This window comes from Hetaerina americana, unplaced genomic scaffold (assembly GCF_022747635.1).
Source record: "Hetaerina americana unplaced genomic scaffold, ioHetAmer1.1.p SCAF_8, whole genome shotgun sequence".
NCBI lineage: Eukaryota > Metazoa > Arthropoda > Insecta > Odonata > Calopterygidae > Hetaerina > Hetaerina americana.
The window spans coordinates 15,441,363-15,513,451 of NW_027287427.1; positions in this window are offsets into that span (position 1 = coordinate 15,441,363).

The window sequence follows — 72,089 nt, forward strand, 5'->3', positions numbered from 1 at the left end:
ATTAGGCACATGCTTAATTTTTGTACCGGTGTTATATAGTAGTTTTTTCAACTCCGATGGGCCATTTAAAAAAAGTGAGCATTAAAAAATTATTTTATTACTAATAGTTACGCACACTTATGGTTACTTTTAGACAAAATCGGTTTGACGATTGAGGCGTTTGTCGTACCTGTGGACAAGCCGAGCAATACTCTCTTCATAAAATGTGGCCGCAAAGGAATTTAATGAGTCTTGGTGTTGTCTTGAAGCTCCTTGTTTGTTTGGAAATGCTGCCCTCCTAATCACTTCTTCAGTTTAGAAAAAAGAGGAAATTTACTCGGCTCCAGATCGGGACTGTATGGCGGGTAATCGAAAATGTCCTACAGGATCCGTACAATAAGTACTGGGGACTGGGTTCCAAAAATCAAAATTTATTGCAGTTATCATTACAATTACTTAATAATCTTCAAAACACATTCCTCCAGCATCGATACACTTAGCTCGGCGCGCCTGACACTCGTCAAAAGCTCGCCGGGAGTCTTTTTCCGGAATCCTGTATTGGAATTGCTCAAGAAGGCGTTGTTTCTTACCAGCACTGTGAGGACGGGCGTTATCATGGATCAAAACGATTTCAGAGGTTGACATGCCTCTTCTTTTGTTTTGAATATCTCTCCGCAAACGCCGTAACAATTTATAATAAACAGCTGTCCCCGGTTGTATTTTTTCAACAAGCAACACACCTTTTTGGTCCCAAAACACGGTAGCTATAACCTTTTGATTGGTGAAGTTTTTTTTGTATTCTTTTTGCTTGTTTGGTGAAATTATGTGCATTCATTGTTATGATTTCTGTTATGTTTCCGGCGTATCATAATGGATCCAAGTCTCATCTTCGGTCACGATTCATTTGAAAAAGTCTTCTTTTTCAGCGGCATGATGGTCAAGGAATGTCGAAGATTAGTCGAGTTCTGCGGTTACCAGCAAACATGTTTGAAACCCAGCGAGCACAAATTTTTTTGCTGCCCAAATGTTCCGTAACGATACTGTACAGAGATGTTGAAACTTCCGGAAATTCCACAGACAAAGTGCCTATGGTGAGCCTACGGTTTTCTCTAACCATTTCTACTAATTGAATAGGCAATCTGTAGCAACAGACTGGCGCCCTTGACCCCCTTCATCATGCTCATCAGTCCAGCCATCTTTAAACTTTCGATAACATTAGTGCACAACGCCATTACTCATAAAGGTTTTCATTACACTCGGTTCGACCTCAGATAAATTTCTATAGCACTATTCCTTTCTGCTTGCAGGCAACGAATAACGCTTCGCAATTCGCATTTGGCTGGAGAATCAATTGAGTTGGCCATGTTTATGGGACTGCTACTCAGCACATAATGAAGACACAAGCGCGACAGTGGTACGGGAAATGCTCTGTTGCCTACTAAGCTCACCACCCGCCTGTCATTCGTCTAGCGTTAATGTTGTGTGATCGGAGGTTGAAAAAAACAGCCTAGAATTGATTATCTTTAGGATGCTTCCAAGTTATATATTCCTATAACTAATCCTATATATTATTATATCCTTATGGTTCCTCTCAATGTCGACTTTTAATTAATATTGATGCGATTGTTGAATGAACAGTATTCGTAAATTAACACCAAAATATTTTGCTTGTATATACATCAATTGATTGAAATATAGCGATTAAAAAAATGGCAAAAAATTGAACGACATAGTTCATTGCTATCCATATATTATAGATGTATTTATGTGAACATCTTAATTCTTCTATATATATCTTCATATAGGAACTTTATTTATCATATTTGTTAATTGAAGAGTGGAAGAAGACACGTAAGGTAGTTAAGTCTTGGTATAAAAACATTCCCAAGTATCATATTTCTTGCACATGTAAAATGATGATTTTTTTGGCTTAAATGTTCCATGCCTACTGAACTACAGATCCAAAGTTTGAAAAATCACTTAGCTACTCATTCACATCATGGGCTGAAGCTACTTAATATGATTTCAATTTTCCCATACAGTTAAAGTGGATGTTGTTTCGAATAGGTTTGAAATATGCTTGAACATTATATTGGCGGATTAATTTAGGAAAGGATAATTTAGCTATTCCAAGAATTAAAAATTTATAAAGAAACCGTATGGTGAAGTATTTTGAGATGCGTAGCTTTTGGGGTTCTTAGGAAAGGAAAGGGTCTGATATCAGTTAATCAGCTATTGTGAGCATTGTCGTAACTCCGATAAATTTTCCGGAGATACCAAGAGCGGTTCAGATGGAATTTATTCCAAATATGCTACAAGTTATATATGGTAAACGCAAATTTTTCAAGAGCACTGAATACATATGCATATATTTCCACTGACACATGAAAATTTAAAAAGATATCCACCCACAGTGAATGTTCAATTTATAGAATCTTGTACGTACCAAAGGAGAAATTGCAATTTTAGATATTTTTACTGCTTTCGATCAGCATTATACCTACTAATGAAAACTAACATTGGCTGAAAATAATGCGCATGGTCATTTAGTGAAAATTTGCATAAATTCAACGACCAAATGTCTTTTACTGAAAACACCTTGGTCGCAATGATTTCGTACTACGTGAATGGTAGATTTAATCATATTTCTCATTCAATATTATATGGTTTACTTGCCTTATCTCATTAAAATGTAATCATTTGTTGAAATATAGTACAAACATATTTATTAAAAGTTTCTGCGAAATTTTGATAGCTTACTTTACTTTGAATCTTTAAGAGTAAATTGATATTAGCTTAATTATGTAGATTTTGGGATCAATGATTTTTTCACATTCACTTGCGGTCACAATTCCATTAATTACTCGTATTTTCGTAAATTACGACAATACTTGTAGGAAGAGATGCACCAATAGCGGTCAACTGTAAACCTTCAAATGGAGAAAACATCTCAAAAGATGTTTAACTCGTATGTCTTTCCATCGTGGGTCAGCGTTCTAAAATATGTTCGTTTATTCTATGGGTGAGAATTTTCTATGGAAAATTATTATTCCCAAATCAGAAAATACCGCCCCTCTTCCCATCTCGTGTTTTCCTATTTTTTCCTCAAAATAATATTACAGAGCTAACAGGACACAGGTATTTTACAGAGGCACTAACAGGGCACCAACATGTATATAGTAAAGTTCTCGATATCCTTAGCATTGGAATCCGTGTCTCCGTGAATCCTGGTGCATGTAAGACGATATGTGTTAAATTTTCTACTTAACAACTTCAAAGAAAGGTTTGAAAGTGAATATATTATTAGAATTCCAGCCCCAAGTTATTCGTGGGAAAAGGAATACTTAAAAAGGGATCAACGCATTACTTTACTTTTTCATAGGCTTGCGTAAATATTCCTTTTTTGGACCCATTGTTACTATTTGGAAAAAAGAAACTGATGTCTAACTGTGCACGGCGTAATTTTTAGGCTGCTTGGTCAAAATAACTTTCTTCTTTTCGTAAATTGCATAATGCCTAATGGGTATTGAGTACGCGTGAAAGAAATTGTAATACCATTCTACTAATTAGGTATGTTTAGTATTAAAACCGCGCACGCACGCCCAGTACGAGCAGGTTAAGGATAGATGTATTTTTTTCAAATTTCTATTAAGTTATATTTTGGTAGTACTCAAACACATTACACCACCATGGATTACCTAAACTTAGTGAGTTGAAGTTTTTGCGGAATATATAGATGAAATATTCATCTCCGGGACTTATTTATCGTATATACTGTAGTGGCCATTGACATTGCACTTCAGGAAATCTCTAGCGGTATTTAACTTTAATGGATATGTGATATAAAAAAGTAGTTTTGCCATCCTCCATGCAATAGATAGTAGCGATTAATTCCTGTGTTTATATTAAGATAAAATCTATACAAACATTCATGAAGAAATTTTATTTTTGAGAATAATCTATGACCCTTTTCCGTAGAATCAAATTCTACTTTCTTCAATAAGAAGAAGAGTGAATTGTCATTTGCGGAGGGCACAAATGAACTAATTTAAAATAACTCAATACACGTATCATAGGCAATTAGAGTGATTCATGACGTTTGTTCAATTGCCTCAATGCACGTGTAATAAACGATTAGGAAGATTCATGACGGGGCATCTTTCTCCAGAGACTTTTCTCCTTTGTGGGTGGAAACGGGATAGGGCTTGCAGGGGACAAAGAGAATTCCGTGGATGGAAAGAATTATAGGAAGAGATATATGGATGGAGGACGGCCAGGATTGGAGTCGAGCAAGGATGAGAACAAAACAGAGTTACCAGTGACATATTTTACCATCAAAACCCTCAAAAAACGCCGTTTTTTCCGCATCGGCAAAATGCATTTCTCCGGCATTGTGGGTTACCCTTGCGTTACTTTTTTAATACTGTAGAAAACGCTCCCCGTTTCGCCGATGGAGAGGTAGTCAGATTTTTTTCTCTAAGAGTGCGGGATGGAGTTCAGTGGTTGCGCTCGATTGCCATGTTGGCAACGCCCACAGCGCCACATAGGCGAGTTATTTGAACAACTCACATTCCGCAGACGGGTATATCACAAAAGGTATGAAAGAAGAGACATTTTTCAAACACATTTATTTTCTACGATCCCCCATTATTGAAAAAATGGTCCCAAATCATCATTCTATTCTGTTCTTTCTCGCCATTCAACTTAACTCATTGCATTGTCGTGCGTTTCCAATGGGCCATCGGACCAAAGCCATTGGGTACCAAAAGTTTAAGACTCTATCCTCTCGTTGCCTCGACTTATAATGAAGTGAGATTCTGCACTCTATTCTCCACTCCCCTGATCCCCTGATACTCTTTCCTTGAAAATTGAGTCTCCGCCAAAAGTGATGGTACTTCTCCGGTGTGGAGTCGCGTCGTTGGAGAAGCCCCGTGGCCAATTACTATGAGGTTTGTGTATTTAACTTCTTGCGCCATTCTTCTCTCGTCTCCTCTTAAAAGTCCCTCTCAAACACTCAAGACAAATGCGGAAAATGTTTCATTGAAAGCTGACGTTTTCCACGCGAAAAAGGTTTCCAACACTTCGAGACAACGGCTGTCATATAAAAATCAATAGCGCTCTTCGTGCGCCTTCACTTAACGATACCTTCTGTACCGATTCAAAATGCATGATACGCACAATATGTTGGAAATGTAAGCATTTATGGCGAAATAATTGGGGTGAATTCTTCAAATAATATTGATCTTTAATTTGGTAGTGTGCTATTATTTTCAGACATCCGGCAGCATAATTATCATAATCCGAAAAAATATTTCATGAAGTGATTTCATGATTGAAATTTTCATTCTCTTCTAAATTCAGGCACAGATAATATTAAACTATTGAATAGAATAGTTATCACCGTTTTTGGAATATTACCTTATGCTGTAATTCAAACAGAATGAAATCCGCTTCTCCATTTTCACTCGCATGCAATTTAAAAATATTAGCTTATTCTAATATAAAAATATCGTTGTTATTAATGTTGGAACCTATAACCAAGCCTAATTTATGATGATAATTAACAAGGTTCATAAAATTGTAGGTTTTAAAACGGGAGGAAACTAGGCAAATGTCACACATTTCTCTACCTGTAATTTTGGCTTAATCTAATTATGAAAAGGCATGGGTATTCGGAATTAATAATTTTTGTACCTCCAAATAATATTTATAGCCGGTTATCAACTGTTGTACATTCGTAACTTCCCATTGGTCATAAGATAATCCCGATTCATTATACTCGTATAATTAAATGTAAAAACTCTTCTAATTTTCGAAATTCCACGTTCAGATATATTCTAAACTAATGCCATATGTTATGCTTTATAACTGTGTAGAAAGGTAATCATTGGATCAAGACGCTTTATGACCGTATAGAAAGGTAATAATTTGATCAAGAGATGCTGACTCAACATTATTATTAGCCTTGATGTCATAGAATTTAAGTTAAAAAATCGCGTTCTGATGAAGCTTTTCATTCAATCTTCATTTTGGAAAATGAGACATGTTGACCCAGTAGTTGATATTAGAATGCTAACATTCCACTCTTATCTATTACCATTGATCTTTCGTGAAAATGAATTGTATGGCCATATTCCTTAGAAATAAGAATAAAAAAAGATTGCAGATGGTTAAATTTGAATATGATGCTTTATGATGGAAAAATTTCGAGGAAATTCGGATTTCAGCAAAATAATTTTCCAATCGACAAGAATAATAGAAGTTAACAGCAATGGGAAACTAAATAAATGTTTAATAATGAATTTAAAGATAATGCATAGCCAGAGTTATTTATGATACGTCTATATTGTTTGCTTGTACTTTCCCCATCGCATTTATACTCAATGTTTATCTAACGATATACGTTCTTTTGAATATATTATTTAGTATTTAGCGATTTTCTCTCTATCGGTATGGATCTATGACGCACAAGTTTATCACAATAAGCGATTATTTCGTTACGTAATTTTTCTTCTGCGTCAAAAAATTAAACAGGACTGCAGCAATGGTACAAAGTATCCAGTCCTCGATTACAATTAGTGATTAATGCCCAAATCGCGTGTGCGCGTTGAAACCGTTACGGCTGTCGATTTTTGCGGAGAATGAATCCATTCAATCATTCCTTTTAAAGATCACGCTGCCTGCTCGTTGATTGATATTCACCCTTGTCTTTGATTATCCCAAAAGTTTTCCCTTTCTCTTGGGGCATGGAGAGATTGCGTTCAATTTTACCGGCCGCAAAAACCTTTTGTCGCGTCGTCAGCTTTATTCGGATTTTTTGGCTGGATGTGTCTGCGGTGGCCGATTTAATTCCAATTCGCATTAAAAAATTTGGCAACGAAAGCCCAATTCCAGTCAAAATAAATCATTCGCGAAAAATTCTAGCTCCCCTTATCCCAATTTTCAACTCCCTAGGGTGTTGCTAGTGAATTGGCCATAACATTTATGACCCCACAAGTTACTTCTAGTTTGTGTAATTTACCCAAATTCCCATAGAATATTTTTTCTCTGACCAAAGCTGAAATGTGTCTGAATACTTGTCAACGTTTACCCTATAATCGATATTGTGTTTGTCAAATATATGTCGTATTTATTTTCCTAGTGTGCACCATGTCCACCGTAATGGGGAAATAAACTGTGAAATTAATCGGATTAATCGGATGTCCAGATTAAAACCAGTCTTAACCCGAATTCAAAAAATTTCCAGCCGGACCGACTTCGAGGTCCGGTCTAGGAGAATTATTTCTGCACCGTTGAATTCCTTCATTTCGTTGCTCATCAGGGGGGATGACTCCTTTAGTATAATGTTTTTGCAGGCTTCCCCCCCTCCCCCCCCCCCAGTTCTTTGAATGTGTCATAACGTCACCGAATGTGTCACTGTAAATTGGCGCCACTGCTGTATGTGAACAATGTTTTAAAATAAAAATAAAATAACGGACCGATATAACAGATCTTAAGATCTAACCTTGTTATTTTGGTCACAAAAATGTCCATGAATGATAATTTTAAATGTTTTATTGTAAGGAATGGCTCCATAGATATCCCTTTCGATCAATTGCTTTATGCCGTCTACCTAATGAAGCGTCTCAGCTCAAAAGTCTTGGTTAGGATAGACGATATTTCCCCATTAATTATTCAGTGTAATAAGATGGTGTCATAGTGCAAATATAATAAACCCTAAAAAAGAATGTGTTTACCCAGAGTAATGGCTAAGAGTGCGACATTTGACTGGGTATGTTATGGGAGTCAGATGCATATATATATATATATATATATATATATATATATATGTGTGTGTGTGTGTGTGTGTGTGTGTGTGTGTGTGTATGTAAAAAACTAGCGATGCAGTCATCATATACTGACAGGACAGCATTACTAATATTTCACTCAACGATCTGTGTTAATCCAATTTTCTTGCAATGCACAAAGCTTGTAAGAACCAAAATGCTTCTATTCCTGTATTTTCATTTGATATCGAGCTCGGGAGAAACCATGGCACAGCTCGATTTCCTCTATGCATATATAAATTTACATATGACGAGAAGGAAAAAGATGTCCATCCAGTGAAGATGACACCCAGTGGAAATGGTTTATTTCTTTTGCCCTTCTATCCAATTGTTTTCTGAAAATGGAACACGAGAGGCATGGTAGTCTTCGCTAGGGACATTAACTCAGGGAATTCGTAAGCCCCGTAATATATCGTTTCAGGAGTAGGTTAATGTAGTCAGCGTATTTTTCCTCTATCTCAATTGCCCTCTATTAATCCGGTGCTGCAAATGCTATCCCACTCCTATTGTTATTCACTTCACAGCGTTTGTGTTAAGTTCGAAATAGTTTTGCTATTTAAAAGAGCTCAAGGGCTATTTCATGGCTTGCGCAAAGAAAAAAAAAGATAATAAATTAAGATTTTCGTCAAGGAACAGCGTCACAGAGACGAAACTTTAATGCCGCTTGCTTCGTATTTATCGCTCTCAGTCAAATACGCCCACGCAAATACTGCCGCGCGTACCAACACATATGGCTCCCATTCATTCAGCCCCCGATCTCTTCTCCCTCCAGCTATGTTTTCCTTGCTACTATCCATCCCATTTTCCAATTTTCCTCTCCGGCTTCCTCCTCACCCTCATTTCCACATAATGCAATCCAACTCCGAGCTCCCTCCTCCTTTCACTCCTTATGGTATTCCTCCTCCCCTAACCACGCCACTGCCTCCTCCTTCCCCGCACCCTAACCCCGCTGCTGCTTCTCCAATCCAATTTCGGCCTTCGTCTTTCAACTCCCTGTTTATTGCAGACTTTCTATCTTCCAGCAATTTAGTTTCCGTTCTCCTCTTTCCGTCTCCGCTTTTACAATCCCCCCCTCTTCTTCTTCGACTACTTCTCTTCCTTCCCCATCCCTTTATTTGCCTATTTCTCCTCTGTTTCTGGGGAATCCGTGTCAGCGTGGTGATCCCCACGCCGACACGGGCAGTCAGATAGTGTCTCAATTCTGTCGAATCCTTATGTTTCCAGACTAAAACAAACGATCCTGCATTATTTGCAGTCACACATTCAGGATCACTCTTCAGCAGAAATAGCCCAGGGCTGATTGGCTACAAGCTCCTTTTGTCTAATTTTGTCTAACGAATAAAAAAAATGTTCTTTTCAAAATAAAACCTTTGCTGATTGGAACATCTTACCTGAAAAACTATTCGAGCCCTTATTGCATACTTTTAAGAAAAGATGTAAGGAATATATGTAATAAGTTGATTGATTCGTGGTGTAAAATTATATTTAACAGCTTAATTTTTTTTATTTATCTTTCTTTTTCTTGCTAATTGATTGATGTTAATGAGATGGGGATTTTCTTGTTTTGTGAAAGAGATTTGTGTTTGGAAGTTTCCTTTAATTGTACTTTGATTTTATTATTTTATTGACAGATTTTATTTATTATCTTTTGCGATTACTTGGGACTTGTGTGCCACATGACACTGTCTATCTGCATGTTTGGATCTTAATTTTTTTTAAATTAACACCTGCCTAAGTTGTATGCAGAAGAAGTACACATCCGTGAGTATATTTACTGGATATTTGGACTGGGTATATTTGTGATAGTATTTTGAGTAAATGGAGGTATCGGATGAAAGCCAAATTTATTATTCTGGAATGTACTGTTTTTTCAGATCTCTCAATTTGTGTGCACGTTTAAGCATTTGAAGATTTTGCAAAGTACCTGTCTCAACAAAACTTTCATTGTCAAACTCAGTATTACTTCTTTTCTGCACACTAAGCTTTTTATTCCTCTGGACCTTTTTAGGCGCGAATATGAATTAATTTTTCGTTCTATTTCGATGTCTAAAGGATATTAAATCACTCACAATCAAGTGGAAATGTGTGCTTATTATATTGATTAAATTTATCCACCTACTTTTTTCTCATAATTTATCGGTTCAATTATAATTTTCGACTGTGTACCTTGCCTGGAAGTGAAAGCTCCATAGTAAAAAGTAAATTTAATTTAATTAGTGGAAAAATTAGACATATTTTTAGGACATTACAGAAAACAGCCCATCAGCTATGAGATACTAATTACCTTTATACAATTTATACATTGTCATCTATTATAAATTGAGATCATATTCTATTATATTAGTGAAATTTTTGCAGTAAGGTATCTGATGAAATGTTTCCAGGTATAAATTGATCCACAGTCCGTTATTGGTTGATATTTTAATAAGAAAATTAGAGATGAAACAATAAAAGACCATCAAAATATTTCCGTATCCTTAGTATACTAGGGTTCACCTCGAGGCTAGGGGAAAGAAGAGATAATCCAAAATTGGGATATATGTCATCATTATTTTACGTTGATTCGGTTAGAGGAAATCAAATCTGTCTCTGTGGACGTTATACATGCGTTTTTGATTTTCTCAAAAATTCAATTGCGACGGTTGATCTTTTCAAATCATTAAAACGTGTAATTATCTTGTGAATAACTATGCCAGAATAAATTCTTGAGAAAATTAGAGAGAAATTTTGAATGTCATTTATTCCACGGTGATTTAATTCAACGATTTTTTGGACTCTAAGCGTAAAGCAATTCGTGTTTGGTTTTTAATGATGCATGCAGAAATACTTAAAATCTATTATTAAAATATTTCCGATCATCACTTTTTTAGCAAAAATGTGGTAATTTCTAACGAAACTGGTTTTTAGAGCAAAGTGACAACCGCAAATTTATTCAAATTGAGAGTTGACTTCATCAGATACTGCTCGGGTTTCGTGAAATTAGTATAATTCATATCACTAATCAGCAAAACATACGTACCTTTGTGAATTGCCAATTATTTACCACTGCTAATCATGTTTTAATTCCGGGCCATCGAAAATTTTGGCATCCTGTGTAAACTTTTGCTTAACCATCCTCAATTGGTAATATGTGAATTTGTTAAGGTCATTGAAAATTGACGAATATTGGCAACTCTTGATAATAGCGCAACTTCTAAAGGTTCATTTAATGATGGTCATATTGCCTTTTGGCCGCTTTATAATATTATCTGCTGTGTAATTATAATTTCTTGAAAGGAATCGTCCATTAAAACTAACGGTAGAATAAAAAGAGGAACCCACTGACCAAAAAAACTGGCAGTTGAAAGTATCAACGATTATTCTTGGCAGTTTGAGTATACAAAGTTGAGCTTGGCAGTTTGAGTATAGTTTACAAAGTTGCTAAATGGAGAGATTTTTAACACGGTAAGTTTCAATCATAAATATTCACGGCACTCTACTTATGTATAATGTAACCACAAGAAATATGGATGGCACGTCTGTCTCTGTAGAATCGACCATTATGAGTACCTTTGACAGATTGGGATATGCCAAAAACATTATGATCCATTTATTTATACGTGAATACATATTCATTGTTTTTTGTCAAATTCAGCTCAAAGGTTGGAGGAATCAGTAATAAACCTAAAAATTAAATTGATTCCATTATTAAAATTACTGATGTCGTACCGAATTTTACATCAAGAACCCAAAGTTATGGAATGAAATTCTATCTAAAGTTAGGTATTTCTTCATTTCGATCGCAAAATCGTAAGTATTACTGTCACATCCGAATCAGCTTTTAGGATTGCGACGTAGATACCAAATTTTGAACCATCACTGATGACGAAAAAACCTCCCGCTAACAATTAGCATCCACCTAAACCTAGAAAGATTAATGTGACTCATCCGCTCACATGCCATTACGTTGCCCAGTTATAGTGAGTTTGAACGGCAATAGAACTAGATTCTGAAAATTTTGTGACCACTGCACTAATTTTAGAATTATACTGCCTCAATGAAAATGGCAAATATTCTCGTTTTCAATTTTTCAGTGTTTGGTTGGATTTCAGTATGATTTGAAATGGTATCAACAAAATGTATTCCTGTAGAAAAGTGCCCATGCATTCTCGTTTGGTAAAACTGCACCGTCCGCACAAATTGTGAATTCAATCTGTTAGCCTCCCAAGTGGTATCTTAATTTGATTGTGAAATTTACGTCAAGCGGATGATAAAAAATATTATGTAAGTAATAAAATCTTAATAACGTAAAATGGTATTCTCTTCTCATTTACTCTAGTATAGAAAGCATCACACATATATTCATCACACATATAAGACCTGAGGTCAGACGCTATTTCAACTTCCCATAGAATTTTAGTGAACAAGTTCCAGGTTTTAAAGCCTTTAAGTATTATAGTGTGTCCGTAAACCATTGCTTACGAAGGCAACTGAAAACTGTGGGCTTTTTCACGCCTGAGTACCATTTGCGTGTTTGTTCAGAGGGGAAAAAAATGTTCCTTCGGAATGGAATAATGTTTCATGAAAACAAACTCCGTTTTAGCAGCATTTGTCTTAATAGTCATTTATTCTCTTGAGTTCCGTTTTCAAAACAGCATTTGTAAATTATTTTCATGGGACCGTTGATCAATGATAAAAACTACCTTTCTTTGGAATCTCATAAGAACTGATGAGTCCATGCGGTTTTCTTTAGTCTTTTTACTTCAACAACGCTTTTATTTTTGCTATTGCGGTCTCGGCTTCACAATGTCACCCTTTTTCAGTCTGCGTCTCTTGCACCATTGAGGTGTGGACTCCATGACTTAGAATTCTTTCGGTTTAGACCGCTTCCGTGACTGAAATGTAGCTCCTGGTCATTAAAAGATAATTAGAGCTTTCTCTCAAGGTATCATCTAAAGTAACGTGGGGTAAGCTATTAGACATGCGCTTCTACTCATTTATATTCAATGAGAAAGCCTTAATTTTCAAATAAAATAAAAATTTGTAATTTTATACTCATAACATCTTTTTTGTACAAACATGACTAAAATCATTAGTTCTCCTTAAATTATGCCTTAAAATCGATATTTAGACAAACCTTTGGTCGTAATAAAAATATAACGAATAGAAACTTGTTTAATGTTTTCCCAATATATGGTTTTAATGAATACTTATTCATTTTACATTTACATTTAAACCGATATAATTTAAACGGGCGCAATGAAATCCAAAAAACACTGAAGTAGCCGAAAATGTTCCATAGGTTGTTGAGGAATAATGGGCCCTTAGCCCGTCGTACAATGACCGAATTTTGTTTATTGTTATAAGTGTGGACCAGAGAATGACGCAATTGAAAAGCGATGAGAATTGGATAATTTTCCTCCCTCTGAGTTTAATAAGCATTCGAGCATTTTTTTAAACAAATTACTGATGATTTATATTTCAGGTCAAGAGCTCCCTTCGTTGGTACCCACGCCCAAATTCGGAATGAGCGCTTGTCTGGAATTCTTGGATCCCTTGGTTTAGATTAATTTACTGAAGTAGGCAATTCTTTTGTTTGCCCACTGCAAAAACTTCTGCTGTAGTTAACTCAGTATATGAATCTGGTGTTTCATTTGACACAATCAATTAGTTAAAAATTTATTCCATTATTTTCTTATTTTTGAACTCTTTGCCTTGAGTTTTGAGTACTAATGAACTAATTTCATTGGAAAGCTTCCAGGAATGTTTAAAAAGATTATTCTTCTAAATTAATTGAGCTGTGCGCTAATTTAAGAAATATTTAATTCTATTAATAAAGCATTTGTCTTTTAAAGATATTTATTTTCATCTGGGTGGCAACAAATGTTGTTTTTACTAGACAATACCTGCAAGTTAAAAATAAATCTATACGAGGTTTTATAGCAATCTACTACGTTAATATGGACGTTAAATTGATTAAATCACTAACTTTTAATGCTACAACTTGCTTTCCCTCGCTAGTAATTGGTCGGTGCTTTTGATTAAGTTACTTCAAAGGGATATTATGCAGAGATTATGTTTGAGTCAAAAGTGGCTGAGGCTATTGGAGTCGTTTAATAACTAGAGAAAATGAGATAAAATGGTATTTTTTATTCAGCAATGTACTGACTATGTATAAAATTGGAATAAATTCCCTTGGAATCCGTTTATACCACGCTATCGAAAAGTAATTGATCGATATTTTAGGCCCACTGCATTCTTGTCGTACATGTAGGCATTATCTCGGACAGCTGAACCTTTATTTCGTTACCACCTTGTCAGCAAGCTAGATATTGTTTTGCTGATGCATGAAAGAACAAATATAACAACTTAATAACAATTATATTCGGCAATGAGAATATTGTAATATGAAACAGATAAGACAGGATTCTATTTATTTCAGATATTCGGATGAGTTCTACTGTTAACATGCATATTTATGTTGAAAATGACAACGTTAATATATTAATATTAAAGAATATATCTTGGATATTTAAAAATCAGATGGATGAAGTTTTTGGTGTAACAAGAAGCTGAAATTGGTTAGGTAAAGACGTTTGGCTGAGGGATTTGACGACAGGTTGAGTAAGCAGGTGGTCAGAAAAATTTGATTGGTGATGGTATGTTGAAGACATGCGTAGATGGTAGAACGTTAGGCAAGCGAAATTTATTGCCGTGCGGGGTTTCCATTGTTCTTGCTAGTGGAGGCATAGAAAAGAGGTGGTATTTTCTCTATCCATCCAAATCGGTAGAGTACCAATTGGTAAAAAAAACAAAATCTTTTGAGAAATATGGCACAGGTTCTGCAGCAATTATCACTATTGTAGATAATAAATACTTTAAGTAGATAATACTTAATACGCAGTTATTTGGGAACATTAGGTGGATCGGAAAACAACATGGTTAAACTGGAGTTGTCTGGAATGGACCAGAATCCCTTGAGTGAGTATCGATCCCAGATCATACAACTGCCGTTCAGTTTTACAGTTGCCTGGTAAGTTACAAAAGATCCTTCCAATGCTATTTATCGTTCTCCCTGTGAATTGGGTCTTTACCACCAGCCGTAAATTGCTACTTAAATCGCTCTCTCCCACGTCTTTTTATTCTTGACTGTTCACGCAATCTTTCATCTCTTTAAGTAGGCGTTTTCTCGCGCGGGTACAAGAGTTATTGGTCAAGCTTCTCGCATTTTTATCAAATGGTCTCCACCTGATAGCTTTTTCCGAATGTTCAAATATCTGATTCCATGTTATCTCCTGACATAATTTCAAAATATCTTCTATTCAATAGTAATCATTTCCTATTAAATTTGTGCTATTTTTGTTTCAAACCGTTCCTAAAATTGCAAAAAGTAAAATTACCGATAACGACTCATAGATAACAAGTATTTTTATCTCGAGTAATGAGTGATAGATCTAGAGACACAAAGCCAAAAAATTTTTTTTCTTTAAAATGAGCATAAAATTGAACGCATTGATCTTAAAGCTCTCCATTCCTAGCAATTAAAAGAAGGTATCTGTGGAACTGTCAGTCTTACTGTAGCTACCATTGGAATTTATTTTTGTAATAATCCTGAAATTAAATGCTGAAAACAAGTTACTATTCCATGACTCTCATATTATTTTGCAGGTAGTGAGATGAAATCTAAAAAAATATTAATGTAGGCATTGATGTGTGATTGAAGTTTACTAGAGTATTTACCGTTTAATTATCATTGATCGTTATATGCCCTCTACCGTAAGTGTATGTCCGTTACATCACAAGCAAACGATGTTTACGAATATGGTCCATGTCAGCTAACGTGCTTTATCTTAAAATAGTAAATAAGGTCAAACAATTACATCGTAATTAGATTCCATCAGGAATTGTATTTTACGAGTGCTTGGCTTGTAAAATCAGTCACGCTTCATGTACATAGGTTGGTATAATCATGTTACGTGTATTTCAATAAAGGTAACGTTCTGACTTTTTCCAAATCCTTCCAGATAAGACTCTATGGTAATTGTGCGCAGCCAATCATGTTGAAAATTTCAACACTCTTTCATTCGCATTTATGAGAAACAGTATGTATTCTCATATTTCATTCAATTTTCATTTAATATCCCTGTCCTTAAAAGATAACGAATATTTCATGATATTTAATTTCTGACTGAATTTTTGACCATCACCTTTACTTTTGCGGTGAGGACTCGGTTCCGCCCGACGATATGGCTGCCGTCATTGGAAATCGCCGTATTCAATAAGGACCTCCTATCTCTTTCAATCAAGGAACCGACTCCGCATGGGTCATAAATGAGAAAAGGGAGAAAGGGTCTCGGGGATTCTCAATTTCGCCCCAAAAAGCACTCATTTCTTTATCCATCAACCGCGGCTTTCTTCTCCCTTTCCCCCTTGGCCACTCCGTAGCCCCCCCACCCCTTCCCTCCCTTATTACGGTCCACCCCCGCCGACCACCGCCCTACCTGCTACCGCCCCATTACCTCTCCCGACATCGCGTGTGCCAGAGCGTGTGCGTGATCCACCCTTGTTAGCCCTCTTCTCTCTCTCTCTCGTATTTCTGTGACCAACACAAGAGCCAACTCTCTTCCCTCCCTCCCAAGTCGCCCAAGCAGAACTCCCATCCCCCTCACCCTAATCTCGGGCCGGCCCCACACGTTCAGAACCCCACCTCCTACTCACCCCTGCCAACCCACAACGGGATATGAAAGAGCGAGAGGGAGAGAATAGTCCGGTGGTACCTCTCTATAGGGTGGTGATAGGCTTTCACGTGACCTTCGCATTGAGAGCGGGTGGACACGTGGGAGTCGATGTGTCCGAAAAATCGTCCACCTTTCCCCAAGCGGCGGCGTCCGGAGTCACTCAGCCCGCCTCTCTCTCTCTCTTGGCCAACCCACCCACCTTTCGCCGGCCCCAATTCCGTGTATGGCCGTTCCCAAACGAGTCTCTTTTCCAACACTACCGCTCTCTAGTTTGCTTCTCGTTACCCGTGCTATGCGGGACTCTTTCCCAGCGATTTTCCCTGCTGCTGATGTCGTCCTTGCCACCGTGGGTTTATTATTTTAGACTTGCGTTGATTTCTGCATTTTTTCGTCCTTAATTCTAAATTCTCGTCCTTAATCTCTAGTCTTAAGTCCTAAAAACATGGTAAGTAATTAGCGGTCTCTAAGGTCGACCCAGGTGTGGTGGAGAGGAGGGGTTGAGGATGTGTATTTTTGCGTCGCACCTCAGAGAACCTGTACGCGGCTGTGGGTTCGAAGTTTGTGCAGACTTCTTAGTTTCGTTAATGCAGTGTTTCCTTCCCCAAGCTACGACCGTATTTGTACGTTAATCACTTCTCCGGATTACGGAAAGCCAGTAGTTTCGAATGTATTCCGGAAAACGGTATTATATACATTGAATGGATGCCAAAGCTTGCCGCTATTTTTGGGTCCATTAGTAACCTGAATTGGAAAGTCTGGATTTTATGCCAAAGTGGAAATTGATGCAGTACTTTAAAAATTTATGGAAAGGTTTAAAATGAAACAATGGGTCATTTTTATTTGATTGATCACGTCACAGATTATTCAAAGTTGTCATTCGCGCTAGTATGAGGGCTACAAAGGAACCTTCTTTTGTGCCTTCTTCGAGACGGTCTTGTCAAAAAAGGTACAATATTATCAATTTTAGGATACGAAATTGCGGCTTTTTAATCATGAATAGCTGAACATTAAAAATTGAGTCAAAATAATGTCTCTCACTTATTTCTATTTTCTTTTAATCGCATATTATGTTTTATAACTCATTTCATAAGTAGGAAGCACATCGTGCACTGAATGGTTGAGGCCTTAACTTTGTGGAATTCCATTTTTAACTCAGGACAAATACTATCTTTGCTTTCTACAAAATAAACTTTATTGGTCAACTAGTTTCGTTACACTGTAACCTTCCTGAGGATGTTACAGTGTAACGAAACTAGTTGACCAATAAAGTTTATTTTGTAGAAAGCAAAGATAGTATTTGTCCTGAGTTAGGAAGCACATCTATAACATTACTGATGATAAACTATTGAAAAATCTGAGAATAATTTGATTACGTTATGAGGCTTCACTTATCCTCTATTTCTTTTTCAATTCAAACTTGTTCAATACCGTCTATAAAGGTTTTATAATTAATTTGGATTAGAAGCATAATCCATCGGAAAAGTGGACCAGAAAAGACCAGAATCCTTCGAAACCTGGTGCTATAGGAGGATGCTTAAGATCAAACGGACGAATAAAATAAGAAATGAAGAAGTATACGGAAGAATAGACGAACGACAGACCTTATGGGACACCATAGAGAAAAGAGTAACCAGATGGATTGGCCACACACTGAGACACAATGGATTCGTGAAGAATATAATTCCGGGAAAAATAGAGGGAAACTTCCCAAGAGGAAGGCCAAGGGATCTGAAGAAAGTGCATTGCAAAAAATGCCAGGAAGTAAGCCAATTAGCATCGGATGGGGTAGGATGGAAGGCTGCAGTCAACCAGCCATTGGATTGAACGACCAATGATGATGATTAAAAATATGATGTTTTGATAGTAATGTTTCCCCGCATGCTGGAATGGCTCGGTTCACAATACTAGTAATTTTCATATCCTAGTATTTATACCTAATTTTCATACCTCGTATTTATTTTTTATATAATTTTATGGTTGCTCTACTAGTAATTATGATTTATTGTATCATGAATTCTCTCTCTCCTCCATCCTTTTCAACTGAACATCTTTCTAGTGATCTAATACTTCGTCATTTCTGTCCTCATTGATTAAATTGCATATTATCTATTTTATACTTGGTTACTTTTCTAATTGTACCCCAATGATCAAGTAAGGTTTCCAATTCCATTCAACTTTAATTAAAATTTAATTGTATTCTTAACAATCTTTACTATTTATTAAACATTAACTAGTACTGTCACCCAATTCTTTTCCCTTTTTCTCTCATGTAATCCTCTAGAGTTTTAGACTACATTTCATGACCACGTTACCTTGATCCAAATTGAAAATGCCATGCACATATCACTGTCTGGCAATAAGCTTATCTAATTAGTAACTACCTTCATCTTCCTGTATTAATGCGCCATTACATCTGTACAATTCTTGCATTAGGTGTTAATTATTACGAAAAGCTCTTTCTTATGAAACTCTTTTCATACCCCGCCCTAATATTTATGTTTTGTACGAACTAAATCTTTACTCAAATCTCAAGTCACAGTGTACCTTTTATTGTTTTCGTCTTTTTGATTTTTTTCGTGAATTGTTCCCAACAATTTCCTCTGTTTGATAGTATAAACCTAATATTTCACGCATTTAAAACTTCTAGAAAAAATACAATTTTTTCCGATTGAGTCCTTGAATGTGCATTTATCTCTTATGAAAATAATATTTTACATTTAAATCTTCACCTAGCCTTTGCCATTTCCGTTACTTTATGTCCTCTATATACCCCAACCCAACTCTTTTTTCTACTATAAATTGCTTAATAACTATCAGTTCAGTGGTATCATTTCTCATGATATCTCACTTCACGCAAATCGCCCCTCTTTAAGTCTCCATTTATTGATCCGTGTTTGCTAGCTTTCCTGGCGGTGATTATATTCATGACAACACATTCTTGGTCTCTCACAGTCACGAGCAATGCCCGTCTCAAATGTCTGTTGCCAGTGTTCCTTTTTTTATACGTCCGTCATGATACAATGTGGAAAAGATTTCTATAAGTTTCCATTGCCTTTTCTTTTTACTGTGACACTAACAACTAAAACGCCACCTGAGTATAAGTTCCCTGGAATGAATGAACTTGCAGCCTCCTTACTGACATGCTTAGCCTCCTTGGGCCTTACTATTAACCGGCAATTACTATTAGTTCTTCGACTTATAAGTAGGGAATAGATGCCCAGACGAGAATAGGAAATCGGAACATGTAAGCATTTCCGTTGCCTTAATGATCATTACTGCTGGTGTTCCCAGTATTGCAATCGTGATTTCAAGTCGTATCAAAAGCATAAGTGCCTACCGTTCTCTGTAAAACCATGACACTACGTAAAAACATAATCACAATCATAATTCTTTTCATATTATTACTGAGAAAAAATACTACGTATTTGTTGATTTACAGACTGGTAAGTTGATTTTGCAAAACATAGTATGTTTAATATAATCTCAAAGAAATGGATTAATGCATTTAAAATTTTTTTGTTAAAAAAAGAGCAGCTAGTCTTTCGGTAGTTACGAAAGATTTCAATCCTAATTGTAAAATTAAAACAACCCCATTGCGCCTCTTCAATCAAGCACGTAAGCTCGCCATGGGCCATATTGAAAGCTCGTGTTTATAGAATTCTCTTCAGCGCAGACACGGACGGCCCAATAGCATCGATTGGTTCTTTTGAACTTCAAATGATGCCGTTTGTCGCGCAAGTCATGCGAACTGGCAAAATGTTTGCGGATCGGGGGATTTTGAGCGAAGAGGTTTGAGTGGAGTAAAGCTTGATAAACAGAGAAGGCCGGTGGGTGTTGAATTTCGGGGGGCGGCGGTTGTGATTAGAGAGCGATATTAAGAGAACTGCGAAACAAACGAGGGAACTTGCGAGGGAGAGATTGTTTGCGGACGGATAAACATTGGGAGCCAGATTACCGAAGACATTCAGGGAGCAGATTGCGAAGCGCGTGTTGGTGAAGGGCAGGCTTAAGCTCAAGAGACTCGGCTTTGATGAGTTAGCTGTCAGTTAATAATTTTGCATATAATATGAAATGTTAAACGTATTTTCTTCTTCATCTACCCCCTGACTGCGTAACTAATGTACCCAACTACGCTTGATCATTCAGTTAGTTGTCATGGCAAAATTTCCCTTGGGGCTTGATGATCTAGAGCCCTCAGGCTAATTAATAAATCGAAGTGCTGTGTGGGAAGGAGTTGTGGGATTCATCAGTTACACACGCGGCATTGTAAATGAAAGCATTTCGTCTGTAAGTGATTTCATGTCTAATCTTTGGGGTTGATATTTTAGCGTAGTTTCCGTATGACTGCGTATTCCGCAGTGATGCCAACAAAGGTAAGGAAATTATATACCGTGTGTCAAAGTACTACAATTTATCGTAATATTTTTATATGCCTATAACTACATCGGTACTAGGGTCCTGGTCATGAAATCTAGGTGTGTCAGTGAACTGGAATAGGAAAAGCCTATAATTGAAGGGAACGTAGTCGAAGGAAACATTTCAGGTTAGTATCTGTTATCTTTTAATACATCTAAACGGATCAGGCCGCCCCAATTTATTACCACGTTTCTTTGAATATTATATTCCTGATCAATTTTTTATAAAGTTGCCAGTCTCAGTCTGAAGGCTCATTAAGACCTATCCATGGTACCACTGCACCAAGGAAATTATTCCGACAGTAATAATTTCATATGAGTCTAAACAGCGGTTAAAATTTTATCGAGCCCTTTTCACTTCAAGACATGGAACCGTAACCACCAAAATTAAAAATCTGAACGGAATAGGTTGATGGGGTAAATATATTAGTAGAAATTTAAAGTTAATTTGGACATAGGAATAGAATATCGAGAGTTTTTAAACCGCAGATATGAAAAGAATTTCATCCGACATGCATTTACTCCGATGGTATAACTGCATATTAAAGGTTTGGAAATTCTTGGGATCATTCAAATAATTCTTATCTTTAATTTTATATATTTCCTTTTTATTTGCATTATTCGGGCGAGAATCAAACTTACTAGGTTCTTCTTCGTTAGAAGATATGTTAAGGGTATTAAAAACTAATCATGTGTGCTTTGAAGAATAGACGAAGGAAATATAAATTACCAAGTTAATCGGAATGCCCTTCCGAATGAAATACAACCTTGGCGAGGTGAAAGGCCTTGTGCCTTCTCAAGATACCGTGAATTCGAAGTTCTAACTTAAATACCTCTGTACATATATCAGTTATTAACATGAGCGACGTAATTAGAATTATTTCACAAAGCTATATAAATTATTAAAAATTAAAATAATCTTATTTTTTGGGCTTACATTCCTGTTGTGTAACCATCTCCTGCCACACTCCTTAGCGGTTTATTATTATTTTATTTTCATTTTTTATATTTTTTATCATTTTTTAAAAATAAATTACCAAATTGGAATAGGCTGGATATCAAAAAACTAGCATATGGTCAATTGACATAGAGTAAACGCACAAAATAACTATTACTGCCGTTTTGAGCTTAGGTTGTACATTAGGGAGGACGTGGCGTATTTTCTCGCCTATATCTTGGGCGAATTCAAAAGAATTCGTTCTCGGTGAGGGAGGCGACAAAAGGTGTGGAAAGGACGAGATTCCAAGGCAAATTTTCCAGGAGGTCTGTTGGTCTTGTCAATAGGTTATTGCCTCAGTCATTCTATTTAGGGTGCCTCAGCCTCTGTTCTCTCTCCCTGTCTTCCACCCTTGTCTCTTCATTTTTGTTAGCGCGTTTGACCCGGCCGCCTTCCAGCCAAAGCCTCGTTAGTGATCACTGTCATTCCGACTCAACGGGTCCGATCTGTACCTCATTTCCGACTTAAATGTGGCGTATCAGCCCTGCCATCTCAGACCGGGGACGGACCTTCCTGCCTCTCGGTTGATCCTCTCCAGGTTCGACGGAAAGTTAGTCGAGATATATCTCACGGAAAAGGATACGCAAGACTTTGCGGAAATGCAAAGTAATGTGCTGCCGCTAAAGACATAAACTTAGTCACTTCCTCTCTCAGAAAAAATTTCTCATGATATTTCGAACAGAGCAGAGGAGATGGATTGACAATCAATTCAAACAAATAATTTAGAATCAAATAATTCATCATGATTTTTCGACATTTTACTCTTAGAAGTTGACGCTCGGGAATTGTTCTGTGTCCGCTCCTTTTAAGTGGCGGACCTTTTCATAAAGAACCAGAAAATCCTCTTCAATTGAAAAAAGGAGTCCAAGCACGCATGTATTAGCTAAGAGAAAACGAGGAGATTCTCTTAACTACCCGAAAATGGATCAGAATATTTTTAATATACGAGTACAGTACGGATATAACTCTATGACAGCTTCCTGTATATTATAGGTTTTGAAATTTTAATTGAATGAAGAAGGTAATAAAAACAAATATTTAGTAGAATCTATAAATGTCGGTAAATATGAATTGACAATCTATACTTCATCTTCCTGGTCAAAATATTTAGAATTGATTATAAATGCCTCTCATCAGTCTTGGCTCTTTATATTTCTCCCTCAAGTTTTTATACCATTTTGGTAATTTTTTCAAATTTTAGCTTGCTGAAATTATAAGTAATAAATTGGCTAAATTTCTTTGCAGAACACAATGAAAGAAATGTTTTATGATGTGCTAATTACCATTTTTTTCTTATGTTTCAGGTGAGTTTGAATAGACATTTTCATCTCTTTGAGAAAACTTCACTGGTACCCTCCGTTTCTATGGTAAGATATTTGTTTTACTATGTATTCTTAGTAGTAGTTTTGAGGGGAGGCGACCGACAGCTAAGGTCACTTGCGCCATAGGGGAAGGACAGGAAAGGATGAAGGGTGGAGAGAAACCCGGCGTCGGCATTAGCCTACTCTTTACGAAAGGCGCCAAGGGGTCCGCGGCTTAACGTCCCATCCGACGGACGGCGTACTCACTCAAAGCGCCCTCCACAAAGCACCTCAAGTAGGGATCGAGATACCTCTGAAAAATATTCAACACCGCCGGGATTTGAACCCGCGCCCTCAGGGTGGGAAGCCAGTACGTTAGCCCCCGCACCATCTCGATCCCCATGTATTCTTAATATCATTTGAACGAATAGAGAATATCTGCTGTGATAAATACGATGAGCAAACATAAATATTTGGAACATTGTCCCACAGGCATTTAACCTAGTCATTTAATTTTATATGAATATTAAAATTCCGAGGTTCAATAGCATTGGATAGGGTCATATTAATGATGGACGCTTAGACTGGGGGTTCGACCCCCAATTATACGCTCAGTGGTTTTTTTATAGAAATGTTATTAGATGTGATATATCCTCTGTCACCAAATAACATTTAATATGTGCATGCATGTCTAAAAAAATTTAATAGACGTGAATATCTTGTCATATTTTGAATTTTCGAAATTTTACTTAATTCGTCATTCATTGAATAATAGCGTAATTATTTAAACGCCGTTCATAAGTTTGAAAAATTAGGCAGCCAAATGAGGTGAAGAATTTTGAATCGTTTAAGTCTAATCAGTGAGAAAATTTCTAGCCATGCGACTTTTGATGCTAATTTTGCTGTCTCTCCCCCTTTCCTTTTGTTTCTATCTGGGCGGTGATTTAATTGTCAGAGACGGATGCCTGCGGGAATATAAATACGTCCCCACGATTTAAGTGCCTCGGTAGTTGTGTTTTAATGGCGTGCATCCCCACCCATCGATCATGCTACCACGACTTGGATTTTCGCCAAATTGGAACATTTTTACCAATTTTACGCAGCAGTCTTTCTCAGGCCCCCCGCTAGGCGTCCCTCACCAATCTGTTATAATTACAACGTCTGTAGCCTCGCTGTAGTGCACTCGCCCGTCGGCGGCGACTGAGAACACATGCAGGCTATTGCGGTCTAATTATCTGTTGACGAAGGACGACATATTTCAAGGTGTAGATCATTAATTTAACTTGGAGTCAAAGACGTAAAAATCACCTTAATTCATCCTCAGAAGAGAGAGGAATGGGAAAGAGAGTCTATTAATACACCTGGATGAGACATAGTGGGTTTTCATTCTCCTTGCAACGGGTTAGATTTGTCGGAATGGCATAATCTTTTAGTTTTTCTTGTATTACGGACGAACGCAGCATTAACGCACCATAATCCATTCAGCAAATATCAATAGGTAAGAGCATTATGCCGTTTAAAATCTCCTTTCGGCTCTAATTAATGAGTTTTCTCATCAATAATTTCCTTGTAATAAAAGTCATATGGTTAACATGTTAATTATTTAATTCAGTATAAAACATTTTTATATGCAGTATATTATGAATTATGTTTCATTGTAATTATGGATAATTATTATGTGTATTCTAATAAAATACAAGGCAATCAGTTTAAAATTTTCTAAAAGTATAATCGACGATTTAATGTAATAAATTCCAGAAAGATCGCCTGCACTGCAATTTATAGCTAATCATTTAGACAGGAAACATGTAATCATAGTCAATTGTTAAAACGTAATGATTAATTTACCGTTGATGTACCAATAAAATGAAATATGTAATTGGACATAATTATATTTTATTTGACAAGTTCAACCAAATTAATATGGCATAATCTTTAATGGAATATTTTGGCTTTGATGTTTTGCTTAAAGTATTGAACATTCAACATTTGAATAAGATTGATATGTATTGATATTAGCTTACTTGGACGCATATATAACGTTATGTATTAGATAAATATAAATTCTAATGATATTCACGTAGATTAAAGAAGATTAAAATTGATATTTTTGTTTTTTTAGACAAATCTTAATTGATTGACTTTGGAACTAGAAAAAAGATCAATCATTATTAGCCATTAAATTGAAATTAAGTCATTTATAATCTTCGCTTACTTCAGACTGAAGAAGTGGTCAAGTAAAATATTGCTATTTAATTTCCGCATAAATTACTAGAACGTTTACTTTACACGACTACCACCATTCTCTTATTTCCCGCTAAGAAAACTTAACCATCAAAGTGGAACTTTTAAAATCCACTTTTCTGGATCAATTTTTTTTATCAGAACCGATAGAAAATAATTAGATTGCACATATTAAAGCTCTTTAAAGAAATTTGATTTTGTATTCGTTTTTGCGATGAATATCCAAATATATAGAAAACACAAGAAAGAAAAGATATCAGCCAAACTTAAATGTTTCTCTTCCTCTCATTTCCCAGTATCCATCTGTCTGCCATCTATAACCTACAATGCCAAGGAAAAATTACTAGGTAAATATATTTAGCAGGAATATATAGTCTCTCAGTGTGCAATGGGCCAATTATTTATCCCAGTGACCATCAATATCTAATGAAATCAGTCAATGCACCATTGATATTTGGAATTCGTGATATGACAACGTGGGCTATATCTTCATTTAGAATATCAAAACAGAGTATTATGGATGACATGACTTTGCAAATAGCGTAACGGCTGCAAAAAAATTAATTATCCAAAAGCAACTTCAGAGTAATAAAGGAACAATATAAATAATGGTGAGTGTGTTTATAATCCCTGAATTAAAATTTTCCGTATTGTCAAAATTCACAATTATAGTCTACAGGAATTGAATTATTAATTTATTAGTGACCTTATTTACGACTGATATATTTTTTCAAATACTCTACTGTATTGTAAAAGACTTTTTAAATTCCATTTCAGATACACTTCATTAAAAGATTCCTATTTAACTCGATAAAAACTTCAATTGCGATTTACCTAGAGGATTTGTTTTTCCAACCATTATTCTTGAATTTTTTGCTGCGTTCATTTTCAATTAATAGGAATCATGTGTACGCTAATCATTCAATTGTGACTATTTAAGTACAGTGTCTATTTTTATAACAAACCAATCCATTTAAAAAATCAGATTACCGTCGGATTTTTTTTTGACCAAAGGCATTAATTAAGAGCTTTCTGTTGGCAGCACTTTGGAGTGTTGTCACGTTTTTAGCTCTTAGCCATTCGTTCGATTTCACTGTTAAGCCTCATATTGAAGTAGTCTTACTTGTGCGAATTTTCACCGGGATTAGAGGTTTTATCGTGGACTCGTAAAGCTATTTTGATGACAATGTGACAGATTTGTCCTATTTTTAGTGTGCTATCAGAGTGGAGCTTAAATCTCGAATTTTTATTGCCTCTCCATGACGCCTATGCTTGATCGCGAGGTGTGTCCTACTCCAAAAATTTCTTCAGAGTAAATAGTGAATTCATGTGGTTTATTAAACATTGATTGTTTGACTTTTTTAAATGAAAAAGGGATTTCGTCCACATATTTTGGACTAGATGCCGCCAGAACCAGGTCGGGCTTGAAGAAGTGGTCGTGCCTGATGATAGACGAATAAAATTGTTTTTGGGAAGACTTTTCAGAGTACGTTTAATAAGTTTCATGCAATCTGGTTGCTACTTAGAACCGAAGTCAGGAAGGGTTATTTTGGGAAAGATATTCAAGCTCGATCTCAAGAACAACATTATGTTGTTTCACTTAATTATAAGAAAATTACTAATTTAACGCTTGAATGTGTACATATATATCCATCTTCATAAATCAGTTAAAGATAATGTGAATGAAGAGTGCATACGAATGTATTCGCAAAATAAAGAATAAAGTTATTTCGTTTTTTCTAGAGGTTATTTATTACAAACCGTATCACTAAATACAAGGTTAATAAGAAAGGTTCCCGGAATGCAATAAATATAAATGAATTGCTTCAGCAAAACTTTTATATTTCCATGTACTCTCCTTGTACACTAATGAACTTTTTCCAGCGATGTTCCAATGTATTGATCCCATCTCGAAAATTAGATCCCTTCAGGGCTGCAAAACACCCGTTTACTTCGGCTGTTAGTTCTTTGTTTGAAGAAAAACTGCACCCACCGAGAAAACGTTTGAGCTTTGGGAAGAAGTGGTAGGAAACCTGATGCAGCCAAATCAGGCAAATAAGGCGGGTGTAGCAACAATTCGTATCTCAGTTTACGTATTTTTGCCTTGGCGACGGTACTTGTATGGACGTGCATTGCCTTGATGAAAAATGACTTTCCTCGTTACCAACCGAGGCCTTTTTTCAGTAGCCCTGGCATATTTAGCAGTAGTTTGTCCAAAAAGTTAGCGCAGTATTTCTCAGTAATTTTTTGACCATCGAAAACATAGACCTATCAGCAGAATTCAAGAAAACTGAATTCATCACCTTTCCGAACGACGGTATTGCCTTTGATTCCTTTGGTGTTGGTGAATCAGCCTGTTTTCATTCCTTTGACAGATGTTATGTCTCTGGGGTGGACCAAAAGTTCGTTTGTGGTCGAAAACCGGTGCAGAATATCTTGTGGATTGTTCTTAAAAACGGGTCTAACATTTTTCGCAGAATTTACATTTTGATAAATTTGTGATCCTGTGTAAAAGGTCGCGGCACCCATCTTGTAGATAATTTTCTCATATCCAATTCCACTGTTAAAATGTGATATGTCCGTTTGATGACATCCCTTCAGCTTCAGCCATTTCTCGTACTTTCAGTCGGCGATTCTCCATGACCATTTTATTCACTTTATTTCAGGGGTAGTAGCACATTTTGGCCGACCATTGGGCGGATCATTATTTAGGCTGTCCCGACCAAACTTAATCTCGTTAATTCCCTCAGAAACATTAGAATATGAAGGAGTAGTGTTCTGAAAGTAGGCATGAATTTTCTCTCCTTTCATACCTTTCTTTACGAAGTATTTAACCAATGCTCGAGTCTCAATTTTTTCCATCTTCACAAATCACTACACGGGAATAACAACATATAGGTGTCCGTGCCACAGATATCTTCCCAGAGCACTGATGCGTCAAGTGTTTGCTCTAACAAGATCACCTAGTGCTACGCGGGTAACTCGTTGCGCTAGCGCGGACATCTGGGGGTGATTCCGAGTACCTTTCTAACTATTCTCTTTTTTCTTGGATGAAAAACATATTAATAGGTCAATTAAGATGATTATGTCGTAGTTTTGCATTATCGTTTATGGCTTAATGAATAGCTTTTGGAAATCATAGCCACTTTAACCCCAGGGCTGTTCAATGATAAATTTTCTGAATATTTTTAGCAAAATAACTCCACCCGTCCTTAACATTCTGATCTTTCTTCAAGATCTTCCTTCTACGACTAGGTGCAAGGTACTTGCCATATATAGTTTTCTAGTTTTTGAAGACATTCCGGAAACTATTTGTTTATATTACCTTCAAAGTTTTCTTATCAACATTTAGCTCTATTTCTATCTATGAAAAGGACTTTCCACGAAGGTTTCAAATTTGGCAATTAGTTAATTTCTCTCTCGGTTAGCAATGGGCAATAGAGAGGATGAGGAACAAACTTCACCTTTATTTTCGCTAGAGTTTCAGCAAGAACATTTGCGATGCTCTGTAAATAATCATGTTACAGAATCCAGCCTGTTGATTTTAAATATGTCATTTTGCTAGTGATCTGACCTTGGTATATCTTATTACCTGAATTTTCCATGCTACCCAGTTGGACGTTCAATTTATAAATGCGTATTGTGGTGCTATATGTTGATACACCATGCCATGAATATTGTAATAGGCGTTACCACACTTAACCCAGCAGCTCTACCTACATTCACCTTTTTTCTGTTGGTTATGCTGGAGAATTTCATGCACAGCTTTGCAATTTGACCTCAGGATCAAAAATATCACACCAAGCTCCCTCTGAAAAGATACCCTTCCAAAGTATCTCATTTTTCCATTTCATCTCAATCACTGACGTAGAAATGAATGTGATTCAAGTTGCAATGGCTGCCGCTACACTCGAGTCAAATAAATGAAACTGTTACCACATGAACATTACACATTAAATTTAGATATAGCATAAAATTGTAATTTGTGATGATAAATTATGAGAATAAAAAAATAGTGATAGTAACTTATTAAGCAGCCAACGTATACTATACACACAGGAAACAACCGTCAGGTTAGTTTTGGTTGTGGTTCCTATAGCTCCGACCGCATTTGTGATCGAAGGGATTATTTTTAATACGCGTACTTATTTACCTTATTGTTAACGCTCAAAAATACCTAAATAATGAGTGAAGGAGAGCCTCCTTTAAACAGCATCTATAACACTAATTTTTAAAATTTGCATGTCGGCACCGAGGGAATAATGTTAAACCTGCGTTTCAATGCTGCGCGAGACACCAGTGAGAGAATAAAATTGTTAGCAAAACAGGTTAAACAAATATAAAACATTTGACTTGATTTAGTAATAATTTTAGTACGATTTTGTTTGCTACGGATTCAGTTGCATTTATAATTTAATGTACGAATGTCTTTGAATAAACTAATAACCTGGCATCCTGCTATCCGCTATTGCGGAAACGAAAAAATTACGCAGACTCTGTTACATTTTTACGTGCAATAATTTTGAAGAAAATAATAGGTAAAAGCAAGAAAATAGTGAAGTAGTGGACCCTAACTCAGTTTACCATTCTGGTAGGACAGACCAACTTTTCAGAGCAACCCAAATAATGTAATCATAATTAAATCATATGATTCCCTTCATAGGTTATGGAGATCAAAAAATGAATTTTTTAAACCAAACTCTTCCGGTACACAAACGGGATTCAAACTTTGTTTCATAATGTTCTCCTCACTTCATTATTTTCGGGTTTCCCCGGTATTTAATGCGTCGTGAAAGCCAGCTGTCATGATATGAGGCACGGAGTAAGCATTAAATCCGCAAGGGACCCAGGAGATTGAAGGAGCAAATAAATTCCGGATATGATCGGCAAGGCCAATGTGAGAGGCGCCGTCGTAAGTCTTGATGCAGCAGGTCGATAAGCGGAGCCTTAGCGAGACGCCGAAAGACACGAGGAAGCCATTCGGTGGTGTGGCGTCGGCAAATCTAACGGAGAATAGCGGCGAGAAAATGATAGAGGTTGAATAGACACGGAACAGCCTCGGGAAAATTTGCATCCTAAGAATAGAGTGGAGGCGCGAGGGTTGTGGTGGATTGTGGTTTAGGAGTGACCCCTTATTCGTGGAAGGGCGTGGGTTCAGTCCGCTTCCCTCCCTATTGGGGCGGAAAGAAAATTCTGTTACGTCCCGGAGCGAGTCAAGCGTACGTTGCACGGGTTTTTAATGATAGGCACGGACGACTCCTTGGGAAGAGTGAAAGGGATAAGGAAACTAGGGCGTCTATAATGGGAATGGTGAAGCGATGATTGATGGATTTGTATTGGTTAAGCCGCTGAAAGGTGAGATGTTGTTTTGGTAGGGTAAGAGATTATCTTTCGTTCTGTTTGAAATAAATTGAATGCGTGAGGATATCCTCATCTTTTCAAAGGAACCTGGCATAATTTTTGCACTCAAACATAAGGGTTAGCTTAAGCTTTATTGAGGCTTTACCATTTCTGAGTGAGGTGTGGACCGTTTATTTACATGTTTACGTGGACAAAAGTCAATAATGCGATTCTTTTTGTTCTCTCAAAAAATATTTCTCTCCACGCATTTGCTCCTGTGGAATATTTAATCGAGCCTAACTAATATTATGTGGAAAACATTCTGCATACTAAAATTATCCGATATCGTGCCTAGGAGTTGGGAAAAGCTTATATCTAACAAGGCTCAATCTTTTGGCAGAATGTGGGTTGTTGGAGAGAATCTCGGCGTAGGTTTGAAGTCGTTTGGTTTACTAAAGGCAATCGTGCATTCGCTCCGATCTCATCATAGTGGGAGTCAGTTGGCTGGGAATGTTTAACCTGAACAAATCTTCAGAACTGATTCTCTAGATAAAGTAGTATATTTGACTGCGAATCCAAAGAGAAATATGTTAAATTTCTCTTGGGTGTAGTTCATTTGAATAATATCGTATTGTTAGTTGGTAAGATTATAAAATATGTCAAGCTAATATCGAAACTCTAAACATTGCGTGTTTTAAATTTGTTCGATTCCGATAGACGTAAAAGAAAATACTATATATTTTCATCGCATTTAGATTTCGGCAAAAATGATATTAATTTATTTTCGGAAATTCTATTTTAAAGTTTCATATCGGGACATTTTTTTAAGTTTTAAATAAATATCCTCTCTGTATTTTCTTTTTTGATTACTTAGCCAGTTACTTTCAAATTCATTTTACTATGTGAAAACTAGAGTATTCAATCTAAGCGTATAAAAATAATGAGAAATATGTTCAATAAATCATGCAGTAAATTGGTATTCATCATAAACGCTCATTTGTTGTTACAAGAAGGAGGCACAGTAAAATATAAACGTGTATCATTACGTCATTTAACAATCCCTTTGCGTTCTTATGGATATGCGAAGGAATGAAAACATTATTATTCAGCATTTGTGCGAAAAAAGTAATTCGTGTATGGGATTAAATACCTCACCATAATAAATTAGTTTATGGTCATCTAAATTTCTTCCTCTTACATTTTGCATAATTATGTCCTTAAAATAATAAATTAGCAATTCTTACTTCATTAAGTGTATTTGCGAATGTCTTTTAATCGTGTACTATTTGATACATGAATCTATGAAACAAGGTCATTTGTGTACGTAAACGGAAACAAGGAAAAATGTTAACCTTTGGGCCAAAAGTTGGAAAGGAATCCGACTGTTCTGGACGAAAGACACTTTTGGAAAATAAAGTATTGTTATCAAATTATGAGACACGTATTAGAATCCCCTATCAGCGACTTTTGTGTCGCACAGAAAATTTGACGCATTCATATTATTACTAAGATTTTATGGAAGTAATAGCTTCGCTTTTAAGTGGGCTTTATTAAATAATTTCCCATTTTGAATTTAATTCTTGAAGCGACGATTCCGTTTGACTCGCTCCTTCCCTTCTTTCCCTACCCGCCCAAGCGCGGACACGCGAGAAGCAAATTGCTCGGAAAACTCCGAAATATCGCAGTTGGCAACCCATTTATCCCGTCAGTAGCTACACTCCAACGGGCGTCAAACGCATTAAAGGGAAGGGGGGGGCTCTGCTATATGGAGTTCAATGAGAAGCGAGGACTCGGATGGGGAGGGATTAAAACGAGAAAATGCATCGATTGAAAGCGGAAAGATAAAAGCTTTCGATGTGAAGAAATACGATTACTCTGGGAAGAGGGAGGGTGGAAGAAAAGGAGAAAAGTCCTTATTGCTGTAGGGAGAAGATATGAGGCAGAAGAAAGTCGAACATTTGATGCTTGGGAGAGAGTAATTAAGTGAATAAAAGTATGTGAATAGACGGCTGAATTAAGGTATAGGACGAGTGAACCTGGGAACAGTCGAAGCAAATTGATATTAAGAGCCGAGTCATTCCTATATGAGTCAAAGTTCAGTCAAATCAACAAATACCAATGGAGACGTGCAAAAGATTTAAAATTCTTTTAACGTTGACCATCGTTTTACTGTAAGGCATGCAATTAAGCGTAAATTAATGTAACGCAGATATGTCAATTCGCTTGTGTATTAAGGATTTGTTCATTGAAAACCATATTCCATAATTACAGTAATAAAATTACTGGTTTTTTACAAGGGGCCACTTTAATACGTGTACCCGTAAAATCGCCAGACCACGTATAAATAAATACACGTAATAAGAGATGTGTCTCTCTTAGAGTAAAAAATTTAATTACCAGCTTTAAGAGAACTATTATAGAATAAATTGGTGAGAAAATTCTCATTATATACGAAGAAAAGGAAAATATTGAACCAATTTATTAATGAGACAATAATGTGCGATTAAATAAAGTTTTTCCCATTTGGGAAAACCGACGTATTTAGGTCCAAATGTAGAACGATTTACGAAGGCAACTATTTAAAGTATGGCTGTAGAGCAGAAGGATTTTATAATAAGCCTCTTTCGTAATTACCGATTAACATTGAAATATACTTTCATTGTCAAGTTTTTCGAGCTACAGCTGGTAAACGTGACTTCTGTAATTACCGAGTGTAATGATGAAGTAAATTGAAACATTGACTTGATGCTCGTAGGGATGCAAGGTAATTCCAAAGTTTTTAGACTTCCTTATAAAAAGGATTAGCAATTTTATGATACTTATGGACGGAAACCGTGGACTAGTTTCTTTGGAATACTCGGCGACAAGTGAACATATTTAGTTAGATAAGTTGTTTTGGATTTATAAAATAATGTTTATTGATTTTTTGATAATGCTAATCATTTATTTTTAATGCACTATTTGCGTGTGTAAACAATTATGAAATTTGTGAATTACACTAATTATGCGCCATTTTTCAAGCACTGAATAAAAGTAAATACCTTGGAACACGTTACATGACCTAATTAAATACAGAATCTTCAAGCTATTCCTAAGTTTAACCTTAAAATTTATAAGTCTTTTTCAGTCCTGAAGAGAAAATATTTGAATATCATTCCAAATTTACTAAATTATTTCTTTAATCTATTTTCCTTGTTTTACTGGATCCAAACCAAGGGTACAAATTGCTGGTCCGTTTGAAAACGCAGTATACTTCAACTACGCGTGTCATGGAGGAAGTAAATCCTGAAGTTAGAGATGGCTGCATGAGAGATGAACGTCTAGTTTCACGTATTTGCAGAATAAGAATAAAGGAAAAAGCGAGCGTTGTTCCCAAGCGGCGCAGGAAACGTCAAGTGCACAGTTTTTGGTTGGAGAAAAGTTTCTTTCACGTAGCTTCGTGGCTTTCCGGTGACACAAACGTGCCCTCACGTACTTTTATACTCATGTAGAAAGGAATGGTACAGTTCCCAGCACAAATGTTCTTATATTGAGTTAAAATCTCCTTTGTAAGTTCCAATGTGTTCCCAATGCAACCGCACGAAGTAAGTTCGCCTACATTTCCACAAATATCCAAGATATTACTTCAGAATAAAATTGACCTTTGGGAACGCAGTAGCCGCAATTTTGAGTATGTACAAGGCTAAAAAGCATATTATTAAGTGCTTAAGAGTTTCTTCAAATATTATTATTTTTTACTTAATTTTGGTTTGTTAAATAGTTGATGTGAATGGTTAGCACACGTTTTATTTTGAATAGTTTATAATTATATAATTCGCATATTTATTTCTCCTCACGTAAAATTAAAAAAGGCAAGTTAAAACTAAGAGGGAAAAATCTGAAACGAAGGATCTCACGTATACCATTGGGTGAATAATTAATTACGTTTCGCTTATGTAACTTGTGGCATCTTCATATCTTTTAAATTGAAGTCTCACCAACTTCTCTATCTCAGCTAAGACTCGTAAAAACTAATCAAACAATACGTATGATGTAATATATACTATCACTGCGGAAGACTCAATCAAAATTTGCTATAATAGTTTCATGATTAGATTCGAATTGAGAATGTCATTTAACGAGTATAAGTTTGTCTTTCCATTTCGTGATTGGCTATTTCAATTCCATTCGTTCGTTTTTCTTCAGTGTATTGTATCCCTCGAATATTTTATCTATTCTCATTCTCAGTGTATTTTATGATTCTGTTAAAAATCATTTTCTGGTGCTGGTTTAAAATTTTATCTTTAAAAAACAAAAGATTAATTTACCGGTTTTTTGCTGTAAAATTTATTCATTAAAAGAAATATATCATTATGTATTTTATTAGCTCTTTGCAATAGTAAAGAATGTAATAATGGAACCTATTTTCCATCAGGTATAGAAGAAAGACTATTGCAGACGAAATGGAAATTTATAATTTAAGTATCATACCTCTAGGACTCCTCATAAGTGATTCTGTTGGTTGATTTCATTTCAGAAATTCCGATCAAAATATAAAAATGTTTCAAATAAAGGGTTTCCATAGGAAAACCTATTGCTATTTTTAATGTGTGGATTAACATGTAGACGTACCTTACGGCCTACTGCGCATACAATTCATGTTTAAGATACAGGGATCTACGATCGTATTTCCTCACCTGGACTACTCATAACGTCCGGAATAAGTTATATGGCAAAAAAATAAAAAAAATGACGTTTGCTGTTTTTAACTCCTAGAATAGAGAGGATCACGCCGATAGAGGAGTAATATTTTATAAGGAAGCCAAGCTCATACATGAATACAAATGCAGTTATAAGAATATCATCAATCGTGGAAAGGATAAGGAAATAATTAAGCAAAGTGAACTGATAGAATCACACGAACGGAAATAAAAACTTCTACAAGAGAAAGTAGGCATGAAAAAAGGAAACAGGATAGTAACTTTTGCGTCTCGATCGTAATTCTTAACTTATTAAAGTAATTATTTGTGCGAACATATAATCGTTCTCATTTGGTGATGAAGATTTTGACAAAGGTATATAAAATTAAAATAAACCTAGTGGATAGGGAAAATATTGGGAGAAATTTCATGATGCATTGGTCTATTATTTGAAATAAGAATCTCCAGCCATGGTTTAAAAAATAAACCCCTAATATCAAGAAAAACCCCACAGCAGTAGCTGTATCCTTGGTAATCAAAAATATACGGTTGTTTGATCAAATTTACTATCATTCAGAAAGGTCTGAGAATCTAATTAGGAAGGCGTTTCGCAAAACTCGTCATATCATGACGTCGTCACAGATTTTCGCTGATATGATGATATTGATATAATATTGTTGCTGGATTCTATGATAAATATCCCTCAAGGTACTTTTTAGATGCGCATTCATTTAGCCCTTTTGACTTCTACTAACCATATTGTTCAAACTTTGAATGGGTCTGGATTTTTTTATTTTTATCCCCTTTGAAACGATTGTAATGGGTTCTCATTGACAACCCACAATATCTTGCTTATGTGTTAGTTTATAGAAAATGTTGCTCAGTAATTGTAGTGTTTATTTAAATTTTTGATAAATATGGGCATTTCCAAAATTGGAATAAGATTAATTGTAAGGGACTCAAAAGATAGATGGGCGGGATGGGGAGAAAGCCTGGGAGTGTACCGGGTGGAGTCTTTGCTTCGTGCTCCCTCTTTAACTAGGGTTTATTACTTCCGCATGGTCCTTGAGAAAATAGTAGATTCATTTTGATCTCTCAAACTCATAAACACCGTCTTCAAAGAGCATACTACCGAAATGAAAATGTCATTCCTCGTTCTTCCACGTGTCATTATTTTAACACAGTTTGCCTATATATATATATATATATATATATATATATATACATATATATATATATATATATATATATATATATATATTTATATATAATATATATTATTTATATATATATATATATTTATATATAATATATATTATTTATATATATAATATATATTTATATATATAAAATATATATATATTATATATTATTTATATATATATATTTATATATATTTATATATATATATATATATATATTCATGATGAAAAACTTTCGATAAAGTTATTCGTTCGTTATTTTGAAGATTTCTTCTGTCCTTGTCCTCACAGGCATGAACATATGTCCAATTTCATTTAAAATATCAATCCTTCATTTATTTAAATATTTTACGGCTTCCATCTCACACTCTTTAATTAGCTTCTTAAACATTTAAGTCCTTCTTCTAAATGATAAATTTATCATTACATTTACAAAAAAATCAGAAGCCATTAACAACACCTCCATTTTCACTATAACACTCATCCCACACCAAACGCTCCGTACCATTTCTCCCTTCGTTCGTAGCCACCGCAAATTTCATAACTCCCCATTCTGGCAATAATATAAAGGTAGCCTTCATCAGCCCATTAGAAGACGCGCGTACCCAGATAAATGGCTTGGTAGAGAAATCTTAGTCCATTCTGCCAGATACGTGACTAGGACTAAATCACACCTTCATGGTTGTCTCAGCCTCATTACCAATCTATCTCCACGTTATTTACGAATTTCGACAGTTTCTAAAGGATTTTTACCCCTTAGTATAAAGAATAAATTCACATCCCCTTTGCCAAAATGCGCCTCCATTTCCTTCAAATGTAACGTGAATTTGTGTGACAAATTATAATCCGCAAGAACCTCACCTCACCCAATTCATCCGCTCATCTTAATCCATTATGGTGTACATTGTGCCTCCTTTTCTATTTCACTCTTTCTTCCTCCTAAAAAATCTCAAAGGCTCCTTACGTTTCGAACTATAGAGCATATAGTCTCTATGTAAGTTTAGTCTCTCTTTTTACATTGGCGGATACACCACCACCCTTTCGATCCGCGCTAAAAATCACCTTCACTACACAAAAGGTCCCTCATTCACCACATTCTCGAACATGCCGATTCTGAAGTACAATTCTTTGATGACTGCTGCACCATCACTAATATGTCTCCCGCACTCATCAGGTATGATTGAAGTGATAACCCGCCAGTTGGGACATATTTAGCAGCTAAGAACTTTTGAATCGTCCGGACTAAAATAAGAACACTGGCAGCCAATGATTAAAATTTCCTATTGCCACAGCAACCAAGACACCCCTCAGATTCCCTCCTAGCAATGATCTCCATACTAAACCGACTCTTTAACGTTCACTTCTCAAACGTCATTCTTCCTAAGACGAAGGCAGCCTGGCAGCTGTCACCAAAAATAATTCTGTGAGTATCCTTCTATGTTTGTGCCTATGTTTGAAAAACTAATTCGTGTGAAATAACGATATTTAATGTCTGTATTTAATCCTCACCGTAACGTTTTGACAAAGATAACCTGCATGCCTTTCCCCGCTTTTAATACTTGAAACTATTTTTCTAGTCACATTAAAATTTGTCCATAGAACCGATCCACATGTCAGTTACAAGCTAATATACAACTTAGGTATTAAATGTATTGAATGAATTAGTTTCAATTTTGATTACTCTCATAGGGAACTACGTACAGGCTTGGTTGATCGTATGCTGGATTGTAATTAAAATTTGAAGCCAGACTCCTCTCTATTCCCCATCAACTACAATAACCTCACTTGATGTTTTCCTTCCCACTTTCCATTTTTCCCATTCCCATCTGGGCTTATAATTAGTTGCTCAGTTATTTACCTCACTCAGGTGGGAAAATTGACTTTGGCGGTCACGACATAAGACCCTTCCTTGAGTGCATACTTATTTTCTAAGAAAAACGTGCTGGTAAACTACGACATTAATTTAAAAGGAAAAATACTACGCATATCTGAACGGATGGATTAAACAATAAGGTGAAAAGGATGGGTAAACACGTTTCACGAGGGAATAAGTAAGCGGTATAGGGATAAGGAAATGAGGAAGCGGTGTGTGGAATCCAGAAGGAAACGTGGGAGGGTAAGTGGGAGAGGTGATCGGGGGGCGGGGAGGGATGAAGGAGGAAGGGGAGACCGTCAGGATGTGTCGGAACAGTGGGAAGGGTAGGCAGATCAAGAGTGGGAGGGAGATGGGGAGATAGAGGGGTTGAGGGAGATGGAGAGAGGGAGGGAGCGGGTGAGAGAGAGAGAGAGATATGGGGGAAAGTATTGCCTGTGGGACACAGCGACTCTATCGACCCGGCCTCGAGACTTCTCCCCCGCCTCCCTTCTTTCCACCCCTCCACTCCGTTCGCCCCCACCCCCCCTTTCGCCACCGCGCTTCGTCCCCCGCACTACTTCCACACCCTTCAACACCGCTTCCCTTTTCTCTCCTCCTCTCATCGCCTCTTTAATTTCCCATTTCTTCACTCGTTCCTTTTTTTCTTATCCACCTATCCCCTCTCTTATTTCTGCGCCAATTTTTTTAATTCCTCTATTTTTATGACGCACTCGCCTACTCTCACCATACCCATTTACTCGAGCTGTAAACGTGTGTGTATTCTGCAACCTTTGCTGTTTTTTTCTGTCTTTGCATTTTTTCGTATTTCTTTGTTTACCTAGTCAGGAGCGCTAACTTCGAGATGTATTGTTTTTTTGTGTTTTACTTGAGTGACCAAAAATAAGTGATCGGTGACCAGGTATTTTACACACTCCAAATGAGTGCGGTGTATTTTGGAGCTGGTTGATTTAGCTCAACGGATGTGTTTTTAATGTAAATGGTCAAACGCTTTTTTATTTCTCCTTTTCTAAGCGAGGTGGAAATATTTTCCATGTTTTTCTAAGTCATCTTCCACTTCTCTCTTGTGATGAAGATCTGAACAAGTTCACCACAAATAATGAATTTCCACACCCACAATTTCATTTTAGATTATTTTTCAAATGCATTTCAACAAATTAAATCTCTGTTACGAAGAGACTACAGAGACAAATACAAAAGGCGGTCGGCCAAACCGTCCAAAAAATGAGTCACCATTTTCAGAACCAGAGGTAAATATGGACACCCTCAAGCCGTGTCATTTTCTGAATAATGAAAAAATCTGAGAAATAGAACGCAGTGGCACATGACACTATTGTTAGTATGTGTAAATTATGCAATACGTGTAACTTAGGTTACAAATAGATGTAGAATATCACATCAGGTCAGTACTAATTTTGAAATTGGTGGTTATTTATTGGAAAAATATATCAGCTCAAATTTCATCCGAGCAGCTTGGCTTTTTATTTATTCGTTTTTACTATTTTATGCTATGCTCAATTACGTATACTTGCTCTCCTACCCGACTAGTAATCGCTTTAAGGTTGGCTGCATATTTCTCATAGAAAAGAGTTAAATATGAATTCAAACGTGTTATATAAATTTCAATGTTATCGCAGATGGACTATTTCATTTATTTTGGAAATGTAGGTTTTACTTATTTTTAAGATCACATTACCGCTTTCTTGTGATTAGCACAAAATGTCGATAGTGTATTTTAAATACAGTAAAAATATTCTCTTAGATAATATTTAGGGTTTAGAAAAATGTATAAATATTACTTGTAACGCAAATGTGTATTAAGCCGTAGTGTTAAATACGCAGTGATATTTGTTATTATCATTGCCCGTGACTCTTAATGCTAATTTCTTTTAAAGAATTTTGAAAACTCATTTCTTCTTCGATCTCGCGAGTGTCCATGTCACACTTTTTGTTTCCTCCTTTGAAATGTCAGACGAGTAAATGATAATCTACAGCTATTCGTCGGTGATAAAATAGAAAGAACCACAACAAGAGAGCCACGTGAAAGACAACAACAGTATCGCGTGTCGATGACTCTTCTGCGTCGTCATGGCAACTCAAGAGTGTTTAAGTTTCAAGTTGTAATGGTGCCGTTGGTGTTGGATCTGATACCGTTACGAGAAGGGAATCGGACAAAGACTAAAGAAAATAGCAAACGTTCTTAACCATAGATAAAAGAGTTCGGTGACCTTTTGTAAACGGGAGCGAAGCACATGCGACTCGTTTTCAGAGATCGGTATCAAAGCAATAGAGCGCAAATGTTGCCGCGCGATCCTGATTCTATATTTACGCTAGCGGGCTATGTAAACATTTCACGACCAATCATTCGGATGGAGGAGAAAATTATATCCATATTTCAGGCTAACGAACTCTAAATGGTACCAACATGGTGAACTCAGTAAAAATTTGTGAAATTTACGAAGCGAATTTGAAGTAAATCCTGATGAACGTCATGAAGGTTTTGTTTTTACCCGTTAATGTTTTTTGTAAACATTTTTATTCTAGATTTAAACCATTATATGACACCATAGCTAAAGATTAACCGAATAAATCTAATCAATGTTTTATGTTGTCTGATTATCAATGGCATTTCACCAACTATTACCATATTATCAATTTATTAGCCTCTTTAAAATTAATTGCATTTAAGGTAATAGTATTCATCTAGCTCTTAATGCCTTAGCTTATGGCTCAAATTATAATTATAGCTCTCAATTCGCCCCACGTGATAATTTATAACCGTAAAGAGTAATTAGAACGTAATAGTGCCACGTTTAACCAGTGCATGTATCAAATTACGGTAGTTAATGCTCATGATAATGAAATCCTATTGCCTTCAAATGTAATTATACATTCCAGATTTTTTTTACTGGGAACCATTTTGAAGTTAATTAAAATGAAATATAAGACAAATCATTTTTCTCTCCAAAGATTTTTATGCTCCTCTCACATAAAGAGTGTAGATTGCTTAGTTTTTTATATCTTTTAAAACCGTTTCTCTCTTTACTGTCTATGAGAACTAATTGCTTTATGAAACATATTTCTTAACACATTAGGGTTGTAACTACCCGAGAATGTTCATTGAAAATAACGCAGTAAACGATTTAGTAATTTAATTTTGTTAGTTGTATTCCTCCAGTGAAAATTGTTCTAATTTACTAGCATCAAAGTTTAGAAATGAAGTTACGTAGTACGTATTTGTTCTCTGTGTTGCCCTCCCCCAAATTTGGAAACGAACCTAATTTCTACTTAAAAACTTCCAGATAAAATCAAAATGGAATTTTTTTATAGTTCTGCATATATCAAAGGGATATTTTCAATGCCGCTAATTGTTTTTTACCTTATTTCTGAGAGACTTATGAGTTTATTTCGCTCATATTTTATTTTCAGTATTGGAAATTTTAGAAGGATTACATTCCTATTCGAAGATTCTAGTGTCACTCCTAAATTATTCATCTCGTATTACGTTCTAGTAGCATTACGTTCTAGTAGCATTACTTTATGGTAGCATTACGTGAAAGCATCACAAGGTGATGCAGAAGTTAATATTTATTACGAAAAATTCTATTCCGAAGGTCATATTGATTTATGTGTAGCCATGCGTTATTAGATAGTATGGTGTGCATGTATCATCAAGGAACAAAACTTTCTACAGCTCCTGAGCCCTCTATTTTTCATGAAATGGTACAATTTCATTTCCAATACTTAGAAATCTTCATCAAAAAGTTTTTGATACATGATCTTCATTTCCGCGTCACTTTAAAACTATATGTAAAACGCCGAATGGTATCCGAGAATCTAAGGATTTTAAAAATGAGTTTGTTCTTGATATTTGAAGAATTTTTATAGAACTCTTCGTGACTTTCAACACTTTTCTATATCATAAATACAATGGGATTTTATTTCATCATTCGTAATAATATATATATATATATATATATATATATATATATATATATATATATATATATATATATATATATATATATCGTTCAGCTTTATCCGTTCCTGCCACTGTTCCTGAGAGGTTGGCTACGGTTTCCTGACTCAATCTGTTTTCTTTGCCCTCCCGCTGCTGTTCTTTCGTTCTCTTCGTTTTCTTCAGCATCATTCACGTCAGATACACCACCTTAATGCGTCTCTCAAGCTCAAATCACGATCCCCGTCTTGGGTCGAGCCGGCGTCGTCACAGGCCAGTTCTCTTTTGGACAGAAAATGAAAATTCGCCCCAATCCGGGAATATGGTCCGCAGAGTTAAAATTTTATCCTTTCCCCCGCCCCCCTATGAGGTCAGGCCCCGCCTTCTCTTATCATTGCCGGCAATCGGACAATACACTGTCTGGAAAATCCTACAACGAGATGGTGTGGCATCATAAAGAGTTCATTTCAAGACCGGCGAAGCGAATACAAGATGGTATGTTCCCACTGCGAGCAGAAAGTTCCGTCCCCGGGATAGCTAAAATATAAATAAGGCAGGGCCAATTCCTTTTTTTTTAAGTTTCTTGTTTTCATTTCATTAATATTTCGAATTATAAGGTACAAGCAAATGTATTTTTTTTGTTTTACATTCAGGTAGGAAACTTCATCACGATGATGGAAGATAGACAGTGGGAAAATAATTCGATTGCAATTTTTATCTCCATACAATTGGCAACCTTTTCAAAAAAACGAAAAAAATATTGCATTCGAAACATTTAACGGGCATTTAGTGATCCTCATTGACTTGAATGGCGTAATAGTTATCGGTTAATCTCGTTTTCAATGAACTTAGAAGGAAAAGGTCGCTTACTCTACTCCTTTGGCGTCGTCCTCGCTGATTAGAGTCAGGGGATTCTCCCATGGGAAGCGGGATGGATTTGGTCGAAGGGTTCGCTTTCGTGTATGAAATTGCGTGATCCATATCAGTTGATTCGAATCGCACCGGGCGCATCTTGCGAATCGATCAAGTGATTCGAATCGTGCGATTCGAATCCCGTAAATAATTCGGCGTTCCCCTCCCCTTTGTCCGTCCCCCCCTTCGGTGTCTTCCTTCCGGATCTTTCTCTCCCCATGCCTTTCCCTTCCGCCGACTCCCTCGCGCGCTTCCTCTGCCCCCCTTGTCTCCGTCCCTCCCGCCGCCCTCGCGGTAATCGCTCCCCGCCCACCGGGTGGTCTCTCACCTCTTGATAACTAGAGAGCTTACCTTCGCCCCTCTCTTCCCCCCCCCCAAAACACCGGGCTCCATCGCACACAACACTCCGCAACTCCCTCTTCCTTTAACCCTCTTGCAACCTCCCCTATCTCCTCCGACGAGGATCCCATAAAATGACCCCTGACTGCGCATGCGTCGCCAACCAACGCACCTCCCACCCATACACACACGCACTCACACATTCGCACGCAAACACACGCACGCATCTCTGCGCCCCTCATCCTTTTCTCCTCCTTCTGCCCCCATCTCTTCTGCCCCCTTCTCCACTTTTATTTTTTCTAGCACTGGGGCCCGGAGCCTCGCCGCCTCCACCTCCGCAGGGATTCGCCGGCTTCTTCATTCTGGAGCGCCGACGTGCGCCATCCGTCTCCCCGGCGGTTCTTATCAGCTGGCCCACGCCTTCCCTGCCTCGCACTCCTGTTCCTCCCTCTCCTGTATCAATTCTTCGCACCGCACCTCTTTCGTCTCGCCCCCCTCCTCGCCTACCCTTCGCCACCATCCCTTTTGTCACTTTTTCGTTCGTCGCCGCGTCTCTAAAAAAATAGGAAACTTCTTGAAACTTCCTATGCCACCCAACTATTTACGCCGTTACTAAACATTCAGGAATTTTTTGCGGAGAATAATAAAGTGGGGGATTCGGTGTGAATGGTTATTACTTTTTTTCGTGCGAAAAAAATACGAGAAATACTCGAGGCAAACTTAAATTGAAAATCTTTGACTTTATTCTCGCTATTCGCAAGAGTTCCCAACAGGGCTGATCAATGTTGTGTTGTAAGCGATATTCCTTGAGTGATTCCGATATTTGTTAAGCCTATATCTCGTCGCTATGTATTTAAAGCTCTCGTTCAGTTGTGTATCATTGTATCGTAGCCATAAGGAAAGGAAATGGAGCTGGTAAGCCATAGTAATAGTCAACTAAGTTTCCCGAGGGTCTAGCAACTTCTGCACTTTGCAAACTCTAAAAATAAGGGTTAAATTGGAAACCTTAATCATATTACCACCGGCAAAATAGCGAAGGCTTCCGTGATAGAAGAATGAATAGTCGAAAGAGTAAAATGACAAATTGAATGTTTTTATAAAAATTAAATTCCTTCTTTGAAGGAGCGTTGTCCATATTCCATTAAAAGCTTCAAATTTTATACATCATCACAGCGTCGGCTGTGTTAAGTTATAAATAGGCATAAAAGTGTATTTAGATACAATATGGGATGGGCGTACAACAAATTTTCCAGCCATATTATAAGCGTAATTGAGAAAATTAGTCCGCTTCAGTCTTTCACACAGTCCAAGGAAGATTCTTCATAGTTATTTTTACTTGCGTCTCGTTCATGCTGTAAACCGTAAATCTTTACCGTCCAATGGAGACTTATTCACCAGATCCAAACTTCAGTATTTCGGAAATCTTCTCATTATCGAAGGATTTTTTTGGCATTTATTAAATTCAAAATCTCAAAAGTATTCTCTTAATGCTAATTTTTGACCTTCCTCTTTTCACTCTATCTCTTTCCACCTAGGGGGTCGTCTCTTGCTCCGTTTTTTTTCTGCCAATGGACTGCACGCATGCATTTCCATTCCCCTGTATTTCTTTTCCTTGAACCGTTCAGCCCATATTCTGTTTTCACGCACGCCGCCATCCGTCATTCCTCGCACCATTGCCAGGACGGGCGAGCCCTCCCTCTCCGTCTCTTCCACGGCATCGCCACAAAAGAGCGACCCCGGGACCATCCCCTTCCCGGTATCGGCGGCATTCCCACGTCAATCACGCGATGGGGAAATTCCAATTCAATCCCACTCCAATCCCCGCACTCGATCAAGCCTGAAGGCCGAGCCATGCTCCGCGCGTTCCCCGCCACCGCATTCTTCTCTCCCTCCCTGTCCTAACCTCCCGACCACTCCCGGACCTCCCAAGCTTCCCCTAGCTCACCGTTTCCTATGCTCCATCAGACACGCACAAAACCTTTACAAGTACACGGATATTCCGTCCTTTCCTACTCTGTGATTTTCGGCTCCTTGCTTTGCTCACACCAGACTGTCAGCTTCCATGAAACTTTTTATTTGCTCGTCCATACTGCTTACTTTCAGCTGACACGCTGAAGAGAGAATATACCTTGCGTTTACGAAATGAGATGCTCTAAGGATAACCCCAACGCAAGGTGGTTTCTTCCTCCTACATAATTGGGACCTACGCCAATCAGCATATTTTCGCGTAGGCTAATTTTACTAAGGCCAATGGCTCAGTATTATGCGTTTCCTGTGGGTGATAGCACTGTCCACCAATGTGTCAAACTCAGCTCATTTTACAGTACAGCCTCTTGGATCCTCCCTGATTGAGCAAACCTAAAATTGCAGAGAGTCATCATGCAAAATGACGCTGTTTAATACTCAATGGACCATCCCAACTCCAAATTCAATTTAATGGTCTGTAAATAGTAAGTAAATAGTAGTAATCATTTCTGAATTTTAAGTCATATCACATACATATATACTAAATTACCGTGAATTCCATTCGTGTACGTATTATTCCTGTAATCCATGGTCCATCAAGTATGAATCATAAATCTTGATAACATCTGAGACGATCTCAGGATATCATCATGTTGAATCCATGAAAAAATCCGTAAAAATGATATATCGGTGGAATAGAAGGTGTTCCTTTGTAGGGACAGAAAATGGAAATCTTAAGAATCAAATTTCTCCAATATTACTGTATTCTCAAATAATTTTGTGTACCTGGAAAGAAATTCTCTCAGTTGCAACAATCTGATACTGAAAATAACTCATTTAGCTTTCTATGAAATTATTCGCTTCAAAAATCTTCCAATGTAGCATATAGGCGGTATTTATTACGGAAAATGTGAAAATATTTTCTTAATTACATTTAAAAACTATCTTGTATGTAAATAAATAAAAGATATATGCATAGTTGTAAATCCACTAGATGTCAGAACATATTCATAATAAGCCCTTCATTCTCAATTTATAAATCATTTCAAATACACGGATTTGGTTGAATTTTTGACCTGACTGAATTTAAAACTTATATTTTATCTTTGGGATCATTGATACAGCATTTTTTAATGATTCATGCAGGTAAATGCATATCGGTTTAAGACAAGAATTTTGAATGAACTTAAAGGAGCAATATATATTACTTGATTATTCCCTCATGTTTATTTATACCTGTAGCGTCAGCTTAAAAATGTGATCAAAGTATATATAGTGTGATAAACAATTTTCTTGGGTGATTTTTCACAACTAATCTCAAATATCATGAATTTCCATTGTTTCTCATGCATGGAAAATGTTACGCCAGGTGAAAGGCGCTAGGGAAGAGGGAATGTCATAGATGGCGTATCGTATGCGTATAATTGAAAATTATGCATAAAGCAATATCCGTTTTCCACCTAGTTGCACTCTTTGTAATTACCTTCAAAAGGATTGTTTTTAATTAGTATTGAGTAATTACATATTGTTTGGTTCAAATATTTACAAGCAGAATGGGAATCGAAATTAAATACGTAATTGGAATCTTGAAATGTAAAAATTACTGGATTGACGGTAAGCAGTGGAGAGTTGTATATTTGCGATTATTAAAATAAGGAATTAATTTGATGCGCATTCGGCGGGAAAAAATTCTCTTATTGCGAAAGCGGAGAGTAAATATCATTCCACTTAATTTCCCAGACCGAATTCCCCCCCTAGCAATACACGGCGAAGAATATGCGGCGGCGTAGTTTGGAGTAACCCGAGGAGCTTGCGTCGGGGTCGTTTTACCCAAGAGGGAGGCCGTCCAGCCGAGCGCCACAACAATAAAGTTTAGACCCTGCTCTCATGAGATAGGACTCCGAAAAAAAATAAAAAATTGCGTTTTATGCGTCAATTTTAAGTCTGGGGCCTTTTGCCGTTCGGTTCCCAGCTCGACTTAGGTCACCCTCGCCGCGTAAAATAACGCGCTTTCTCGGGAAAACTTCATTTCACGCTAATACTGTAGAGGATGCCCCACGCCACACGTTGTAGGCTCCCTTATACTCAATATCAAATCTTTCTCTTTCTCTACGCGGCTACCTCTTTCTTCTCAAAGCGCTAACACAACAATTGTGTATGCATTTCCCTTGAGCCGGTTGAATATTTGGCGACGAATATTTCGATACATATTATTTTATCTCGGTGGACTTCAAGTGGTGTCGCATAATAACTATTGCACCCCTGCTTTTCCACAGCGCCGACCTCTCCCACTTCGTCAACATTCGTGCGCAAAAATAGGAAAATGGATCGACTAAATTTGTGAGTGAACACTCTGTAAACTATCCAATTTCCTTAATTATGCCTAATGTTTCATTTTATGCATCGCTCTTTCGTAATCACTGGTGCCTGTCTAAAGAATTATTTGATAAATTTGTATTTATGATGGAAAGTTTCCCTAGAGTTAAATGATACCCTTTTAAAGCAATTCTTTATTCAAAACGAACCGTGAAAAGCCGTAAGATGTAAGCTGAAGCGCCATTATTATTATTTGTGGGTTTATTAATGGTCAGAACTCTTCCCTCACTTCACAGAGTAAATATTGTATAGATTATCTAACAATATATTTTTAAGCACTAGGAGTATCAGCACTTCAGTGGCTAAATGTAGTCACCGTGTTACCCAATTGGCCAGGTTTCCATTTGAAATAACCAGGGTAATAAATTCAGTCTGATGTTTGGCATTAAGAACGAACTGTGAAAATAGTTGATAACATTAGAACTTTGGATACATTTATATCCATTGCCTAAATTAAGCCTTGATGATCCGGAATTTTTTTAATTGACCTTTAAACTTAAATTGAGCAATGATATATTGTATACCAAATCGTTCAATGCATTGTTACAATAGACAGGGAAATTTAAAATGCTGTTGCTATTTTTAAATCCAAGACATGCAGTAAAATGTTGTTGAAAAATGAATTCATGACAACGTTTAATATTCTACGTAATGGTTGAATCCAGACATTTAAATCTAATTTTCTTTATGTCTATCACCGTAATTGGCTTGATTATTGATATAAATAAAAAAGATGTTTAGATTTTCTGGATGTAATATGAGCTTTATATTATTTTTTACATACGAAATTATGGGGTTATGGGACAGGGTCGTATATCTGAACAGTTAATGAGCATTATTTGATATATCAGTGTGTATACTTTTTTGTGCCAAATCCTGAGCCCGATTTAAGCACCTTTCATAATGTGCAATTTATTTTTGAAACTTTCAAATGCCAAATGAAGCATGCATCTGAGTTCAGTAGCAACTAAAAGTAATATATCAGTTCTCTTTGCACATTATTAATTTTGTGATTCCTCGGGTAATCTGATGGCACTATTATTAACTGTAAGTTTAAATCTCACTTCTGGTATCAATGGAAAATTTTATTCTCAAACAAAAATTTAACCAATCTCGAAGTTATGCTATTCATTTTTAAAAATATACCTCTATCTCATTTTATTCCTTCACCATTGATTAACATTTACATTACAGTTCACAAAATAAAAATTCCGTCTTAGTATTAACAATAACCTCCCTGATTCAGTTATTATAGTAACATACTCGCAGATTGGGCCTTACTTTGGTCAATCACTGAGTCACTAAAGTTCCTGTGATAACTTAACATTATGCTATTCATTTTAATATTTTTAATGGATCCTCGGGTGACTAATGCGTGTGATGCTCGCACGTCGCCGTTTTAATGCGGTAAAAATAATGGTGTCCATGTATTTGTTTTTTCGTCCTATACTTGTTTGGATCCATATATAAAAGGCAGCTCAGCTCAGCTTTTATTTAATCTTCGTACTTCATTTAATATGCAATTGTGAAATTAAAGCGACTGTCTGACGGAATCGAGAATTGCCTGGAAAGTGGCAGGCGCCAAAAATTACGCATGTGTGGAAATACGTTTAGGAATGAACCAGCAATTTTAACGCTATGGTGGCAATAACTTTGCTCCTAGACGTAGGGTGACCTCTGTATAGCTACATGTTCCTTTATAATCATCCTTATCTTCCGCATGGTAATGCATGTACTCACTCAAATTCGTTCTTCCAAGGTAACTGTCCGCGGCAGACGACGTCCGCGTTGCGTCTTCATGACCCGGAGCGATATCCTATATTAAATTCGTGTCGTGTGTTTCACATGTGGGGGAGGCGGCTTGGTTCCCATTTCTGCCGCCGTGGCGTGTGTGCACTTGAAGAAGCACACACACACCCGAGCGCACACACACAACCGCAACGGACTGATACACGTGGAAACGAGGGCAACGTATATCCCTACACACGCAGGGAAAGAAAGAGGAGGAGGTCTTTGTTAGTGCGCAAGTGTGGGGAGGAGGCGTATGGGGAGCCGAGGCATATAAGGTATTTTAAAGGGTGACCACAAAGGTTTGGTCGGGATGGGAAAAGATTCCGTCCGAGAATCCTCTTTTCGTATTCCGCGGTCGTGAAAATAAAAGGAACTGCTCCTTCCGACAAAAATGCCCCAAGGGCTGCGGGCGTTACGAGAAAAGGGGAAGTGAAGCTCGTGCGAGGAGGAAAAGTTGCGTTGCGCGAGGGTGATAAAGCCGTCTTGAGATCCCGAGGAAGAGAGAGGGAGCCGGGGTATCTTCTTCGAGGTCAAAATGATATTCGCAGACATGAGAAGGAAGAGATATGCTGAAAGTAATTACTCGTGGTAAATTACTTCCCTGAATATAAAAGTTTATAAATTTTAAATGTACCTTTCTTCCGATTGGCGTGAACATTGCTCTCATTTACTTGAGAGCGAGGGAAAGTATTTTTCTTGGTTATTTAGAGCGTATTTTCTCTTTTAAATCAATGTACATAGAGGAACGATATAATAAAACCGAGACGGCAAAGATTTCGTATGTATTTGGTGGTGACATAACACCACTCCTAAAATCTCCACTGGGAAATTTTAAATAGATCATAAACGATAATATATATTGGGAAACAGTCTTTGAAAATATGATACCTGATTAGTATTTAATTGGTGTACATTATTGGTGGTAATATCTATCGAAAAATAATCTAAAATTAACTTTGAAGGGGTGAACGTTTTAAAAATGAGCAATATAATGACCATAATTTGTATAATAAGGAGGAATCTCTTCTTATAAGCAAACTCTTGTTGGCCACGCGCTCTAATATGATTTCCTCTGTCAATTAGTGAAGCATAATAAGGAATCATTCTCGCATCTGCTCTTTGATCCCTACAGTTACCCATGAAATTAATATGGCAAAAGTTTCAGTGCGAATATATTTCTAAAAAATGTAAACATTGTAATTCCGACGTAGTTATTGAATAATTCTTGCGTCCACATGCATTATGTGCTAAAGAAAGAGTCATTAAGTGCTCTCTTTTTTCTTGAAATATACAGAGATAATATTCCTTCTCAGCAGAAGTATAATTACGTAAATTACAAGTTTTTTTTTGTTATTTTTAGTTACTGCTGTATGACGACAAACAATTCGTTGCAAAGAATTTTTATAATACTCAAGTGTTTTCAATGACATGCCTTTTACTTTTTCAGTCCTAAAAATCAAATCACCGTTTTACTGGTTCACACATATATAAGATGGGTGAGGATCGTTTAGGGTGGTACCATATTTTCATTCTTTTGCAACTTTCTTGCCGTCGGCGAATTTTAGCTGAGTGAGATTTGATTGCTTTTTTTCATTTATGCCTTAGCTACATTTTTCCCCTTTTCAAGGTAGCGTTTTATATGCTTTCTTATTTTTCGAATTCTTTCATTTATTTCTCATAGCCTTTCTGAGTTCTCTGCTGTTCTATTAGAGTCTTAAGGCATTTTTTTCCACAGTAGTTTTCTCCCAGCGTCAATCACTTCTGAAGTGCTTAGCTTTTGGAGCAGTGATATTTTATTTACAGTGTTTTATGTAAATCTCGTTACACATGTGAAAGTATTGGATTTTTACTTTGATTATGCCCATTTTTTTATTTTATGTAGAAAGATTGTTGGGCACCGTTGAATATTTTAACGTAAATAAGGGAAACATTCACATTTTAATAAAATATGTAATAGAAAAACAGTGAAAATATATATAAAATTCAACATTTATGCTAAGGCATTTATTAATGTGGTATATGTCTCTACAAAGAAATTATTTGAAGGTCACAGAAGATGAATTTCGGAAATTATTTCAACATTTGATAACATAGCTTATCGCAATGTTCATTCAACGTTAAAAGCCATGATGGAATTCTTGTATCTGGAGAGCAAACTTTACACAGGCGTGTTTTTCATGAAAGAGAAATTGTGATTATTTTACATAGAGATGTATCAGTTAAGTTTCTTACTGATACTCAACGATGAACTGCTTAAAACGAGAACTTAGTCTTTAAGTTGGCTAGTCTAATGATTTATTGATTAATTATTTTTATTTATATATACCCTGCAAACCAACACCAGGGTTTGTGGCAGGGGGTGAATAGACACCAGAATAGTTTTATCCGAACATGACACTACCGCGGTCGAGCAATATTGTTATGATCCCCTATCGTACGTGGAAAAATTACATCTTAAATCTATCTTGTCTACACCTAATCTCTCTAATTTCACTAGCATGACCTACCCTACCGTAGTACGATAGGGGTAATAATGCATTTTGAACATCACTGCTAATGAGAACTCCTTCCAATTTATGATAGACCTTCAATTGAGTAATTTAATCTTCGCTCCGTGAGTGATTCCCAGCCTAGCTGCCCTAATATGTTGGAAAATGGTCTAATAATAATGTTCACATAGAGGACAACTGGATAACGAAGAAATACTAGTAGCAATTTTATACTGGGTAATTATTTCATACATGACTGGTTTTGGGCCACTTTATCATCTTCAGGTCATAAATTAAGACGATTAAATAAATCAAAAAGGGTCGTGGATTAAATAATTATTTAGTAGAAAATTCCTACATTTTTTTCCATTACTATGTTCTCATTCCACCACATCACGCCTGAAACTACGCAAGGATAACCTGTGCTGTCAGATAAAATTTTGATTTAATAGGATAGTTTCACTTATTTAATTGGAATAAGAATGATCAATAAAAAAATTATACCTAAGTATCTCATTCGAATCAACATTTGTAATTTTTAAGCAGGAAGCCAGTTGAAAACTTGTCTGATCTATTGTTTACAGCTATTTGTCGTAACAAACCAGATATTTATTTGTATTTGATGAAGTTTATGGCTATTCAGTATTTATTTATAGTTATTATGTACTTCAAAGAGCATTTTTGACTTTCCTGAAAATTTTAATTCATTTTTGGTGTTTCTCTCTCAATTACCAATTAAAATAAAAATACCTCATAAGTGCGTGCAGTACGGTCAAATTTGTATAACGTTTTAACTTATCATCTAAAATGCACAAAATTCCTGCCGTATGTCGTTCATATTCGGCGTGTCTGTCTGCTGATTTACAGTTTTATGTTGGAAGCACTTGAAAGGAGAATTATTTAAACTGTTTTTGCTCGTACATGCTTCAGTACTATCAAAATATGTTTTATTTAGATTGTGGGAGACGTGGTAGTTCAGTAGGTAGAGTGATGAGTCACTGGTCCCGTGTTCGATTTCTGAGGACGCTTCTGGACACCCTCAGGTTCAACCAATCGGTGCAATTTTATGGGTGCCAGATCTTCCCGGGAAATCATAGTTGGTAAAGGGAAATGAAATGGCCTCCATATCATGGTGTGAGAATGTCATACACCGTTGAGCTTAGTACTGGGCGAGCTCTACCCTCGCTGTTGAAACCAACCTTCGGATTGATATCTTTGGTTTTTTTATAAATGTATGTATTTTACTACTGATAGCATATATTCCAGATTTGTCTTACCTAAGCATTTTCAAGTACACATTGTAGTGCAAATCTATGCTCGATGGGCAACTCTTTTGCTGGCCAAATGTCTACAAATGAGTAATAAATTGTTTTCAGCTAAAAGACTTTCCACTTCATTTACTTGATTTAATGGGACCGAGAATTTGATACATTATTCCTTTCGAATATAAGCTGCATGCAAGAAATGAACGTCCTACTTCTAAATTATGGTGGAAGCATTTGAGAATCTACCGACGGATTGCTTTCTGAAATAAAAGAAGTTGGTCGGCATTTTATCCCGGCAGGGCGATCGCCACTGCACGAATTTTGCCGTCACACTGCCGTAAAAATCGGGTCGGATGAATCGACCGTGCCAGTCTCCTTCAAATGCTTACCTCCTCTCAATGTATACACATATTCCCCTCCCCTCCCCCAGCTGGGGGCCTTCCCCGCCCGGAGGAGAGGCTCCCACGCCTTAGCTCTTCTCCCCCGAGTCCCCTCCGCCCCTCTCGGCCTTCGTAAAAACTAGATGCTCCACCCCACCCCCTCCCCCATTCCTACTCCTCTTCCTCCCCGATCCCCTCCCCGGGACGACGGTCCTGATGCGAATGAAACGGCTCTTAGGACGTACCATGCCCCAGTAGTCCATATCTCGTGTTCGCATATGACCACTATCGATGCCTTCCGCCGCATTTTGTGTCTTACTTGGGCTTTTTTTATGCTTTTCTGAATTCGAGAAATAGGTGGTTGGGGGGGTGGGGGTAAGAGATGCAAAGAAATGCTTACCCCTTTCATTCAAGACGTAATTTACCCACGTGCCTGGTGGCGTTTAGTCATCCAGGCATGCCTGCTTGTTGTGTAACTTGATTCCTTGTTAACATGTGAGGGCATTAGGGCATTGGGAACCCTATGTCCTCCTATTATTCAATGCAGTTCGCTTCCCTGCACCGGCTATGGTTTCCCAGGGTGATCTAGTACACGAAAAAAAACATAGCTTGGGTGGAGCTGCAGGTGCCCAGAGGTGCTTGACTGGGAATCGAGCCCGGGCCCTACAGGCAGTAATCCAACGCTCTACCCCTGGACTACCGCGACCAAAATATATATATATATATATATATATATATTTATACAGGTATATATTAATATATATATATATATATATATATTTATACAGGTATATATTAATATATATATATATATATATATATATTTATACAGGTATATATTAATATATATATATATATATATATATTTATACAGGTATATATTAATATATATATATATATATATATATATATATTTATACAGGTATATATTAATATATATATATATATATATATATATATATATATATATATATATATATATATATATATATATATATATATATATGTACACACACACACTCGTGTATATACATAAAAAAATAAATTTTTATGCAAACAAATATACAGATTTATTTATTTAATATTTCTGGAAACAGTGGTTAATGAACTATTACTAATCATTTTGGTTATCTAATAGGGTTATATAAATATTTATTGAATCATTTATAGATTTGGTTATTCAAATTTCTCAAATTAATGTTTGATATGACCAATTATCAGGCACAGTTGTTCATTCTCATTAACCTTCCTTCCCTTAACGTACACTTTCATTAATATTTATCGAATATTACAGGAATGTTCTCTTAAAGAAAATAAGGATAAACAATGTTTTTAAAGTCTAGTGTAAATAATTCAAAAGATTTTGATAATTAATGTAGTTTTCCATGATAATGATATGGTAAAAGATGCCGAAATTATGAACAGCGTTGGTCAGCGACACGTTAAAGGCAACAACGGAATAGGTCTCCGGAGCGTGTCTTTTTTAAATTCGCAAACGGTGCCGTAAAACGTGATTCTTCGCGAAATACCGCACCTACCCGCAATATACTCTTATATGCTCTCACTGTTCGCTCTTCCGTCGATGTTTTACGGCATTCGTCGGGCAGCAGATACCTCTCTTAGCCAGCCAGACCCATAAAAGGATTCTTTTCGGCGACCGCGCGTTGAGAACCAGTATAGGATGGTTTTTCACGAAAAACAGTCCCATATTTCAAAGCACGTCGCATCTCATCACTTTACTATCTTCAAAGTTATGGCTTTGTCTTGAAAAAAACTACCAACCGTGTGTTTCAGGATTCAGTGTTTTATTTGAAAGCGTAATTTAATGTACTCGTCTCATCTTCTTGAGGTAATTTAAAAGCGGTCGTATTTTTTCCAGTGGTGCGGTTAAAACCCCAAAGGATTTCAAATTAAAATAGAAATTCTATTCCGAAATCTTCGTGCATTTAACTATAATATTGGATGGAAACCAATAGGCCACACACATACATGATGAAGAAAGTACGTAAAATTAAATATTTCCTTTACCCACCTCGTGAGAACCTTCCCATTAGTGTTCCCCTCGTTTTTGTTTACCCAGTTCACCATTACCCTTCCCTTAACCTTAACTCCTCCCTATGACCGAACGTACTGCGTTTATTTAAACAAAAAGACTTATGAGTGAAGTCGATGCAGACAAAGTTTTGGTGGACCTTGCACTGCTTTACAACTACGCCGATCTGTAAATGTGAAAGCATTCCCCGAGCGAATAAAAGGAAAAGCAATTTCGATAACGGCGTGTCCGAATGAAATGGAAAATGGACGTCAGAAAATCACCCGGAATATTCACGTCCACCGCCCGATATGCAGGACACGACGCCGCCAGGGTGATAGTGGCCGGCGCTGAATGAAATCCTTGGCTATGGCTGAAGGGATGTTCCATAGCACTACCCTTAACACACTTTCTCCAGGGCACTCCCGAAGCGACCCTATCACAGATTTTCCACATATCAAGAAATTGCTCTTTTGTCCTTTCCTCCTCCTCCGATCCACCTACTCCCTATACACTTCTCACACTTTGCCTTCCTCCCTCTCAAGAAAGCAATTTCCTTTCGGTCACCAATCCTTATTTTCTGTATCACGGCCTGATATCTCCTTCCAAGTCCATCCCCGTCTCTCTCTTGTTCATTGCAAGGGACGCTCTAACTCCTCACCACCTCTTTGCCTTTTCCTCACAAGGCCAACCCGTCCTGACCCCATCCGGGGGAGCCCCAGCCTCAATTTTTCGGCCAACGCCCTCCTCCCCTCGCCTCCTCATACACATCACCCCCCCCCTCCAAACCTAGCTCCTTCTGTTTGATCTCGGCAAGCCAACCGCTATCCTACCTTCCAAGGGTGGATGCTGGAGGATACCGTGAAGCAAGATAGGTGTATGTATATTTATATTTTTTGTCAACATTTCCCGGTAAAGTAACTCCTCTTTGCCTCGTATGCATTCGTCTGATTCGGCTACGTAGATAAGCCGAGCAAAATGGCTAGTTAATCCTGGGTCCTTTTATGGGATGGGTTAGGCGCAGCAACGGCCAGCCCTTTCCACTCTCCCCCGCTTCCTTTTGGTCCCGTTTTCGGTTTCAAGTCAAGCGCAAGTCTGAAGGCTTTATATTTGGCCACTTTGAGGTTCCCGTTTAAGTGGTGCCTGAAGTTACTACGGCTTAATGGGGAGTGCGTGCTCCCCGATTTCTCAGTAAAATTGAATTGAAGCGTTTACCCCATGGCTCTCATATTGCACTGCTTTTAACGGGGTACAAGCGTGAGGGGAAGTGGGCGAATGAGCTGGGAATGTGATGGAGAGGGAGTGAAAAATTCCCAACGCGTGTTAAACTTGAAACAACTCTTGCAATGAATAATTTCATGGTGATCTTTAATTTTACATTTAAAAATATACTTTTTCATCATATGCCAATGCTATTTAATGATTTGTCAAATTATTTGTAAATTAGCGAGCGTCTCTAATATGCTCACGATGGGGGCTAGCCAATAAGCCATTAAGTTGAGCTTAAAAGGTATTGCTAATGGCTATAAGACATCGTAGGCTTTGGATGCAAGAACCACCGAGGGACCGGAATTATTTTTTTACGCACAAATCGCTATGATTCAGTTCAATTTCGTGTTCCAAATATCTGTATGTTCATACAATCGTAACATAGATATTATATTTCAATAAATTCAAGATTTCGTTTTTGTAACCATTCATGGCACATGCTGGAAAAATTGAATTACTTATTTAACTGCGTTCAAATTTCTTCTCCTCCTCGAAAACCTGGTGATAAAACTGCGTTATTCCAAGCATGGAAAATAATATTCAGCCACATAAAAATTTAAACTGTTTCAGTGAATGTCGCGTATTTTGAACTAAGTGCTTGTTTAGTACTTATATGCTCAATTATATTTGTAACCTTGAACAAATATTTTAAAGATTCATATTTCGTATACTAAAGGTAAGAAAGCACAGCATATAAATCATTTGCACGAGTACTATTATTTTAAAATTTCTTTTTTCTCAATACTTAATGGATCTGCATGTATGGAAAAGAGAACTTTATCTTATGTAATTTTTATGTTAATCATTCTTGTATTTAATTAGATGTAGAAATGAGGGTTAACATTAATTTAATATTTTTGTCTAAGGCTGATTTGTGATGTTTTATCAATTTTTCACCCTTAAAGTGAAGCTTTTCTGAAGTTACAGCTGTTTATTAATAATTCAAGATTTTTTGGGGGTTCTGAAGTTCGTTCGCACGTATATATATTTCATGATCCACTAACTATTTATAATTCAGCCATTCCATCACGCTACAATGACGTAACGAAGAGCATAGCTCGTTAAAGAGACGGATAATATTCGTTCTCTTTTCGTCATGAGACGCGTTTGTTGCCTTACACGCCTCCCTGCTCAGCGAACCAGCCTATGAATAAAAATCTCCCACTCTCCAAATTATCTCGATTAGAGGTCGACACTTTTGACACTCGGCCCTGGGTCGTTCGAATCGTACCTGTTCTCGTTCCTCCTCCATGCCCGTTGTACGTCGCGGACAGCATCCGAGCGTCTTATTTTCTGCATAGAGGTCCCGTCAGTCCGTCCGCCCCTCCCCACTCAGTTCAATCACAAAACCCCAACTTCCCCCACTCCCGTCTTTTCTAAAAGCTCCCACCCTCTCCTTCTTCTGCCCCCCCCAATCTTCGCTTCCTCAGACCCCAAGAGCACATCACCTCCCCTGCTACCCATTGCTCGGCGAAATTTTGGACAGCGTCCCACTTTTTAGTGGCTTCGTCGCATGAAAGGAGCAGTTTTCTCGGCGGCGAAGGGGGTCGGGAAAGAGCAACCACGGGCAAGGCGGTTGGAGATGGGGAAGGAAAGAGGGAAATATGGGTGAAGGAATAGGGGGAGGGGGGACATCTGCTTTCCATCCTTTCCCAGAGAGAAACTATCAAAAAATTCTTCGTCATCCAAAATTCATGTCCCAAATCGCTTTTATATTACTTTCAAGCCAAGTATTTATTTGTTTTTCTTTTCTTTTCCATCGCAATAAGGTTCTGATGCGCATCTGACATTTTACAGAAATCGCAGCATGTTACATATCGTTATTTCTCTAAATAATTTAAGGAGGGTTGAATTATGAAGTATTTCGAATATATATATATATATATATATATATATATATATATATATATATATATATATATACATATACATATATATATGTATATATATATGAAATATGTAGATTTTTTTATATTTTTCTAAACCATTCAAGAAATGGGGCAAAGGTTCATTCCACATCTTAATGAGCATAGATTTTTCAGAAAAACTCTGAACTGAAGTAACGGCGTTTTCCTGTTTGCATTCCGCAAAGGTCGGGTAAGGAATACGTTATCGGATGACCTGAGCGAGGTTTTTCTTCTATAAATAAAACGTATAACATAATTTTAAATGATATTTAAAGGGTATTTGATCACTTAAAGTACTTAAGCGTTATGAGGAAAACGTATGATGCGATTAATAATTTTTCTAATTTAATAAAAAAGGTTTATAAAAAGTTCCCAGCCCATTCATGATGATTGAATCATAGTTAATACTTTTAGTATAAGAAAATTCTCGTAAAATTTCTTAAAAGTTAAAATTAGCTACATATAGTAGTTTTTTAAATTATATCTTTTTATTTATTGCTCATTTATTTCCAATGGCGCTCCTTAGGTATATTCCAAAAAATAAGTTTTAAGTTTTTTGAAGGATTTATTTAGTACTTACTCGCAATTTCTTTTTTTTAAAGCTATTTGTCTTGTATCTTTCGATGTGGTCGTTAGAAATTAGTTGTGTTTTAGTTTACATCTTGGTCGGTACCTTGAATTTAAAAATACACTTTAGAGAGAAGAATGATGCACACCATTTGAATATTAATTTGAAATACCTCTAAAATAAAACCATTTAAAAAATTAGAGTTAACCTTATTGAAAATAATATTTTAACCCCTTCTCCATAATACTCCCTAAACACTTTATTGACCTTCCCAGTTCACGATAATGTAGAAGCATCTAGAGTTTACATGTTCCAAAAAAATAATTCTGTACTTCAATCTATATTTAACCGATAAAATACCTCTTCAAAGAAAAAAGTCAGGTAATGGTTTCGTTTTTAACGCAAGGCTTATAATATTATTTATTTGTCAAATAAATGGACTACGTTTCCTGTACCTTCTATTTCAATGATTATGTCCATCAACAGAATGAAAATGAATGATTTAAAATAAATTATTAGATATTGAGCATGTTAATTATCCATTAAATACCAGTGGTAATAAACTATGAGCATTATTTTGAAAATTTAATTTAAATGCCCATTTTGAATTTCGACTCACGTCATAGATTGGTGGACTATGTGTAGAGTGCCCTTAATTTTTCCTTCTACGTGTAATAAGCAAAATACCCTGCGTGTAAATCTGCGATACGTTTCATTTATTCGTCACTCAAATGTGTAAGCCAATATTCTGGCTCGAGAGCAAGTTACCCAATCCGCAGCAATCATTGTAGGCGCTTGTCATAATAAACTACCTTCATTAATTTATTCGGCTATTTCTTATTCAGTTTCGAAGGGAAAGCCAAACGTATTGCAGTAACTGCGTTTTTGTGGTCTCATCAAGCTTATATTAGAGAGTAGATAGGTCCCCACCCCTTCATCCCTATATATCTCTTCCCAACCGAGAAACTAAGTATCTCTCTCCATCACCTGCTAAGCGTCTCTGGCACCCACTGCATCAACCAAAGGAGTGAGGCTTTTCCAGCGGTGGGAAATGGCGTCAGAGGAGTAGTAGTAAGCCTGAGATTAGCGAATGAGGGAGATAGGGCTGCGGTATATTCAAGACGCGGGAAAGATTGATAGTGTATTTCACTTTCATTCCTCACTGAAAATATTCAGAGATGCCCGCCTTTTCCGCAAGTACTAAAAGTTACATATCGATTTTTCGCTGTTTACAGCAATTATTTTCTCATAGTAATCATTGAAATGTCTTCATTGGAAGCCACAAGCTCATGGGACCGTCAGTTATACCTTATGTATCAAATCGATGGTACTAGGAAATATGCTAATAAAAGGTAACATTAAATTACTTATACTTGGTAGTTTACTTCAAATTGTGAATTGAGTACTCACTTCATGGTAAACCAAAGTATCGGCTATTTTGTTTTAAGGTAATGTTTTACATAGATTCTGATTTTTTACGTATAATTTTTCATTTAAATACAAAAAAATAATTGCAATCTAAATAACTTTGCTTTTATCATTTACGCTCAAAATTTCATAGCAGATTCAAAAAAAACTTTTGGCTTAAAGAAAAGCTTGCAATAAGATGACCGCCAATGAGGTTAAATTTGTGTATCATAAAATATTAAAAAAAAGGTGGAAACACTTATTTCTAACTTAGGGTATAATTTTCATAAACATTCCAAATTTGCGCACCCATTTATGTTAAACGCGGCCAAGTTTCAAGTATCATGAATGGAATCGGAGACGATCAAAATATTATCTGGGTTATAGAATATCTACAGCCAAAAAATGAAGCATGCAAGAACATTTAAAAAATATAAACAATGCCTAATTTGTCTATTGTAATATTATTCTAAATAAGACGTCTTTTCTCATCGCTACTTCATCAATATACATGATGTTTCTAGTCGCCTATTTTGGGACATTATTTTGACTGACAAGTTATCACTATGTAGAATTTGAGATGAAGTTAAAAAATGCATTAGTATTTAAGCATTGTTTTAGTCTACTCTGAAGAAAATAATGGTGCGATCAATATTGTTATATTACGGTGACATTTATCTGAATCCCTTCACCTCATGCAGGACGTCAAACTTAACTGGAAATGGTCTCCATTGGGGTTTCTCTTCCAGCAATGGAAGGCCACAAAAAACCTACGAGCGTTGGGTAAGACCTAACCCTCTAGTTGTGTAGCGTGTATTCACCTCATCAAAGTGTCTCAGATATGATGATGACAGTATAATTCAACGTTAACCAGCTTGAGTAATCTGATTCCTGCTCCTAACATCTCCTTTTCTCATTGAAGGTAAAAGAACAAAGCAATATACTATATAGTATCTTTCCACAGAATATCTTACTGGGGACGACTAGTTTCACGCGGTAATATATATATATATATATATATATATATATATATATATATATATATATATATATATATATATATATATATATATATATATATGAAAGGAATTTATTTCGTTTTTTTACTTCAATGCAAATGGATTTCCATAAAGTTAAACCTGAATGAATCAAAGGTATCCTTTTCTGATTCAATTAGGTGAAATGAAGCATAATCATTACTATTTTATACGCTTATCAGAGAAAAACCAAGGATTAATTAGTTTGTTATACTTATAAGTGAGGAATTATACTGTCCAGAGATTGCTCAAAAACCGTATTTCATCAAATCGATCTATAAGGACATTTTTTTCTCATTTTTGTATTTCAGAAGCTTCTTCATAAATATTCAGGTATATCAACACTTATTGATAATTACTTTGTAAATAATTTTGTCGATGTTTTGAACCTTTACCAATACCTTTGATCAGACTTATAGTTATATGCTGCTAAAGTGGGATATAAGACTATTGAGAATTGCAAGATTAAAAAGGAAAGATAACGCTGACAACTGCAAATAGAAAACCATTTGGAAGACATGGAGCTATGTTTGGATTCTCTAGAAAGCTTGGTCACTAGAATAAATGTATGAGATGAAAACACTATTATAGTTAGAATATTGCCATGCGTCCATTCACCCCATATCTGCCCAAGTTACTTCGTCGCTGATTATGAAACATTCAGAAATGAAACTTGAGACAAATGCAATTCAGTCATTTATATTTACAGAGAATTCCGGCGCAAAGTAGAAATCGGAAGAAGCAGGCTGAGCACTCCACCAAATACAAAATTCTCCCATTAGAAAATCAAAATGATACACAGCAAAATAAGCCTGAAAATAAGGTATACTTTAGTTAAAAATCAAGCAAAGGGAAGTTTACCACCAGAATTGGAAAGGAGAAAATAAGTTAGACCTGGGAGTTTGTGGTTGAATCATTGACGCATATGAGCAGGACAAACAGAATCACCAAAAAAATAAATCCATCAAAGGTTAGGAAAAGTAATCATTCTCTTTATAATTTTAAGAATTCCATGTTAACAAATCAATGAATACAGTTTTAGGCCCTACCGATAGGATGACATAACGGAAGGGAACGCGAAGAGTTGCCAGAGGAGGATACGCAAGGCAGAGATAAGATTTATATGCATGTGAACATAAGGAAATGTGAAAAAGGGTAGAGTTTACCTCAGAAATGAATGAAGTGGTGAGCAGGAGAAAACCAATCTTCAGGAATGCTGCTATGATATGCCGCCGCTGTGAAACTCGCGAAGGGTTAAGTAATGAAGAGGGGAGCGTGCGTGATGTAAAGATTCCGAATTATAAGGACAATTTTTCTCTAAATATACAAGTTGAAGCTACATAACACTTTATAATTCATTTTCTTTTATTTTTTGTGTTTCTCTCATTTAAGTGGTAAATTATGCAGTTCATAATTCGCGTCCCTGGAGGCACATAGAAATGAGAAAAGGAAATTTTTGTAATAGAAGAATGTCAGTGGGATTCTCCTCTCTGACGGCAACCTCTCGCACTGATCTCTCCCCTCCCCACCCCTCAAGGACCCCCCTCCCCGATGAGGGTCGAGGCAGAGGGGGAATCGGCGAGGATGTGGAAAGACAAAGGCCGGGGAGATTGATTGGAGGAAGTTGGGGCGTGGGAAAGTAAATGTTTTTGTGGTAATGCCTAAGGCTTTGAGAGGAGGTTAGACATTTGTTCGCGGGTGTGAAGCCCGGGTATGGGGAAGAGGTGTACCTTGTTCTCATTAAGGTAACTGCCCCCTTAGATCGAGTGGCAAGAGAGTAGGGCCCCGCCTGCGGGATGAGGGCGATTCGAAGCGCGTGTGGGCGCAAGGGCCGAGATTGGCTCCAAATCGGGGAGTCGGAGAATCTGTATAATTGCAATTAGCTGTTGCTTGAATCAAAAGCGGTACTCAAATTGTATAATCATGGTCGAATCATGCGCTCACATTAAAAATAAGGTAATTACTGATTTCGCGAGCAATCCTCCTAACGATATTTTAATGAAATCGGCTATTGAGCGGTTATTGAACCTGGCCTGCATCGACGGATTTATAGCGCAAATAGTGTCTTTAAGTGACAATTTTGAACCCTAGAATCAATTCCTTTATTATGGGTCGGCATTGCAAATTTCTGAGAACTACGTAGAAGAACATTGACTATGACAGACTATGAGAACACGATTAATTTTTAACTTCCCTCTATTTTTAAAATGATGAACACACCGAATGCTAATGAAAACTGACACCGTTTAAATCTGTCATACAATTTTCTACAAACGTAGCCCTTATAATCCGTTAAAAGAGAAAGAATCTCACACTTTTTTAAATTAATTTTTTATAGATGTTGGCCAATATTGTGTCCCTTGTGTACGTTTATAAAATTTTGCTATTATATCTCTAATGTATGTTCTATATCCACGCTTCTTATCTCGTTAATTCGTGTTCATTATTAGCGGACTTCGTGTACTTTCTACAGTATTATATTACAGTTTTGGATATGGAGCGTGAAACGTATAATGGGTGTGGGAAGGAAGTACCACAAGATTTAGGACCAGGTTTAAAAAGACCAGCATGGAATATTAATGCTAATTCTCTTCTCCTTCTTTATTTTACACCATCCTCAAAAACCAATCGGAAATTATGGTCACGGTATTATAATGTCTTCCCAAATAATTAATCATGTTTTTTCTTGGGTAGCACCAATTTGATTTTTCTATACATCACATCTTAAATGTTTGTCCAGTTTTTCGTTGGTGCACACTCTTTCCTCCTCACCTCTTTCATCTCTCACCTATGCTTCAGTTCGCATAATACGATCTTTTGCTTTTTCAATCCATCTTCTACCAATCTCCTAGTCCCCTCTCCTTCCCTTTCGTCGCCTGCTCCTTGAGCGCACCGTCTCGCTCCGAAAAACGAACGCACTCAATTCCGCTCATGCTCGCTCGGGACCCTCTCCGTCTTTCTCTCTCATTCCCACAACTCCTCCACCTTTCCACTCACGCCTCCTAGCGCACTTTCCGGCATAAACTACCGCCGTCTCCCCACCCGAAGGCCTTCCTCCTCCTCCCCGGCCCGTCCTCGACTCGCTTCCCCCTCCCGCCTCTTCAAAGCTCACGGAATAAGGACTCTTTGCAGGCATGGAGCTGAACAATGACGCTCCAAAATAGCGAAGCCGCGAGTCCTAATCTTAAGGAAAGGATCCTTGATGCAAAGGAGCATTGCTCGCGACTCCTTTCATTCTGATGAATTCATCCGTTGTTCGGGCTTAATTTTTTATTCACGTGCGTTTCAAACTTCGCATTCCTCGGTGGTTACGATTAAGCACTTTGCCGGTAACTGCCTCTCTTGGCTATAGAAAACGATGGCTTGGATTTATTTTTACACCAGTGTGCCCCGTAAATTTAAAATATTTCTTTAAAAATTTCTACGAACATCACAAAATGTAGCCCACAGCCTGTCTCCAGAAATGACTTCGTTTTTCATTTCAAGCTCGGAGATAATTAAATAATATACGTACTTATTAAATAATACTCGTACCTTGTTTCTTATTTGGCCTCCACGTACTCATTTTTCTGCATTATTATATAAAAATAAACGGGACATAATATATTTTAAATTTATTCAAACAATGCAATAATATTGGAAATTGTGAGTGGAAAGCCCTGTGTTTTGTTTAATACGTCTACTATTAAATTAGAATGGCTAAAGAACTGTATCGTCGTTTAGTCTTTGCCTATCTAAAAACTTACCTTAAAGGGTAGAATACCAATAACGTGTATCAAAATGTACAAATTCTAAATTCAAGGTGCGACTTTAAAATAAAAACATACAAAATAGCCGGGAAATGCAAATGACGGGTTGCGAAAAATAATTTTTTGAATTGTAAAGAAAGCTGAAAAATCATGTCCTTCTGTCTCGCAATAACTTCGAAAACTAGAACCTAGAAAATGTATCCTTTCCAATTCAACGAAACCTATGGTTCTGGAAATAAATTATTTATGAAAAATCAATATATTTTTTCCATCTTTTTTCTAGACTTCGCATTACAGCAATTTTTGGTGGAATGATTTTATTCAAATGACCGAGACGCTGGAACATTATCCATGGAGCGCAGGGAGTATTTTCCTTTGTTAAAACCGGTAATCTACGACCGTGCGTAACTCAGTGCAGGGAGGAAGGAGGGAAGGGGGGGGGAAGGGGTCTAAATCTGAGTAACGCCTCACTGCAAATAGCTCGGACATTTTTACCCAGTGAGGCGAAGGTGGTCAGAACACCTTATTGGTTACGTGTCTTATCTCCTTTAGCCATGCACCTCCGTCTGTTCTTGGAAATTATATGGTGGCCGTTGTTTTCTTTGTTTCCTTATTTTCTTCTCTTCTCCGACTCTCGGTCTCCCTCCCTCAAACTCTCTCGCCCTACCTCACGTGCATGAGCGCAGTTTCCCCTTTCTCTGGTACTTTGTTATGCCCTCCCACGAAAACCAATCTCGCAATTACTTCCATTTGAATTTTATATGTTCCATCCGTTATCTCGATTGGATGGCCCTTGAGAAATATCAACAGCCACAGTATGTTTCAAGCCTGTTAAGCATAAAGTTTAACGACCGCGGGTATTGTCCCCCTATCTTAAAGAGCGGAACGATACACTCTCCATTTACTCATGCTTCTGTGAAAGAATAGGGTAGGATTAAAAAAGGGTATCACTGCTTGAAGATGGTTAAAACTCGAAAAATACAACAAGATTGGTCACTATGGCAAATTTACTTTATTTTTCGGAGAAAATTGTTTAAATCTGAAACAAACCACTTGAAACATTGTTCCCATACATTTTCATCCGTGGGTGGTAGAATGTATTATACCTTTAATGTCGTTCACCGATTCGGCCCAAAAGAACTATTTCATATTATAATTATTAGATTATTATTATCGGTAATCTACTGTTAAATGTATTTTTCTGATGGACTCAAGCAACCAAAGGGTGCCGCGATAACTCCCTTGCCTCTAATAACAAAGCACAAACCAACACCTTACTCTACGATAAGCCCCTCTGCATTGAGGATGCGTTCTTTTTCCCTCCATTCCGTAGAGCATACCTATCCTATTAATGCCCCTTCGTCGCTTGGTTAACATTCTCTCTATCGCAGTTTTCAACATCTCATTGCCAATAAAACGCTCTCCATCCAACTTTCCTGACTCCTTTGGGTTTCTCCCAACAATCCTTTCTCCTCCACCACCTAGACTAGAACTTCCTCAATTGATTTTCTTTAGTCCATTTCACCTTTTACAACATTCTCCTTACCCACATTTCAGAATTCTCCAATCTACACCTCTCATTCTGCTTCAATAACCATGTTTCTACGCCGTAAAAAACGACGTACCATATGAGGGCCTTGATTTGGAGCGTAGTTATGAACAGTGCGGCTTTTGAAATGAAGATGTGGAGATTTAAGTGGAATTTATATTGATTTGGATATATATATATATATATATATATATATATATATATACATTTATATATATACATATATATATATATATTTATTTATTTATATATATGGGAACCACTTCTGCCTATCACGGCAAGTTAACTTTTTCTTCGAGTGGTTGCCTCCGATTTCCCTTGATACAAGCAAAATATCATGCCTTCATTTTAAGTAAAGCTATTTTTCCACGTAATAATTTTCATCTAGATTTTATATTTGGGTGAAATTGAAGAGTGAGCAAAAATGTTATTAGCTTAAAGCAAATATACCACTTAAAGAGGTAAAATTTGCATCTTAATTTTTTCCTTGCCGTTCGAATTTCTAAAAACGATTATAAATACGGAAAATATTGAAGTATTCCCTTGGTCCTGAAACTAATAGGAATCGTTGCAATTAATCAAGTACTTTAATGAGTGTCAAAATACAATTTTTATTAAGTTTATCATTACACTTCTCCCGTTCCAATTCAAACTTTTGATATTTTTTACTCTCAATGCTCTCTAATTCATTAATAGTTGCCTCGAAATTTAGAGCAGAGCTCAAAATATTTAAATATGCAAATTAGGTACTAAAATAGTCACCAGGACTGTTCCGTGGCGTAATGATTTTCGCTTATTTCATGTTTTCAATTACGCACATGGGAGTGTACAAAACACCATCTTTTGGAGAACAATTAAACTATCAATATTTTACTTGTAAATATTTCGTGGCTTGTATGCTTATGTAGGAGTGTTATATATCATTCAAAAGGTTTCAATATTGGCCGGAAATGCTAAATGAATTAACAGGAACACTATTCAATTCAGTTTGATGCGTCAAGTTAAACTATTCGCGTTTATGGCTGTAATATATAATTTAAATTATCGTTTGTTTTCTTGCATCGTAAGTAATAAGTGTACTGTGATATCAAGAGTTTACTAATGGTAAGATTAGCACTATGCTCCATTGTGCACATCCTCAGCATAAGATATAATAAACAATTTAACGGCGATTTAAAGTCGTTGTTGAAGGGTTTATTTTTAGAGCATGAATTTATTTAGCCATACTTCTGCGGAAATCGTGAAAATAACGAAGTTTTGTACATATTGATTCCAAGTGTAGCTCATGACACGGAATTCATTAATTTTCACAATATAACTAATGTTTACATGTTTGCCATGAATTTCTGGGAATATAACTTTTATTTGGAATTTTCATGCTTTATTTAAACATCATAATCAGGTATACTCGGCGTTCAGTAAATCGTCGGGTCAGGTTTGAATTTTTTCTCGGGAATGGAATTCGTATATTTTTTCGGAACTACTGCTCAAGGAGGTGGGCTGAAGATATTGGTGCATCTAAGCTAGGTTTCCTAGCATCCAAAATTAGGAATAATATGAAGATATTAATAACACTTTTATACATATAAGTACTCCTATTTTTTGGTCATAACATGGAAACTTCTTCTGCTCCATTTTCAGATAATGTTTTATGTCAATTAAAATACGGCCGTCCCAGGCCGTGATATTCTAAATCTCAAATGTGCGATGCAGCCTTGTAAAATTCTAAAGCTATCACTATGATTTTAGTCTCACCTGGAGTGGATTCTTACTACTCTCTTTCTTTGGGATGTTGAAATATATGGAATTGTATGACTTCAGGAATCCATCGCTTTCTACTTCGCATCTCCCAGTCAGACGATTTGAAAAGGCTGAACTCTGAGATCTCTTGACACCTTCGTAGCTCACCTATACAAGAGCCCTCTCCTTTATTTTTTACATTTCTGCCTTCGTGATCCCATACACGTCTCGTCTGCTTATTTTTTTCCCTCCCAGTGCATTCCTCGAAAATGCACTCCGCGGAGCGCCTGAATCATCAAATACTGCCACTCGCTCCTATCCAAACGCCCCTCGCCAGGACTTGCATCGATGATGCGAGTCCTGGGCGTCCTCCCATCCTCCCCCACACTCTCCCCTGAATACGTCTTGTTCGCCTCTCCTTCTCGCTTTCTCCCCATCTTCTTCGTATCCCCATAACACGTGCCCCTCGCAATTCTTTGTCGTATCATCCAGCTCCCTGCTATCCTCCCCTCCTCGCTATGTGTCCCCTCCTGGCCCTGCGTGCAATTCCGCCAGCCGATATATTCGTATGCAAATGCCCCGCTGCTTATATTATGCCTCAGGGAGGGGTTAGGGAGCCAGTGGAATTATAGCGCGCAGGGGGAGGACTCCCTGGCGGGAGTGGTCGCCGAGGGGCCGCGGGAGATTGATCGGAAAGGGGAATGAAGGGCGGGAGGTTCGTTCCGGAGGCCCGAGGGGGAGAGTGACGGAGAAGGTAGGCGTGAGAATGTTTGGGGACGGAGGAGGGCGAGGTGCGAAGGGCAAGTGCAAATTGAATGAAGGGAGGCGGTGTGATCTGTTAGGCCGGGGACGAGGTGGATGGTGATGTTTGGTCGAGCTGTTGTTTCAGGTCGTGCGTTGGGACGGTGGGATTTTAATGCTCCTTATCCTCGAGGGTATGGTTGTCAATATTTTGCATGATAAGCTCATAAAGGAACTACCACAATTTTTGGAGTTGAGCATGTGATTATAACTATAGTGTTATAGTTTTTGAAAAGTATTTTAATATTCATATGGTATTCCTTATAAACATTTTAATTTTCAATAGTATAAATTAATGTTTAAATGTTACCGGGTCAAGGCAAATGATTTTTACACTCTGAAATTGTTACAATGAAACTTAAATATTGCGTTTTTCCATTTGAGAATTAAGTTTTTCATTCTAACAACTGATCTTAGGTTTCACGATCTCTATATTTCCTGAATCAGAAGTTTAGTCAGTTTTATTTCGTGGATCAATTTTAAATTTCTCGGGAATAAATTAATATTTTCCTATGATGAATCTCGATTTTCATCCAATGATAACATTCTATTAAGATATAAATCAGGGTTTCATTGATCATGACGGTACGTTACCGAAGCTACTTGAAAAAACATTCTCCCTTGTATTAAAACACTAATTATACGGTCACCCAAATCCACCATTATTTTTTGTCAGCTCTTTCTCCCGTCTATCATGCCCCATATTTGCTGTTAATTATAGGGTATCCTTTATTGTTTAAAATAAATTTCATTACTTGCTTTGGATCTTTGGAAAATGCTAGAGAATATGTTTAGCTAAAAGTAAAGGTGAATAGACTATTATGGGCAAATTCGTCAAAACCTGAAGAAATACACCAAGGAGAAGAACGCTCGTCAATAGTAGGTCAAAAATTATGGCAAGATGGAGCAATGAAAGGGCAATGAAGACCCTCTAAGCTAGGGTAGGCTAACAGTAAGGATCCTCCTTAAGCCCTTGTCTTTGTTCAAGTCTTGAATGCCAGCATGTGAGGGAAATGGCTGAACAAAGCCCATTTCGTATGCTATTTGCAGTTGGCATTGTGCTATGTGCTATTATGGAGTTCGAATAATAGGCACCTGGTCTACGTGTCGGAAGATGTATACGAGAAGGGAATCGCGGCGGAAGATGTAAATACATAGTGATATGAAGGAGACACATCTACATCTACATCTACATAATACCCCGCAAGCCGCCGCAAAGGCGTGTGGCGGGGGGTGTTAGGTCACCAACCGTAAAAAAGAAAAATACCACATGCAAAAAAACAACACGGAAAATTACACCCACAGCAGCGCACACACTCATGCAAAAATCCCTTCATCCAATACTCATGCAAACACATATACCGCAAAACAACTAAAATACTGCACCCCATGATGCAGCACGAAAGACATCCTACAACACGGAAGCCAGGACACAACAAGCAAGAAATTGAAACATCACTACCACATGAAAATGCACCACGAAACACTCTACCCCCAAAGAGTCTCTAAATGGCAGGGAATGAGTCCCAACGTTGCAGGTAGCAGGAATTTGCCCCCGCGGAGAGGGACGAGGGATTGAAAGGGAAACTTAAAAACAGATGAACAGAACATGAATGAGGTCATTCGGGAAGAATGGGTTATTATAGCAAAACACATAAGGTTAGTGGAAGAGCATGCATTTAAATACAACTAATTATTTTTTAGACGCTGAGGGTGGCAAGTGGAATTTTTGCTATCTATAACCCTGCAGTTGCTATCCCGTATTGTCCGTGGGAAGAAGGAGTCCTTGAGTCGGCTAGTTCTGGCATCTATTTCCCGAATTTTATATGCATGATCCAAGCGACCAATGTATGTAGGAGTACGAATAATTTGCGAGACCTCGGTGCTGAAACATGCGGATCTAAATTTATTTAATAATTTCAATCTTGCATTGAATCGTCTTTCAGCCAATGATTCCCACCCCAAATCCATGAGCATTTCGG